The sequence below is a fragment of the Budorcas taxicolor genome, chromosome 5, assembly GCF_023091745.1.
Source record: "Budorcas taxicolor isolate Tak-1 chromosome 5, Takin1.1, whole genome shotgun sequence".
In the NCBI taxonomy this organism is placed as follows: Eukaryota; Metazoa; Chordata; class Mammalia; order Artiodactyla; family Bovidae; genus Budorcas; species Budorcas taxicolor.
The window spans coordinates 138510663-138582751 of NC_068914.1; the positions used below are offsets into that span (position 1 = coordinate 138510663).

Genomic DNA, 72089 nt, shown 5'->3' on the forward strand with positions numbered 1-72089 from the left:
TTCAGCAAAGATTGTACTAGGAAAGAGGGTGAGGTGGAAATTTCTATGTCTATTTAATACAGTGAGCATTAATCTCTCAAAAAAAATAGGAAACCTTTTTCATTTTGGTCTTACCCTTTCACACCTTTCTTAGGAGGCTTGCTCTTGAACTGACGAGTCTGCCTCTGCTTGAACTTGGGGGGCCCTTTGCGTGGGGTGGTGGGACCCTGGTTTGAAGTTGGAGGAGCCAACACAGTATTGTCGCTCATTCTGCTAGTGTTTGGGTGGCTGATGGTTTTCTTTCAGGCTCTTTGGACAGTAAGAAAGAGAGAAAGAAAGATTATTCAATGATCAGTGGGGCAACGTGGTCAAGCTCTACTTTTTAAACTAAAAATTGGAATGAGAAAGCAATATGAAAAGTCATTAAAAGGATTAATTTATCCATTTGTTTAGTTTATCCAAGAGTGCATATTAAGCATCTGCAAAGGAGAGTGGTCAAGAAGAGTATGATGACTATTGCTTATTAGACCTTTACAATAATCTTCAGGGCCAGGGAGACAGGGAGAAAAGCATCTTGATAAAGAAGCTTGGCATTTTTTACTGACAGCAAAAGGGAGACATTACCATCTTTTAAAGAAGTTACCATCTAAGAAAATAAGGTATACGTTAATGGAGGCAGCCAGCAGAGTGGGCTATAAGCCAAAACCTGATAAATCTAGGTAGCTTTGTTGTTGCAGTAAGCCTGTCACCAGCTTTCTGTGTGAATGTATAGTAATTATGTCCTTTTCATTGACCACCATTTCCATCATCTGTAAAGGGAGAGAAATGTGCTAAGACTATTTAGGCTTGGCAGCACTGAAGTGTTCTGTAAGCTTTACATATTGCTCCATCTAACTGTAAAATAGTCTGCTTCTAAATGTTTATTGACCCTTTCTTATGGCCTGTGTTCTTTATGGTCTGTATTTAATTTAATCCTCATGTGATCCAAAGACTTCTTTTCTAGTTATGGGAGGTGACAGTGTAGTTGTCTGGATAGGGGTAGCTCTGAAACAGGTATATTGACACTACGAAAGCATTCAGTACATTCCCAATACACACACACACACACACACACACACAGAAGACAGCAGGAGGTGATTAAGTCATAAGCTTGTACTTTAAATCCCCTACCAGATAAGAAATTCTTTAGCCACTTATTTCTCAGGAATCTTCAAATTTTTCTTCTATCCAAATCAAGAACTTATACAATATGGTTTTCCCAGACTTTCATTTTAGCTACAGAAAGATACATTGTCATTCTTTAAGTGCCCTTCAAGTATGTATCTTCTCCTGCCAGTCCTCAGCTTGTCTGATAGAAACCTACTGATGATGCTGTGAGCTAGAACCAAGAAGGACGGTGAAGCTGCCCAAGGCCCTGGATCTTGTCTTCTTTCTTTAATATATTTTTTAATGTGGACCACTTTTAAAGTCTTTATGGAGTTTGTTACAATATTTTTTTTTTTAAGTTTTGGCTTTTTGGCCATGAGGCATGAGGGATTCTTAGCTCCCTGACCACTGATTAAACCCACACCTCTGCATTGGAGGGTGAAATCTTGGGGACTGGAGTGCAAGGGAAGTCACCAGTGGATCTTGTCTTAATCCTTCACTGGAATATGCCCCATGAAGCTGTTTTTCAGTCTTTATTTATTCCTGTACCCTCAGAACCTACAAGAGTACCTGGTACATAGTAGGTGTGCCATATATATTTGTTCAGTGAGTGAATACGTAAACGAAGAGACCAAACTAATGCCTTGAACCTTGGGTCTTGAGATCCCAGCCCTGTGATCTTCTCCATCCAGCCACAGGGAAGGCATTAGCTGATCCTCACCTCATAAAGCCCTCCATGGTTTGGGGAAATGTTCTGCCAGCTCCTCTGCCCACTGAATCCAGTTCTGTGCCACTGGTCCTCTCCTGCCCTGGTAAACAGGCCAAGTCTGTGCCTCTCCCAAGTGTGGTTGGGACCATGGGAATGGCTGGAGGGCAGCCAAGGGCAGCATTACTCTCACTCTGTGCCATGAGTGACTGACACATCCCAACTCTGCCAAAGCCACAAAGGAAAACTGGAGAGTTAATCTCAGATCAACCTTTCTGTACTTCCCGATTCTTTCAAAGCAATGAGAGACTACAAACTTTACTCCAATCTAGAGAGCCTACTAAGCTTAGGATTGCCAGATTTAGCAAATCAAGATACAAGACATTCAGTTAAGTTTGAATTTCAGATAAACAACAAATGATTTTTTTTTTTGGTATAAGTATATCCCATATATTTCATGGATTTCATGATACATACTTAGAAACTAGGAGAAGAAAATGGCAACCCACTCCAGTTTTCTTGCCTGGAGAATCCAGTGGACAGAGAAGCCTGGTGGGCTGCTGTCCGTGGGGATGCACAGAGTCTGGCATGACTGAGGCAACTTAGCATGCATGCATGCATGCATGCATGCACTGGAGAAGGAAATGGCAACCCACTCCAGTATTCTTGCCTGGAGAATTCCAGGGATGGAGGAGCCTGGTGGGCTGCCATCTATGGGGTCGCACAGAGTCGGACACAGCTGAAGCAACTTAGCAGCAGCAGCAGCAGCAACTTAGAAACTGTTGTTGCTGTTTATCTGAAATTCACATGTAACTGGGCATCTTCTATAATATCTGGCAACTATAACTGGAGCCCAACCATGTAAGACCCCAAATCTATAATGTGGCTCGGTGGTAAAGAACCCACCTGCCAATGAAGAGGACACAGGTTCAATCCCTGGGTCAGGAAGATCTCCTGGAGAAGGAAATGACAATCCACTCCAGTATTCCTTCCTGAGAAATCTCATGGACAGAGAAGCCTGGTGGGCTGCATCCATGAGGTTGCATAAGAGTCGGACAGGATTTATCAACTAAAGGACAATAGCAAAGGTAACCTTCATCAGCCAAATCACCCTTTAAGGGCAAAACAGTGTAAACAGTAGATGCCTTTGGATCAAACAGAAATAATTTCAAATTCCTGTTCCACCAAACTGTGTAATATGAACTTGGATAGGTTGCATAGCCTCTCTGGATCTCATTCTATCTAAAAATGAATCAAATATTTTTTTCTTTTTAGGGTAATGGGGAAAATAAGAGGAAACTATGTACAGCTTTTGGTGAAAAGTACTCAAAATGGAGTAACTATGTAGTAGACCTTCTGTCAAGGGAACCCTGAAAACAAATTTATGGTTGCAGCATAGCTTCTTCTGGATCCACACCCATTCCCCTGGGACCATGAGGAGTCCTTGACAAACACCAGAGGAGTAATTGCTGTCTCCACTTCTTGGGTAATCCTCTGCGTCATTCAAACACTAAAACTATTCCCCACTTCTGGTCTCAAAATTCCCTCTTAAGCTATCCTTGGATTTCTTTGATACCTCTAACAGTAACCCCAAAGAATTTGAAATTAATTTCTATGTCCCCCTGATTATACTTTCCCCTTTCTCTGGTGAGTTTCTTTTGCATATTTATCTAATTCTTAAGTTACAACTCTAGGCCGGGACCGAGTTCATGTCTAATTCTAAGTGCAAAGCATTCTGTAAAAGAATTCTCCTCGGAAAGTTATGTAACAGTTGCCTGGCTAATCTCTGGATCCTCGTGGCACTCAAGATTTGCCCTATGAATAACTCTTTTTACATTCATTGCGCATTTCAGGTACAGTATTTCATTTCTGAGTGTGTAGGACTGTCCACCAATTGCTAGGGTGTTTCTGTCATAGACTTACCCTCCAATTTTCCCTGTAAAACCCTTGGGAGGAGCAGAACAAATATGACCCTGTCCTGCCTTGGAAGTCAGTCTTGTCAGCCACAGGTATAACCTATGGCTGAACTTATCCTGACCATGTTTTCCTAGGAACTCCAAGGACCTCCATGGAGCTGAATAAACCTGAATCCAGTATCAGACATGATTTTAGCTACAGACGTTTCACATTTTTGCCTCCAAAGGGTCAAGTAATTCATTCCTTTGGGAGGCAGAATGTTTTCCTGTTTTTAAAACAATGTTAGCCCTTCCCCTTTTGAAGATTACAAAGTGTTCTCTTGGAGAGAGAAGTATATGCAGCAATGTAAGATTTCAAGGCATAGTTTTGCAGGGCACTGAGCTTGGCATTGCCTTAGACCCAAGGCAGCAGAGCTCAGTTGTAGGAAGCAAGAGGATGATGCTCCATAAACTCCAGCTAAATAAGGGCAGTTTCTGAAGATTCTTGAGTCAGACTCTCGGATGCTTTGATTATCATCCTAGACTTCTTCTCCCTCTTTCTTAACAAAGATATGATCAGATAACCGATTCTGTTGTTGAATGCCAAGGATGGGGAGAAGACAGGCAGAGGACTCATCTCCTCCACTGATGCCACTGGACCCAGAGATGTCACCCAGGGTCCTGCTGAGGCAAAGAAAATCAAATAATTCAGAGAGTCAAAGAAGACCCAAACCAAAGCCATGAAAAAACAAAAACAAAAATCCAGCAAGTACGTTGCTTCAGCTAGGAACAAACAGACACTTTCACCTTGGAGGGAGATGGTTGGGCACACCCTCCTTGCACTGTGGTCATTCCCGGCTGACTCTGGGCTCCTTACCTTCATCCTCCCACTCCCCTGTCATCCTCTTGATGGCTGGACCAAGTTTCCAGGCACATCCTGGGAGAAAAGGACTGTTTGCTCTTGTGGTTATCGAGTGCCCCAGATCCCTCCTTTTCCAGAAAGCTGTTTGCTACGGAGCCGCCAAAAAGCGAGGGTCAGTTTGGGGTTAGTAATCAAGGTTTGCAGTGACCTTGTAAAAATGAAGTTTCACTTACTAGCTTGTCACATAAGGAAGTTTTGATGTGTTTCCTTCATGTTTTCGCCCATTTCCATCCCCAATCCTGGTCCAGACCCACAGGTTCAGTGTGTTCTTTTCTTCTATTTCTTGGTTTTAGAGCCAGATTGAACCCCCAAACTCCCACAAAAGCCCTTTGATTACATCCTGCTTAAACTCTCCAGAAGTTGAGAAATACTCACAGAGTTAAATGTTTCTCTTATAAGCTGTCCGGCTGCCTTCTTCACAGCAGATGAATAAAGGATCTTTGCATCCTGATTTATCTCTCTGTAATACCCTCATGCTACCTAATCACATCGTCATAGGCTTAAGAGCATCGGCCTAGGTGCAAAGAAGTTGGAAGAATGTGGGGTGAGACTGGGGCAGGCTTTGCTGATAATCAGATGCTCTTACAAACTGACTTGGGCTCTCTCCTATCCACAAACAGGTATTGAACTCATAAACACACACAAAGTGTTGATTTCCAAGGGGGAGATTTGCAGATTATAATTCAACACTTTCTTTCCTTCTCCATTGCTACCTTTAGTTTTCACCCCCCATCCTTCCCTTTCTTTGACAAACACACACACTCACACATACTGTTTTTCTCTTTGTCCTCTCTCACACACACACACATACACACACACCATCATCATGTAATTCTTACGCTGCAAACTGCTTCACTGAGAACTGATTATGTGAACCATGACCATGAAAAATACCAGCATCTCTCCCTAAATGATGTTATATTAATTTTTCTCTGAAAGATGAAACCACATATCAGGAATAACCTAAGGTCCAGTGATATGTAACTGAGAAGGAGCCCAAGCTATAGCTGGGAACTCTTAGCTTATAACTCTGTATTTGAGAATTGATTACTGGATCTTTTACACCCAAAGGATCTAGGCTATAATCCCACTCAGTGTAACACTTGACTTCAGTCTTCCAATTGCATCGAGCCACTGGTATGAATTTATACATCCCTTTGTACAGTTTTGAAATGACCTTAATGCTGATGTCTGGAGAAGGAAATGGCAACCCACTCCAGTCTTCTTGCCTGGAAAATCCCATGGATGGAGAAAACCAGCAGGTCCCAGTCCATGGGGTCACAAAGAGTTGGACACAATTGAGTGACTAATACACACAGTACCTCATATGTCAGTACCATGAAGATCTTTTGACAAATTTGTCATAGAGAAATCGAGTGATTTATTCAAGACCGCACATATAGGAAATAAAAATATTGAGAATTGGACCACAAAGAAGGCTGAGCACCGAAGAATTGATGCTTTCAAACTATGGTGCTGAAGAACACTCCTGAGACTCTCCTGGACTGCAAGAAGATCAAACCAATCAATCCTAAAGGAAATCAATTCTGAATACTTGTTGGAAGGGCTGCTGTTGAAGCTGAAGCTCTAATACTTTGGCCAGTGACCCTGATGGTAAAGATTGAAGGCAGGTGGAGAAGGGGACAACATAGGACAAGATGATTGGATGGCATCACTGACTCAGTCGACATGAGTTTGTGCAAACTCTGGGAGATAGTGAAGGACAAGGAAGCCTGTCGTGCTGCAGTCCGACTCTCTGTGACCCACAGACTGTAGCCCACCAGGCTCCTCTGTCCATGGATTCTCCAGGGAAAAATACTGCAGTGGGTTGCCATTTCCTTCTCCAGGAGATCTTCCAGACCAGGGATTGAACCCAGGTCTCCAGCATTGCAGGCAGATTCTTTACCTACTGAGCCACCAGTGAAGACCATGGGGTCTCAGAGAGTCAGACATGACTGAGCACCTGAACAACAACGATGACCTATACTTGAAACTAAAATGGTATTTTAGATCAATTATATGTCAATAAAAAATAAAGTATTTTTTAAAGGCAGCATATAAAGTTAGAAGGGGAGCCAGGAGTAAGACCCAACCCTGCAAGTATCTTGCATATTCAGCTACCTTTCTACTGTATGAATACAAAGTGAACCTGGACCAAGATTCCTTGTTCTGGTCACTCTTACACGCTGCTGGAAAATTGTAATGTGCTTCTCTAAATTGTCACTTATAAGAAAAGATTACTCTGTAAGATTATACAGAAAGAAGGTCAATTTATCCCTTCTAGGCAAGAAAAGATTCTTAACCTGCCCACCCAAGCAGATTACATGGGCAGCTAACCAGCTTAAGGGTTCTTTTCAATAAGCTTCCCCTTGGTAGCTACCAAAATTAGAGGAGTTTTGATGACAGCAAGCACCTCACAAAGGCGGCAGGGTGTTTTGTCTCTGGATGGGTCCTTCCACTCCCTTCTTTGTCTCCACCATTGTTGTTGTTCAGTCGCTCAGTTGTGTCCAACTCTTTGGGACCCCATGGACTGCAGCACACCAGGCTTCCCCGTCCTTCCCTGTCTCCATTATTACTCCCATCTTTCTGTCCATTAGACCCATGGATGTTTTGATACTTCTCTGCTGAACCCTCCCACCATCTCCATGTTTTTTTAGTGAAGGACAGAGGATTTCTCATCAGAAACAGTGGGGGCTGGAAGGAAGTGGCACATTTTTCACATCCCGAGAGAAAAAATAATGTCAGTTTTTGAATTCTATTATCAAGTGAACTGATCCTTCAGGAATGAAGGAGAAATAAAGACATCCTCAGAAAAAGGAAGATTAGAAGAATCTATCACCTAAATACCTGATAAGAATAATAAAGGAAGTTCTTGAAACAGAAAAAAAAAAATGACAGAAGGAAATGTTAAACATCTAAAAAGAAACAGCAATGAAAAAATTACGGGATTTGAGGTGGAGTGTGAAAGACAGGGAATTCAGTCACCCTCAAGAAGGTTGTATGGAGAATGAAACATTGTTCAAGACACTGACATTCTAGATTTCCCTGGTTAAAACACTGCACTTCTGCAGAGGGCATAGGTTCCATCCTTGGTCAGGGAAGTGCCCTGTGCTGCATGATACAACCAAAAAAAAAAAAAAAAAATGTATTTAATTAAAAGAAAAACACTGACATTCTAAAGATCTGGTCACCGTGTACTTTCAGGAAGTGCACCCATGTTTTCCTGCTCCAAGCGGATGCTCTTCCTGCCACTATCTCTACTACCCCTGCTACCACTGAGTCTTAGAGAATGGGAATAGACTGGTCAGTCAGTCAACATGCTCTGCCTTTGTGGGACAGAGTTCTCCTACCATGTCACTTCACTGGTCATTGCCTTGCCTAGTGTGGCATACTTTTGGTCAGTTACCTGTCTCTGATCTTACCAATCAGGTAATAGGGTCACACAGCCTTGTTTAAAGCTATTTCATCTTGTTTAAGATGATCAATGGCCAAGTAATTTCCTGGAAGAAGCTGGAGTGTGCCTTGATTTCATAGGCAAAAGAAACAAAGCCAGCGACTTCCCTGGTGCTGCAGTGATTAAGACAACCTGCTTCAAGTGGAGGAGGTGTTGGTTTGATCCCTGGTCGGGGAACTAAGATTCTACATGCAACATGTTGTAGCCAAGAAATAAAGGAAGAAAGCCAGTGCAAAAACACTAAAAATTTTTAAAAGAGAGAAAAGAAGCAAAGCCAGCAGGAAACTTGTTGAGTGAGAAGAAAAAGAGAGAACTTATGGATAGATGAAGTCACATAGATGTAATGACATTATTTAATAGATAAATATTAAGCACATTTTGCCAAGGGAAAGAATCAAAGTCACAGGCTCTATGCTGTCTGACTTTATTTATGATATTCTTGGAAAGGTAAAGCTATAGCATGGGCCAGGATGTTGAGAGGAGGAGCTGACTATAAAGGGAAATGAAAGGAACTTTTGAAAGGTAATGAAATGATATTATAGGTAGATATACAACTCTGTGCACTTGTCAAAACCTATAGAATTATATACCACATAGAGTGAGTTTTCCTAAAGCCAGTTTAAACCTAAATATCATAAAATACCTATTAAAAAAAAAATCTTTGCTTCATAGTTCTATAATCCTTGGTTCTTGATCTTTTCCAGTGGATGGGGAAGTGTTATTAATTATATACAGGAAAAAAGTTAAAGGGCAGGTACTAAGTCATTAGAATGTGATTAAAATTTTAGCTATCCTATAAGCTGCTTACACCAATGCTAATCTCTAATCTTTCTTTAGCGTTTCTTAAAATACCAGTGAGTCAGAAGACACACATCAAAGTCACATCTTTTCCACATTTTGAACCCCCTAGACTGAACTTCCCCTTCTATCAATGCACAGTGGACTCTAGAGAGGAACATTCTAAATGTGAAAAAGAATGTACAAGGCTGGTCCCTCCTTTCCTTAACACTTTCCATGCTTAGAAATTCTCCAGAAGAGCATTTTTTTTTTTTTTTTTACTTTTTATTTTGTATTGGGGACTAGCCAATTAACAAACAATGTTGTGACAGTTTCAGGTGAACAGTGAAGGGATTCAGTCATATATATACATGTATTCATTCTCCTCCAAACTCCTCTCCATTCCAGGCTGCCACATATCATTGAGCAGAGTGCCCTGTGCTACACAGTAGGTCCTTGTTGGTTATCCATTTCAAATTCAGCAGTGTGTACATGTCCCTCCCAAACTCCCTAACAATCCCTTCCCTGCATCCTTCCCCCTGGCAACCCTAAGTTCGCCCTCTAAGTCTATGAGTCTCTTAAGTTCATTTGCATCATTTCCTTCTATATTCCACATGTAAGGGATATCATATAATATTTCTCCTTCTCTGACTGACTTACCTCACTCAGTATGACACTCTCTAAGTCCATCCATGCAAAATAACACTCTTAATCTTGAAAAAAATAACCTTATTAAAAATACAATATTCTCTTTCAGGAAATAGAAGAGTACACTTCTCAACTCATTTTATGAGACCAGTTTTACCCTCAAGGATTTTAAAAATTATTTTTAGGTAAGATTCAGTTGGAATAATTATAGTTTAACATCTGTATACACTACAAAGTGATCACCACCACTGGTCCAGTTACCATATATCACCATATAGTTGACCCCTTTACCCATACCTTCATGAAACATTTTGACACCAAAATCAAACAAAAACAGTAAAAAAGAAAAAATACAGACCAGTATCTCCTGTGAATTTGGATGTAAAAACCCTTAAAATTACCTTATCTAATACAGTAATATATAAAAATGCTAATACATCAAGACCTAGTGGAGTTTATTCTATATATGCAAGATTTGTTCAATATCCAAAACTCAGTCAACATAAGGCTCTATATCAACAAACTAAAGAAGAAAAATTGTATGACCATATTAACTGATGCAGAAAGCATTTCACAAAATCCAGCATCTATTAATGATAAAAACTCTCAACAAACTAGAAATAGAGAGAAACTAATAAAAAGCATCTACAGAAACATCACATTTAGTTGTGAAAGCCCGAATGCTTTCTCTCTAAGATAAGGGACAAGTCAAGAATATCTGCTCTCATCACTCTTACCAACATGGAACTGAAAGCTCTGGCCAGTGCAATCAGGCATAAAATAACAGAAACCACAAAGACTGGAGACAAAGAGGGGGAAAAAGCCTGTTTCTAGTCACAGATGACATGATTAGACAATCCTAAGGAATCTATATTCTTAAATCTCCTAAAGCTTATAAATGAGTTCAGCAATGGACTATCTCATCCATTTTCATGGTTTAAACCAGTGTTTTTCACACTTTACAATTTACCTCAGAGTTGTTTTTTTTTTTTTAAACAGCTTCCTGTCACCAACCCTGGAGATTCTGATACAGTAGGCCTGAAATCAGGCCTAAGGGTTTCCATTTCTAAGAAGTTCCTGGGTGTACTGATCTGCTGATCCTCAAACCATACTTTGGATAACCTGGTTTAAGTTACTGCCTATAACTTGATGAAATGTAAATCAATTTAGGGTTGAAATTCAGTTTTCTATATCTCACTTACAGTTTGAAATCACTTCCTAGAAATGACCCAGTGTCTTTCAGACTTGATGCTCAACATCTTCAAACTCAAGTCTTTTTCTCCTCCAACCCCTCTGATCCTTCCTCTGTGTTCTTTATCTCAACTTGTTTTCCTACTGAAGGAAAGTTACATGGCTCAAATAGCCTGGAGTTAAAACTCCCCTCTGGGTCCCCCCGACCATTCTATGCAAAACAAAGAACTCTCTCCCCGATTACACCCTGCTCCCAGCCAGTCCAGCCTCTGGCCTATCTTCAGAATTCCTTGCCCCAGCCGTTTAAGAGATAACTACTCCGAACAACCCTGGGGAAGAACAGGCCCCTTAAGACAGTAGATTTCCACATATATGCCTATACATACTTACCCTTTTCTTGGGTTGGTGCAGCAGCTCACTAATCTGACTGCTGCCCCTTCTCGCCTCATTAAAGCTGATCTGTTCCTGTAAAGTGCCGATCTCATTCTTTTTCCGTACCTCGCCTTCTCTAACTCCCTTACCCTACACCTCCCAAGGACCCATCATTCTAGCAAGAAATCCATAAGTCATCTTTGATTCCTCACCCTCTTCACCCTTATCCTTCACGTCTTGTTAACCAACAAGCCAGGCCAATTTCACTTATATATTTCTCAAATCTGCCTCTGTCTCTACTATGAGCACTCTAGTTCAGGCCTAAACTATCACCAAATGGTTTTTGTTCCCGTCAAATTCATCCACAGAGCTATCAGAGTAAACTACAGAGGAAAACATATTCTTTCTTCACTTTCAATGGCTCTGAACCATGGACAAGATCAAAACCCAGCTCCTTATTTGCACAGCATAAGTCATCTATTGTGATCTGTACCTGCACCTGCCCACCTCCAGGCATGCTTCTTCTCCTTGTATGATGCACATTTTGAGGTCCAGCCACCTTGAGCTGCTTTCTTGTAATCCCCTGCACATATCGTCTTATTTAAGGACACTGCATCTTTGCTCATGCTTCCTCTTTCCTCCTAAGGCTTCCCAGGTGGCGCTAGTGGTAAGGAACCTGCCTGCCAATGCAAGAGACACAGGTTCAATCTCAGAGGTGGGGAGATCCTCTGGAGGAGGGCATGGCAACCCACTTCAGTATTCTTGCCTGGAGAATCCCACGGACAAAGCAGCCTGGCAGGCTACAGTCCATAGGCTCTCAAAGAGTCGGACTCGACTAAAGCGACTTTGCACATATATGTGACCCTTTCTGCAAATGCTTTCTCTTCCCGTTCCAATCCTCCCCATGTCAACTACCTACTATCCTTTGAGACTGAGAGCTCTAGTCACTTCCTCCAAGAAGCCTTCTCTGATATGGTTACTTAGTGGTCTCATAATACCCCAAGTATATTACTTTTCCTAAACTAACAAAAGAGTTTTCCATTTGTTTATTTCTGTTTTCCCCATTACATCTTTGGCAACTAGAGCTAGTTGCACAGATGTAGGATTGTGTCTTGTTTATCTTGGTACCTGTGCACAAATCCTGGCCTGGTGTAGACTGGGAATGATCAAGGGTTTGTTGACTTAAGAAATGATTTTTTATGCCAAGACTATGAAACCCTGAATAGTATAGTTTAAAATGTCATATATATAAAAGACACACAAAAAAAGGAAGGTCGGTCTCAGTGACCACTCTCATGCTAATCCTTCCCCGAGGCAATATTCTTACCCCAGAAAAGAGATGGAATTGGTGGTAGTATGTAGGTAACTCTAATTTATTTTATTTAATTTCTAAACTTATTTATTTATTTATTTGGCTGTGTCGGGTCTCAGCTGAGGCATGCAAACTCTTTGTGACAGCATGGAAGATCTAGATCCCGGATCAGGGATCAAATGAGGCCCCTGCATTGAGAGAGTGAAATCTTAGCCAATGGGCCACCTGGGAGGTCCCAATTCTATCTAATTTAGATATACTTCTAATGGTGGTGGTTTAGTCACTAAGTTGTATCTGACTCTTGGAACCCCATGGACTGTAGCCCATCAGGCTCCTCTGTCCATGGGATTTCAAAGGCGAAAATACTGGAGAGGGTAGTCATACCCTCCTCCAGGGGGTCTTCCAGACCCAGGGATGGAACTGTCATCTCTTATGTCTCCTGGATAGGCAAGTGGGTTCTAAAAATGAACTACAACAGAAGAAAGTGAGAAATGGTAATTTCAGGTAGCCCCCAGCCGTGACAGTGATGCTGAAAGTCATTTTAGAAGAATATGAAATTGTCCTCCAACTTACTGAAAGTCCACCATTGTGTCATCAAGAAGAGACTCTGGGGGCTTACCTGGTGGTCCAGTGGTTGGGATTCCTCGCTTTCATTGCAGGGGGCACAGGTTCTATCCCTGGTCTGGGAACTGAGATCCTGCATGCTGTGCAGTGTGGCCAAAATAAATAAATAAATAAATACAACTTTTAAAAAAAAACAAAGAAAAGAGGTTCTTCATTAACAACTCAATCCATTTGAGGTCATGGACTTCCTTGAAAATTTGATGAAAGTTAGGAATGCTCTCCACTCCCCCCACCTCCAGTAAATGCACAGAAACACTGCATATACACATATTGATGTCACAGACATTTTTAGGGGTTTCCATATCTCCCAATGTCTGTACCTAAAGCAGTGCATTAGGAATAATTTTGACGACACATTGGGCTTACTAGGAAAAAATGCCCTGTTTGACTAATGATGTCTTCCCTAATAGCATAAGAAATGGGTAGTGACACCCACTGAATCTACCATTCCGGATTCTTCAAGTCCTTCTTGTTCTAAATAATGTATTCTACCTATGTTGTTCTTTTTGTTTTTTATTGAGGTATAGTTGATTTACAGTGTTGTGTTAGTTTTAGTTGTATGGATTCTTCTTCAGATTCTTTTCCATTACAGGTATTACAAGATAATGCTTCCCTGGTGGCTCAGATGGTAAAGAATCCACTTGCAATGCAGAAGACCTGGATTCAATCCCTGGGTTGAGAAGATCCCCTGGAGGAGGGCATGGCAACCCATTCCAGTATTCTTGCCTGGAGAATCTCCATGGACAGAGGAGCCTGGCGGGTTACAGTCCATCGTGTCGGAAAGAGTCAGACATGACTGAGCGACACACACAGTGAGCACAGCACAAGATCTTGAAATAGTTCCCCATACCACCCAGTAGGATCTTGTTGTGTAGTAGTGTTATCTGTTAATCCCAAACTCCTTGGGATTTCCCCTTTGGTAACTATAAGTTTGTTTCCCATGTCTGGGAGTCCATTTTTATTTTGTAAATAAGTTCATTTGTATCATTTTTTTTTGGATTTCACACATAAGTGGTATCATATAATGTTTCTCTTTGTCTGACTTACTTCACTTCAGTATGATGATCTCTAGGTCCATCCACATTGCTGCAAATGGCATTATTTCGTTCTTTTCTTATATCTGGGTAATGTTTTATTGCCTGTCTGTGTATATATATATAAAGCTCAACATTCAGAAAACGAAGATCATGGCATCCGGTCCCATCACTTCATGGGAAATAGATGGGGAAACTGTGGAAACAGTGTCAGACTTTATTTGGGGGGCTCCAAAATCACTGCAGATGGTGATTGCAGCCATGAAATTAAAAGACACTTACTCCTTGGAAGAAAAGTTATGACCAACCTAGATAGCATATTCAAAAGCAGAGACGTTACTTTGCCAACAAAGGTCTGTCTAGTCAAAGCTATGGTTTTTCCAGTAGTCATGTATGGATGTGAGATTTGGACCGTGAAGAAAGCTGAGCACCAAAGAATTGATGCTTTTGAACTGTGGTGTTGGACAAGACTCTTGAGAGTCCCTTGGACTACAAGGAGATCCAACCAGTCCATTCTAAAGGAGATCAGCCCTGGGTGTTCTTTGGAAGGAATGATGCTAAAGCTGAAACTCCAGTACTTTGGCCACCTCATGTGAAGAGTTGACTCATTGGAAAAGACTCTGATGCTGGGAGGGATTGGAGGCAGGAGGAGAAGGGGACGACAGAGGATGAGATGGCTGGTTGGCATCACTGACTCGATGGACTGAGTCTGAGTGAACTCTGGGAATTGGTGATGGACAGGGAGGACTGGCGTGCTGCGATTCATGGGGTCGCAAGGTGTTGGACACGACTGAGCGAGTGAACTGAACTGATATATAAAAATATAACATCTACGTATATATGTGTGTGTATATATATACATCACACCTTCTTTATCCATTCATCTGTCAGTGAACATTTAGGTTGCCTCCATGTCTTGGCTATTGTAAACAGTGTTGCTGTGAATATTGGGATGTGTGTATCTTTTCAAATTAGGGCTTTTGTCTTTTCTGGAAGTATGCTCAGCAGCGGGATAGCTGGATCATATGGTAACGCTTCCTGTTTTAAAACTAGACCTATTTTTAAACTGTCTTCTCCCAGAACATAAATTCCACAAGAAAGCAGAGATTTTGAGATTATGACTGTTGCCTGCAGCTGTATCTTGATACTTTGTATTTACCAACCGTGTGTGTATCTAGATGCAATGTCTAGAAGAGGACCTGGAGGAACTATGTGTGCTCAAAAAATATTCTTGAAAGAAGAAATATGTCCTCTCTTGAGAGTTCTGTGCTACAAAATTTACTGTCTACTGAGTAAATTAATATTTGCTTCTATTTATAATATGGTCATCCTCTTTGTTTCAAAAGCTCTTTTGTATCTACATCATCCTGAAATTTATAGACTAAATCTGTTTTTTGTTTTCAGCACTTTTACTGTTTTTCTTTTCATATTTTCCTAGATTAATCTCTTTTCTTCCATCAAATGATCACCACTTCCTTGATTACTTTAGTTCCATTGACTAAAGATAAGATTTAGCTGGTGCCATCAATATACAAAATGAAGTAAACAAAATGCATTACATTTCAAAGACAACAAAATAAATGTCAGTTTCTCCAAATATATTTGCATAATTAATCAGCTCTAAACATATTGGAACGATGTAAATACTGAATGCATATGTGCTAAGTCACTTCACTCATGTCTGACTCTTTGTGATGCTATGGATTATAGCCCATCAGACCTCCTCTATCCAAAGGATTCTTCAGGCATGTATACCGGAGTGGGTTGCCATGCCCTCCTCCAAGGGATCTTCCCCACCCAGGGATCAAACCCACATCTCTTACATCTCCTGTATTGCTAGGTGGGTTCTTTACCACTAGCACCACCTGGGAAGCCCCAGAATACTGAATATTTAAATATTAATAATAAGCATTTATTATTGGCAGCAGTTGTGGAGATGTCTAATGAAAATGTGCTTTGAATGCTTTAAAAACTTCCCTCAAATGATTTCTTTTTTTTTCCTCAAATGATTTAAATATGGCCTCTGTAACTTGTTCCCATTCAAATCACTTCATGAGCCATTTCCTCAAATAAGGTACAAAGTCAGTTTTAGCACTTGTTAAATTATAACAAGTTCTGACTTAGAAGACTATGAATTAATGAAGTTTTATTTTTTATCTGCAATGCTTATTAGGTTTAATCAAAACAGGGCTTTGACTTTTTTCATTTAAAAGAAAAATTAGTGAAAACTGCAATACATAACATGTGATGATTTGTGCTGGCATACAAAGCCACATAATGAAATTCTGACCAACAAAACTCTAAAAATCAATTTGAGGACGAATGTTAAGATTTAGGGCTAAATACGTGTAGTTAAAATTCATAATTTCTTAGCACCCCTTAGCAGTATTCACTGCCAGCAAACTTTCGACATATCTGGCTGATAAGAGAGCTGGCAGAGACCCCAAAGGAACAGAAGTCAGTCGTACAAAGTAAGGCCTATGCGAATTTTCTGCTACTGGTTTTAGACAACTTGCCTCAGAAGTGTATGCACTGAAATGGCTTGATTTTGAGACGCAGCCACACAATTATTCACAGCACTCACAATGATAGGCTGCAGACCCTTGTCTGAACCCTCAGGCAGCTGCGTGTTCACCTGGCTGGCCATGCTCTAGCATGTACCATGAGTCGTCAAGAGTGCTGCTCAGAGTTGGCTGATCAAGAGATACGCAGTGCAAAGGAACAGGATTTGAGACAGCCCAGGGTTTCCTCTTTGAGTAGGTTTAAAATATTTTTTTTTTCTCACAACTTCCTTCCTGTTCTAACTGCCAGTGCTCAGAAGTCAGGCTTGAGAGGCAGAGGCACCCAGGACGGAGACGTGGACCACTGACAGTAAGTTGAGATCCCTTCGGGGTGGGGAAGGCTGCAGGTGAGCACAGACAAATGCAAGAAGTTTCTAAACCTGGCTACTGCCCTGTACAGTTTATTTATTTTAAGAGGGGTTGTTCCTCTTTAAACAAACCGTGATAAGAAAGTTATTAAGGAGGCTGCAGAGAAGGGGAAATCCAGGCAGGGAATGGCAACAGTGACTCAGGGGAGGCTGGTCTATGAGGGAGGGCGTGCACGCCCGCCCGGGAGACCCATCCTTCATGTCCTGGAGAAGGATTCCAAGGGCACCCGCCGGCAGTGCCTGGCTGGGTTCCTACAAGGTCGAAGCCGGCATCTGGCCAAGCTCAGAAGCAAAAAGACTGTAGAACCAAGCTGATACGAACCAAGCTGGTACATGGTGAGTTGGTTGGTGCTGGGGTGGAGATGTGTGGTTTCCTGTTTTTAAGCAGACTTAAAGAGATGGGTTGAAAAGAAAAAAAAAAATCGATTTGAAATCGTCAAACATGAAACTGTTCTCCACGGGAGGAATTTTCGGGGCACATAAAGGAAATATATAATGAAAGCCTCCCCTGGGGTCCAATGAGATTTAACAATCCAGGGGGGAACATAGCAGAACGCATGGCTATTGATTCATCAGTCTACTGAGATGGCATTTCTACCACTAGCAAAAGCCAGTGAGATGGGCAGAAAGATAACTGCTGCTGTTGCCAAGACTAGCTCTTTACATCTGAGAGGGCTAAAAGGAAACCCAGAAGACACCCAACAATTTATTGAGAAATGCATGCTTGGTTGCTCAATCATATCTGACTCTTTGAGATCCCATGGACTGTAGCCTGACAGGCTTCTCTGTCCAGGGGTTTTTCAGGCAAGAATACTGGAATGGGTTGCCATTTCTTCCTCCAGGGGATCTTCCCTACCCAGATTGAACCCTGCGTCTCCTGTCTCCTTCATTGCAGGTGGATTCTTTACCTGCTGAGCCATCAGGGAAGCCCCTTATTCAGAGATGCATTCTAGAAAAATTCAAGTAGGCTCAGCTAGGACACCCAGTCAGTGGGCCTTCCAAATGTTGGGGTATGGTTTTGGCAGTCATGAGAAGTGCTTTAGGTGTGACCTGGAATACTTTCTTCTCTTTTAAAGGATGTTCCAGGCAGCACATGTTACAAACATGGTCTGTACTTCAACTCTGGTTTTTTGTTTAGTTGCTAAGTCATATCAGGCTCTTTTTGTGACCCCAGAGCACACCGGGCTCCTCTGTCCCTGGCATTTCTCAGGCAAGCATACTGGAGTGGGTTAAACTCTGGACCTAGGGTAATTTGTGGTATAAGTCTGATAAACTCTGAGCTGTTCTGTTCAAGCTGTTCTGTTCAAGGGGAAGGCAGATGCCCTTACTTGGGGGTCCTATGGTTGCATCTTCATGGAGAGACCAAGAAACACTGGATTCAGAGTTAGCATACTGGATGCTCAAGCAAGGGAAGTCAAGAGGTCTGTGCTGGCCCCCAGGAAGTTCAGTCACAGGCAGTTGCCATTTATCTTCGCCATTGCTTGATTTCATTACATTTACAAGAAAAGGCCCCTCCCAGATCTAGATATGAGACAAGCACAGTAAGATCGTTTTATTCTTTCCTGATATGTGTGCAATTCTGAAAGAAAAGTTCATTCACCACCCATACTACACAGATACAGCCCATGAAGGATGACCAGGTTATAGCTGAACAAAAGCCGACAACCTCCAGGCACTGGACTATGGTTCTCTCTCATTTGGGAGAGCATGAGCTTGTCCCTCAGGCAGTATGCTCTGAGCAATGAGCAGGTTCTGTTTTCAGTGGAAGCTCAGAATAGCTAAGTCAGTCTGATGGGAACTGAGGGCCTTGGCCAATTCATGGGAGCACCATAGATTTCAACTTCAGCCGGCCGATAGAGAGACACCCTGAGGAGTGGGGGTGGGGGGCAGTAAAAATTAAGAAGATAAAGAGAACCAGCTTATGTGGAGGGCATTCTGTGTGTCAGATCTGGGGTGAGAAACATATAAAACTGAATCCTGTGAGGACACTGAGAGGACAAGAAGGCTCAGAAGTATGCAATGACTGAAGTCACACACTGATGCAAAAAACAATCAGTAGCTATGCTGCCTCAGAAGGACATTTTAGGAAATGCCTCATGGCAGAAATGTTCTTTAAGCCCCCATTCTGAGCATCCTTGTTCTGGGTCAGTATTATTGTCACCCCAGATCTTGTGTTAGAGTCCATACTGGCACCGCCCCCCCCACAGATGGGTTTTGTGTTCTTTTTGAAACTTCAATATTTATCCACTTAATAAAAAATTACTGAATCCCTCCCTACTGGTTTCCACATTCTGGTTCCCACAACCAGATCTGGTAAAAATTCACTTGGGTTTTCTTAGATGAGCTAATATTCACCATGTGTGCTTATAAAAATTGTCTTTGGAAAATTGTCAGTTGCTCAGTTGGGTCTGACTCCTTGTGACCCCATGGACTGTAGCCTGCTAGGCTCCTCTGTCCGTGGGATTCTCCAGGCAAGACTACTGGAGTGGGTTGCCCTTACCTTCTCCAGGCGATCTTCCTAACCCAGGGATGGAATCCTGGTCTCCTGTATTGCAGGTGGATTCTTTACCGTCTGAGCCATAATTTTTCATGTTTAATTTAAAACCTCTGTGAGTGGACTGAGTAATTGCAGTGTAGTCTTTTGCCCAGTAACGGCTCCCTTTATGGAATTTTCTTTGCAGATCATTTAAAATGAGTATTCATGGAAGCACCTAGCACTGTGACTGTACATAGTAGACACTAAGGAAAGCTGAATGCAGCCACTGAGTTCTCTCTGCTTTTGCATATGAATCGAGATGTCCGTGGGGCATTGGTTCTAGGACCACCCCCATCCTCCTTGATACCAAAATCCATGGATGCTGCAAGTGCCGTGCTCTTGGTATCAAGAGAGGACCAACTGTCCTATGAATGCCCAGGAAGGAATAATGTATTACATCTTGGGAAATAATTACTTCAAGGGAAACACTAAAGAATTCTGCTCCTAAGAATCTGTACCCTGCCTCTGGCTTGATCTTAATGTTTAATGCATGTAAGAGGACACTGTCCTCTCAGGCACTGGCTTGGTTGCTGTCTTCTGGCCTCTGCAGTTGCAGAAGCTCGTGGTGGGGTGGAGGTAGTATAGAGCAGCTCCTAACTGGACGCATCAATTCCTCCGAGTCATTAGGGAATAGTGACACACCAGAAAGGAATTTGGAACCGAGACAGTGTGCTGTGTCCCGAGGGATAAAGTTAGATTCCCCAATGAAGCCAAATCACCAGGCAGCAGAGCAGACCCAAATCCTCCTTGATTGGCTCCAAATTGTCTGTGGTCCTTCAGAGATGGTCCAGCTCACCATGACCTGCTGTAGACCGATGACCTCCAGTTTGGGGAAAGTGGGCATATCCTAGACATCAGGAAGTGAAGATGACCGAGTGACATAGAATGCTGATGCTCACATAGGTACTTCTCTGCTGGAAACCCCCTGCTTCTGGCACTTCCCCATTTCTTTCTATCCCTCCCTCGACTCTACCTTTTCTGTCTAATCCTCCTGGCCGGTGCATCAGGTTATGTGATTACGCAACTTCGGGGCTTAAGTTAAGTCTCCACTGTGCTTTCCTCCAGAGCCAAAGGAAAATCTCTCTATTTGCTGTGCCTGTGTCTCCTATCATTTCCCATCAGTCCCAGAATGACCTCTGGCTTCACTTAGGAAACGGAGCAATAAATAGAATCTAAAATTAAATTGCTCTTTAAAGAACTAGAATAGTGACGATTGCATTTTATAGGCTGATTCAGTTCCTAAACAATCCTGGCAGTTCCCAGAACGTCTTGTCTCTTCCACGCTCCTCAAAGAAACCAAATCTATTTTTAAGAAGGAAGGAGAGGACTTTGTCAACATGGCAGAGCCCAAAGAAAGCCTTGGTGTCTGGCAGTCAGGTACCTCGCTGAAGCTGAAACCAGCAAACATGGAGTATCATGAAGAAGGGAGGAGAAGAAGGGAACAGAGGGTCACTGAACATCTACTGTTGGCCAGAATAGTCCTAGAACTTTTCACGTCTTCTCTAACTCTTCAACTCCATCAGAAAAGCTTATGTTTCCCACTTTACTGGTAGGAAAACTCAGGCTCAGTGAGGCTAATAACACCCTTACATCCTGGAACGTCAATCATGGACACTCAGGCTCAGTGAGGGTAATAACACCCTTACATCCTGGAACGTCAATCATGGACACACATTTTGAATCTCTAGTCTATCTGACTCAGTGCTCAAGTCCCAAGAAACACAACAAAGGGTTATCGTTTTATGAATTAACCGGGTGGTTTGTTTCATCTAAATCCAAGAGTCTTACCTCGTCTTTGCCTTCCACTTATTCGGAACTGCATTATGAACCAGAAGAGTGTGCTGCCTCCTGAGGCTGGTAAATTCTTAGCTGTATGTTACTTCCGGTGTCTTGGAAATTTCCCTGAATTTTTAAGCAAAAACTCTGATTTGTGCTGTTTTACCCATGCCATGAATACCCACCCTAATTTAATTTGGCATTTTAATTGAGCCTGAGAGGATTAAGTTCCTGCCTCAGCCCATCTAATGCTTGACCCTGTTTCACTGAGCAGTAAACATGGGTGTGTGAGGGTTTGCTGTGAAAATTCACCTGTATAGGCATCTGTGAAGCAGGAAATAATGATAACTAGAGAGGTGAGCACATGAAAACATAAAAGAAACGCATATGTGCTTTGGGGCCTTATTAAATATGTAACTGATAATTCCCCACTTCACTTTAGGGCTTCCCTGGTAGCTCGGAGGTTAAAGCATCTGCCTGCAATGCAGGAGACCTGGGTTTGATCCCTGGGTCGGGAAGATCCCCTGGAGAAGGAAATGGCAACCCGCTCCAGTATTCTTGCCTGGAGAAGCCCATGGACGGAGGAGCATGGTGGGCTACAGTTCACGGGGTCACAAAGAGTTGGACATGACTGAGCGCTTTCACTTTCATTTCATTTTTACTGTGTAAAAACCTGTAGTCAAACACAGCATGAAAACAAGCGACAGAGCCCTGCTCTTTGTGGAACAGGGTGCAAGCCCCAGAGGGAGGTGAGCACAGCCCAATCTAGAATGTTCTTTGCTGATGATCTGGGTTCTCCCCAGCCTCACATCCACTTCCTCTTTCCCTTTCTTGGTTTACAGCCTTGTTTAAATTAAGTCGTGCAGTCGTGTCCGACTCTTTGCAACCCCATGGACTGTAACTTATCAGGCTCCTCTGTCCATGGGATTTTCCAGGCAATGGTACTGGAGTGGATTGCCATTTCCTTCTCCAGCGGATCTTCCCGACCCAGGGATCAAACCCAGGTCTCCCGCATTGTAGACAGACGCTTTACCGTCTGAGCCACCAGGGAAGTCCTAAGGACAGCATTAGAGTCATTGAATTATGAAGGAGCCTCCGAGATCTTTCAATGCAACCGTCTCACTTTGCAGAGGCCAAAACTGGACCAGAGGTTTAGCAGCTTGTGCAAGGGGACATGGGGTAGAGTTGCACCGAAATTTTCTTTAGATGACACTTCCCTGACTTGCTAAAGCCGCCCTGCAGAGTTTTGCAAAGCAGCACTTACCTCTGCCTGTGCAGCATCCCCCATGGAGATTCTCAAGATAACCAATGAGCTCTCTAATTTCATTACTACTTCTTAATAAAGACAGCTGGAGTGACAGAGCTTGGAGCCTCCTGTCAGAAGCCCCCCTGGGCTCATATTCATGCTGTCACTTACACAGCATGCTTTCTCGGGCAAGTTATTTACTTCAAGTTTAGTTTCCTAATCTGTAGAAGGCAATGATGATAACAGCCATCCTTAAGGCTGTGGTGAGGACTAAGTGAGATAATCCTCGGGACAGGGTTTAGCACTATGTGTGATAGCTGTTAGAATTATTGTTATCAATAACAAAGCCAGATGTTCTTCACAGACTTAACAGAATGAAATTATGGTTTGGGGGGTGGGGGGTAGTGGGGGGAAGGAATAATTAGGGAGTTTGGGATGGGCATGTACACACTGCTATTCCTAAAATGGATAACCAACAAACACCTACTCTACAGCACAGGGAACTCTTCTCAATGTTGTGTGGCAGCCTGGATGGGAGAGGAGTTTGGGGTGGAATGGATACATGTGTATGTATGACTGAGTCCCTTCACTGTTCACCTGAAACTATCATAACATTGTTAATTGGCTATACTCCAACACGCACAAAAAAGCTGTTCTTTAGATGATGCAATTGGAGAATAACCTGGCATTTCCCTAAAATTCCTACAAAATGGAAGGGTAAAAAGAGAAAAATGAGGGAGTTCCCCAGTGGTCCAGTGGCTAGGACTCTGTGGTTTCACTGCCATGGCCAGGGTTCAATTCCTGGTCAGGAAACCAAGATCCTGCAAGGTACATAGTGCAGCCAAAAACCAAACAAACAAACAACAAGAAAAACAAACAAAACACACACACACACAACACAAACAAAAAAGTTTTAAACTATTTTTAAAAGGAGAAAAATGATGCTTGTAGTTCACTATACATCCACAGTTAGCTTGGGAAACTGTTGTCAAGATATATTAACCAGCTGGGGCTTTGGGAGGATCTGAAATTTCCCAGAAATGAATTGTAAAATTGCAAATGCAGACTCTTTGAATAACAAATATGAAATAATAAAACAGAGGCAGATAGCCTTTTATACAGGTGAAATAAGGTAACTGAAGAACAACTGAGCTGATACCTGACTACAGGTAGCAACCTTAGAAAAGGAAGCACCTAGAGATGGTCTCCCCTAACCCGTCACCTCCCAAGATGAGGAAAGGAAGCTCACAGTGGTTGGAACATTTGCTCACAGGGTCATAGCTAGTTAGTGACAAAGCCAGAATGAAAACTCATGCATGATGAGGCCTAGTTCATTGAGGGGATAATTATCCAAAATCAAGTAGATTGACCCAGAACTCTTCCCAAACCACAGCTCTTCTACTGGACTATGGTTATGTTCCCTGAGATCCAGACATTACTCGGTATCTCTTCCTGCCTCTGCAGGTCCAGGGTTTCAGGTTCACAGACATGATCCTTGGCTTGAGGCTGAGTTGTGTCGTTGGTCTGGCCAGGCTTCAGAGAGAAGCAAAAAGTGAAAAAGAAAGTGAAGTCACTTAGTCGTATCCAACTCTTTGCGACCCAATGGACTATAGCCTACCATGCTCCTCCGTCCATGGGATTTTCCAGGCAAGAGTACTGGAGTGGGGTGCCATTTCCTTCTCCAGAGGGTTTTCCCAATCCAGGGATCAAACCTGGGTCTCCCACATTGTAGGCAGATGCTTTACCATCTGAGCCACCAGGGAAGTCCATGCTTAACACTCAATGCTTTGCTTCATTGTTTCCAAGTTATAGTTTCAAGTCATGTTCTTAGTCACGAACTCCAATAGAGTCTACGAAGGACTTCAGAGCTCCGTGAATCCCTGTGCTGCTTGCACAATTTCATGGGCTTTTGCTTTTCTCCTTTTGTAAAGACCACGACTCTTACTAGATTTTTAAAGAGACTTACAATCTCCAAAAAGATTAAGAACCACCAATCAAACCAGCTGGGCATTTTTGGTACGGCTAGATTGCTCATCCCCCAACTTTTTCCACTTTGGAGAATAACTTAAACATCAGTATGTGCTAAAGATCAGTGTCTTGTAAATGCTAGATGCTCATCAAATATTTGTGACCTTCATTTTGCTTTCAGAAGGGCTTTCCCTGAGAAGTGCTTTCCAGTCCTTTCCTTATCATTTTCTGACATTTTCACCTTTTTTCCTTTTTTCTAATCAGCTCTTCAGAGTGAACTGATTTGCAGTCATCTGACTTCATATCTCTTTTTCTTACGCTATATAATTAGACCAAATTATTTTCATGTGGTCCCAAATTTCCTCCTCTTGACTGCCACAATTTCATATCGAAATCCCACATTATTCTCTGCTCTTCAATTCTCTAGTTAGTTAAGTTGCTTGGTCAGTCGTGTTTGACTCTTTGCAACCCCATGGACTGTAGCCCACCAAGCTCCTCTGTCCATGGGATTCTCCAGGCAAGAATACTGGAGTGGGTTGCCATTTCTCTGCTCTACATTAAATAAATGTGTGGCTCATTTTTACTGAGCAATTATTATATCTGTTTAGATGTAATAAAAATTTAGAAGTGACATGTCTCACCAATTAAAAAATCAGGATCAAGATGACAGATAAATTATGTTGCCAAGTATGACACTATTAAAAGTTAGAAAGTACTGTCCTAGACCAGATCTTTCTCTCTGCGTGTCTCTGTTTCCTTCTCCTTTCAAAATTGAGGTTTGAGGGTGCAGAATTACAATTTCCTGTGTGTGTGTTCAGTCACTCAGTCATGTCCGACTCTTTACGACCCCATGGACTATATCCTGCCTGGCTCCTCTGTCCATGGAATTTTCCTAGGCAAGAATACTAGAGTGGGTTGTCATTTCCCTACAGATTATTAAAATCACCTTGAGCTAATTAGTGGCTGGATGTGATGTCATCCTCTCATAGTCAAACTCCAAGCACATGACTTGTGAGAACCAAGTAATACATTCCAGAAAGGCCTCTCTGCAGTGCTGAGATGTCCTCACATGGTGATAGCTTTGCTGATGCTCTGTCGGCAGTTTTTTTATGTGACCTCTACCCTGGGTATTTGGTCAGGCTTCTCGGTGTCACCAGAGGAGAACCTGTCTCATCTAATTAGTCTCATCTGCGTTGTTCTTTATCTGTGGCTTAATGGTTGTCCTTAAACTACCCACAGCCGACAACCTCCACCCACTGCATCCTTCATCGTTTTTCCAGCCAGTTCATTCACTTTCCCTGAGTGTTGTTTGGAGTAGGACTTGAATTAGTCAGTCTGTTTATTGTGCTGTTCTCTAGAGGCTCAGCTCTGAGTGGTGCTGATTCTTCGGCAGAAGCAAGAGTTGCCATAGCAACAGGCCTACAGGCTTCCTTCCTGCACAGGAAGTGGGCCCAGCCGATGCAATACTGTTTGCAGAGTTGATCAAGGCTCCTAGTGTTCAGCTCGTTATTTTTCTGGAAGAGGATAAATGAGCCAAGAGATATCATTTCTTTTCCTTTCCTTTTTTTTTCTTTGTTAAAATTGCATTTGTTTGACTTCCAAATTATTTTTCTTCCCATTGCCAATAATAGCAACATTAAAAGTTGAAACCACAACTGATTTTGGCCACAGATAGCTTCACTCTGAGAGGAACCTTATAGGACTTGGCAGGGTCACATAAGATGAGATGTGATAGGTATTGTCTTAGAGTTCTACCGCTTCGGAATAGTAAAGACTTTACCCAAGGCAGGGAAGAGAGTTACCCTGGGAGCAGAATGAAAGGAAACCAGGAAATTATCTCCTTGTCTAAATATCTCCCTTTTTCCCCCCAAATAGCTCCATTTCTGCGAATCCCAGGCCTGAAATTCTTCCTAGAGATTCCTTCCTCTTTATTAGGACAGGGCATCTCATTGAGATACATGAACTTGGGCAGTTCTCTTAAGCTCTGGGTTTCGAGTTTCTCAGTAATAAAACGAGGGGAGAGTATGGCTACCCACTGCAGTATTATGGCCTGAAGAATTCCATGGACAGAGGAGCCTGGTGGGCTACAGTCCATGCGGTCACAAAGAGTTGGACACGACTGAGTGACTAGCAAGTTTTTGGACTATATCACCTCCACGGTTCATTTCAACTCTGAAAAGCTCAGACTATACATGCTTTAAGAAAAATAATTTTTAAATTTACAATCAGTCATTAACACTTAAGTGTAAATAATTGTATTAGATCTTCCCTTGATGTTTTAACACAAAACGAGTAACTGTAGACGATGAAGGAAGAAAACAGGGTACGCCCAGGTGAGGTCTTAGAGCATAAGGTCACAGGAGATCTGGAGAAGAGAAGGAGGTGCTAAAGGAGAAGTGGAGATGGATAGAAGGGTACTAAAGAGACAATTGCAATTTGTCTAGAAGAAGTTGGAGTCCTTTATTATTTTGTGCTATTTCAAAAGAACAGAAGCTCATTAGATATAGAACCTATTAACCCAATCAATGAGCGCTTATAAAATGACAAGTATTCAAGTGTTTCAGGAGATTCAAGAGACTTTTTGGTGGTCCAGCGTCTAAGACTCTGTGCTCCCAATGCAGGGGCCCTGGGTTTGATCAATGGTCGGGGAACTAGATCCCATATGATGCAATGAAGACCCAGGGCAGCCAAATAAAATTTTAAAGTGAGAGAGAAACCAAACCCACTAGCTGGCCTCAGGGAATTATTAGCAATGTTGGGAGCAGGGGGAGGACACTCAGGCAGATATCACAGGGGCCTAAAACTTCTCATGAGTTGCCTTTGAGCTCTTACAGGAGTTCAGGGAAAGATGCAATGTATGGGGAAAAACTAACTTGCTTTACCAAGTACTTGACACCATTATAACTGGGATTGCATTGATACATGCTGAGCACTTTGACACCTGCAAGACTGGCTGGGTTTGTAGGACTATGATCATTTCTATAACTCTCTGAACTGGGGCTGTTCGCTCATTGTTCAGGACAGCCTGTGCTATGCTGCTTCACTTGTTTTGTACAATTCACAAGTGAGTTACTTACTGTCAGTTTCATTGAGTGAATAGGAGGGATTCATCACAGTATGAAAACATTCAAACATGTCAAAGAAAAACCTGGAATGTGTTATATTCTTCTTTTGTGAAATAGAATGAGGCTGAATCAGAGGGAAGTCTCCTGGAAAATCATTGACAATTACAGAAGTTTATTAGGGCAAAAATAGCACTGAGAGTGGGCTTCCCTGGTGATTCAGTGGTAAAGAATCCATCTACCAGTGCAGGAGATGTGGGTTCCATCCCTGGGCCGGGAAGATCCCCTGGAGAAGGAAATGGCAACCCACTCCAGTATTCTTGTCTGAGAAATCCCATGGACAGAGGAGCCTGGCAGGCTATAGTCCATGGGATCGCGAAGAGTTGGACAGGACTTAGTGACTAAACAACGACAAGACTAAGAGCAGCCCCTCAAGCATAGCTCATATCCATGGACTTTTGGCCAATAGATCATCACTGTCTCTCTTTCTGTCTCCCTCTAGATCAAAATGACCGAAAAGGCCCCAGAACCACACGTGGAAGAGGATGACGATGAGCTGGATGGCAAGCTCAACTACAAACCCCCCCCACAGAAGTCCCTGAAGGAGCTTCAGGAGATGGACAAAGATGATGAAAGTCTAATTAAGTACAAGAAAACGCTCCTGGGGGACGGTCCTGTGGTAGCAGGTATGTGTATGTTAGGAGACAGAGTGGGGCAGGTCAAGGGGCATAGAAAAGGCAAACATTTGAGCTACTCAGGAGCAGGTGCAAAGGAGAGGGTACCAAGTGCTTCTAAGCTTAAGGGAGTGAGCTGCAGTCTCCATGTGCCAAACCAAGTTATAGATGGATAATTAAGTTTTCTTTGGAGATAAGGCGTACGTTGCCTTGAAATAGACAAAAATAACACATAGGAAGGATTTAGAAGGAGTTTCAGACTATTACTCAGAATTGGATTCTCTCCATGGTCCTTCATATTCTCTCTTCTCTTTCTCCTTCTCTCCTTCTCCTTACCTAACATCCATCATTTCCAATACACAACGGAAGAGTCAGACATGGCCCAAAGATATGGATGCACCCTGACCAACCAGCAGAGTACCTTACCCATAGCCACTCAGGAAATGTTTGCTATTGATGAATAAGGTGAGCCTACAAGTACCTGAAGCAGAAATAACATCACAGGAAGGTCCAAGGCCACTAAGACCAAGCCTGGTGAATCTGCCACTTCCATCCTTATGTCTCCTCTAGAGACAGAGATCCATTTTTCTTTTTCATCTTCTCTCTTTCCTACTTGAAATGTACACACACACACACACTGTATACATATACCTCTTCTCTGTGCTCACAGTGCCTTTTAATTTCTGCAGACCCAACAGCCCCCAATGTCACTGTCACCCGCCTGACCCTCGTTTGTGAAAGTGCCCCAGGACCAATCACCATGGACCTCACTGGTAAGTGGTCACAGCTCTTCTGTTTGGTGGGGCCTCATGTCATCATGAGGACAAGAGCATGGTTTCTGTCCTTTGTCCCAGCCAAAAAAAAAAAAACCTAGTAAGGTAAACAGCTTCCCAAGTGACACAGTGGTCAAGAATCCACCTGCCAATGCAGGAGACACAGGAGACTTGGGTTTGATCTTTGGGTTGGGAAGATCCGCTGGAGAAGGAAATGGCAAACCACTCCAGCATTCTTGCCTGGGAAATCCCATGGACAGGGGAGCTTGGTGAGCTACAGTTTATGGGATCACGAAGAGTCAGACACAACTGAACATGCAGGCACGCAGTAAGGTGATTTCTAGTAAGGTATGCTGGGACCAGATCACAAATCACTGTTTTCACAGTAGTTACCATGCTTAATGAGAAGCCCCAACCTCCATTTCTATTTAATTGAAAGGGGTCAAGCATAAGTACTAGATATGTCTACCTGTATTATATTTATTTTAGATTTTTATCTCTCCATGGCATAGCAGAATTATTATTCGTGGAAAAAGACTGCTAATGAAAATATTAAGAAGCAAGTTGTAGGCTTCTGAAATGGTAATATTTTACCATTTCAGGGTTGGGAAGATCCCCTAGAGAAGAAAACGGTAACCCACTCTAGTATTCTTGCCTGGGAAATCTCATGGACAGAGGAGCCTGGCAGGCTACAGTCCATAGAATCACAAAGAGTCAGACATACCTGAGTGCACACACGCACACACAAACACACACACACATACTATAAAGATCAGAGAAAATATTGATCCTGCGTCAGCTACAGAACTTACCTGAAGGCAAGAAGAAATCCAAGACCTCCTGTTTAATGCTAGGAATTCCATTGTGAAATATGCAGGACTTTTTTAGCTTAAAACTCTGATTCTTTGAAAGAAGCAACTTCCCTCACTAAAGATGTACAACTTAACATGTTATTTTCTTTCACTTTATTGCTGCCAAGGTCAAGTCCTTTCCTGAGACTCAGGTCTGGAGGAGATGATGAGCAACTGGAAAGGTGGCTGATTTGGGGGAAAGTAAGCCACTGGGAGAAATAAGGAAAGGGCCACGAAGCCAGGGGTTGGAGACATCAAAGGCAGGTCTTTCGTGAAGAAATATATATATATATATTATTACCAGATTCATATAATAGACTCATGAGACAGAACAGAGCATGCCTCTAGAACAGTAAGCTTAGGAGCAAGGTAGTTCCTCTCTCATAAGACAACCACTCTTTACCTTATATGGGCTTTTTGTCATAAGGAGGAAATTGGAGGCTGAAAAGACACACTTCCTGTTCAACCGAAATCATTAGAGTAGAGTCTCACATTCAACTACCCCCACGTTCTAGCATCTCTCAGAAAGAAATTCTCTCTCTCTCTCACCAGGCCTCAGACCTCTTCCTGTGAGAAATTGTGTAAAGTTAACAGGTATAACCGTCATTTTGCAAGATAAGGTCTGAAGTAGTACTAAGGAAACCTGCTCTGTTCAGAAAGGCTCGATGATCGATCCTTCAGGGAAGACTTGGTCCCTGTCCCTCTTTCCCAGCAACAACAAAAGCTTGGTTTTCTATCACCAAAAAAAAAAGCTACTGAAGTGAATCCTAGATGTATACAGAGGAGGCTGGTGCCAGCTATATGCATGAAGCATCTGCACAAAACTGTGCAAAACACACAGTCACCTCAAATGTCAAATTATACAGGATCATAATGGGAAAGGAACAAAGACCACCTCTAACCAAGTTACAGGAATTAGGGGGCAGATCCCAGCTTTATGGAGCCTGAAGCCTTTAGAACTTAAGTGATATGTTATCTTTTCCTTAAGAAAAAAAAAAGTATGAAATTGAAAATGCAAAAGCAAAATTAAGTACATAAATCTATGTTTTAATTTTATATTTTTTTAGAATGATAAAAAGGAACCAAACAAGCACATTTTCTAAAGCTTAGAAAACACCCAGACTGGCGATTCCTTTCCTACATGATATTATACATGTACACCCGTGGCGGATTCATGTTGATGTATGGCAAAACCAATACAGTATTGTAAAGTAAAATAGAGTAAAATAAAAAAGAAAAGAAAACACCACACACATTAACAAATTTACAAAAACAAATAGTTGGCATTCTTACATAATATTTTTCTCCTATATATTTGAAGACTGGGCGCAGAGTCTTGAAGGATAAAATCTTGCATATTCTTAAGGCTGCAGTCAAACTTGGAGGGAAAGCTCTATCATGTTTCTTTCACATTGGCTATAAGATTTTAGGCGTTCCAAATGTGTGTTTGTGCAGCGACTAATCTCAACATTCTTTGACCTGAGGACCATAGGGACCGTGTTGCTCTGAGGAGTCCAGAAATGGCTCAGGAGCTTCGACTTCATTCATCTCCTGTGAATGTCCTTCCAGTGAAAATTAACTCTTTTAAAATTCACTTCTACAGGGGATCTGGAAGCCCTTAAAAAAGAAACCTTTGTCCTAAAGGAAGGTGTTGAATATAGAGTCAAAATTAACTTCAAAGTAAGTATCTGGCCCTGTATGTTTGTGTAAAGTTTTAAAATTCTTTCTGTAATCAAAAGAAAAAAAATCAAATTTCTTGCATTATCACATTGGCATACTTTTTGTTAATTTCTATTTCTCCCTAAATCTGGCTCTCGGTTTTAGTTCCCAAAGCTTCTTCCTCATGGGATGGAAGACAATCAGGAAGGGTGGACAGGCAGAGGCAGGGAATAACAAGGAATATTCACACCTTTCTTTTGTCCATCTCAACCATGTTTATATTAAATGGACGATCTGTGGAGCAGTAGAAAAACAGGAGTCTTTCTTTTTTGAAGTCCCTATTACTACTCCACCACCATTTCTGTCTTTTTTTGGTCTTTTACCCACCAGACCACATCTTCTACTATGCCCAGGAGACCAGCTTAAAGGCTTCTAGAAGGATGTGGGTTTTTTCCCTATATCTATGAGTCACATGCAGAAGTTAGAAGAATTAGAAAGCTCGGGCTTCATTTTATCACACTCTCTTTAGTGAAGCTGTTTTCCTTCTGTCTGCTTTTGATAGCTTTATGCTACATGTTTTGCTGAGTGCCTGTTCCAAACCTCAGCAAGAAGTAGTCATGGCTATACTACCTCACTGCCAACAAAACAAAATGTATCGCTGAGAGACTGCTCTGATTGTTCTGTCCAAAATAAAAATGGAGCCCTGGTTATTGTCAAACAATACTGTTTCATTCTGACATGGGTAAACAATCAATCAAGCCATCCAGCTACTGGTGCCATGCCCACTTTAATTTGCTTGTATAAGTATGACCATGGTATAAAATTAACAGATTGGTTCAGCCCTAGGTAGAATGAATCATGGAAAAGTAAAGCACTCAAGCTGTCTATATTTTCATTCCACTTTAGTAAATTTTCTCTGAAAGGCTTGGGAAAGTGGCAAGATTCCAGACAACATTTGAGAATGACAGCCATCCAAACTACATGCCAGAGGCCAATGGATTTCACCCATTATTTTCATCCAAGGAGGCTGTTTTCCTGTGACTCATCTCATCTCTAGACTCCAATCACAGTTATGTTACAAGCAAAATCATCTTCTAGGTCCAACTTTCCATTACGACTTTTCCCCCTGTTTGTTTTTCATATGTTCGGTGGATCATTTCTGAGAGTAGGATTTTCAGATATTTACATAATAATTAGTTTCCATTAATGCCTTTGTAACCTAAAAACAAGAAAGGCCTTATGGCCAGTCTTCAGGGGGAAGGAGCTCAAGACCCTTTTCTGGGCCACGGAGGAAGGAGAAATGTAATGTAGAATACTGAGATAGTGTTCTAAGTAACCATCCCCTCCCCCACACCAAAAATCATAGTATTCAACAACTGGAACCAGCTTCGGTAACACTGAGTCTTGTGACTTCCTCTCTTTAATCTCTGCCTCATCGCCAGGCTAAATGATAGTCGTAACTTATTCTGAACTAAATCTTCAGTCCTTTCATCCTTAGAGAAGCCTCAGCTAGGTCAGATCCGCATGAAATACGAGGAAAAATTGAAGACCCTCTTTAATCTGAATCACTTGGCTCCTTCCCACCTACAGGTGAACAAGGATATTGTGTCAGGACTGAAGTATGTTCAACACACCTACCGGACGGGGGTGAAAGGTAAAGTATGCCCACTTGCCACTGTCCCAAACTCTGCTTCTCAGGGACACATAAACTTCGGGAAGGACCTACCCAAATGGGAGGTGCTAGTAGCGTGTGATAGGCAGGTGGCAGGGGGTAGGGGTGGGCTGCGTGCTCAATTTCCTAGCCAAAGAATAGGGGGGAAAAAAATAGACCAACCTAGATAGCATATTGAAAGAGTTTTCTAGAATTGAGAAAAGCGGCTCAGATAGTAAAGTGTCTGCCTACAACGCAGGAGACCAGGGTTCGATCCCTGTGTAGGGGAGATCCTCTGGAGAAGGCCATGGCAACCCACTCCAGTACTCTTGCCTGGAAAAGCCCATGGACGGAGGAGCCTGGTAGGCTACAATCCATGGGGTTGCAGAGTCAGACAGGACTGAGCGACTCATTTTCACTTTGCAACTAAAACAAATAATATCACATTACTTAATCTACAGTTTCCTTGACAAGCTGCACCTAAACAGTACATGTTCAGTTGTGTTCTGTTAATAAGAGCAGAGAAAAATGAAAGATGGAAGGCTGATGAAAGCACTTCCAACGTTTCGTTAACCTAACGGTGTGAAACAGCGTCGCCTAGAGGTGTGAAGCAGTAATGCATAGGTCAGTTCAACCAAATCCATCAATGAGGGCTAAGGAAGACAATGATCAATTAGCATGGCGTAAAGATCCAGACTGCAGCCATGAAATTAAAAGACGCTTACTCCTTGGAAGGAAAGTTATGACCAACCTAGATAGCATATGAAAAAGCAGAGACTTACTTTGCCAACAAAGGTCCGTCTAGTCAAGGCTATGGTTTTTCCAATGGTCATGTATGGATGTGAGAGTTGGACTGTGAAGAAAGCTGAGCGCCGAAGAATTGATGCTTTTGAACGTGGTGTTGGAGAAGACTCTTTGAGAGTCCCTTGGATTGCAAGGAGATCCAACCAGTCCATTCTGAAGGAGATCGGTCCTGGGTGTTCTTTGGAAGGAATGATGTTAAAGCTGAAACTCCAGTATTTTGGCCACCTAATGGGAAGAGTTGACTCACTGGAAAAAACTCTGATGCTGGGAGGGATTGGGGGCAGGAGGAGAAGGGGACGACAGAGGATGAGATGGCTGGATGACATCACTAACTCGATGGACATGAGTCTGAGTGAACTCTGGGAGCTGGTGATGGACAGGGAGGCCTGGCGTGCTGCGATTCATGGGGTCAAAAAGAGTCAGACACGACTGAGCGACTGAACTGAACTGAACTGAAGACCCACTTAGTGACTCAAATCCCACAGAAGATTGTTAATCTGAAAGATCGTCCTTGCTCTTCCAATACCTAGTCTCACGAAAAAATAGTTGTTTCCCATTTTCCTTTGGGTGTGAAGACTCTGATGTGTCACTTGGGCAAAAGCTGGTCAAGAATGTCTGCAGCTATTCCTCCAAACTAATTCAAAATAACAGCCAATTTAAACATCGGCTGCGTGCCTGCCCACCTACCTTTACTTAAACTTTCTAGTCCTCATTATTCTTAATATATATCCCAGTTGCTCACCTTTTAATAACTCTGGTTGGCTATTTTTACCATCTGTTTCAGTTCACCACTACTTTTTTTAAAAACCAAATTATTGGCTTTCCCATTTCATCTAATTATTCCATCCATGATTTCTGTTTATTCTGATCAGAATGAACATCTAACATCAGAATGATTCATTCTAACCAGCTGTTACTTTACCTCTTGCAACTATCCACAGAATGGTAGTTTGTAGATGGAAGCTCCTCAAGGTGTATTATATAGAAAAGAAACAGAATCCCCGAAACGTAGACAGCAGCAGAGCTGAGATCAGAACTCTGGTCTCAATTAGTTTCAGGTTTGTTTGTTTTTTTTTATTTGAGATATAATTGGCATATAACATAGTGTTAGTTTTAGGTATACAACATAATGACCTGTACCTGTACACATTGTAAAATAATTACCGTAATTAGTCTAGTTAACCCCCATCACCACACACAGTTTCAATTTTTTTTCTTGTGACGAGAACTTTTAAGATCAACTCTCTCGGCAACTTTCAAATACACAATATAGTATTGTGAACTATGGTCACCACACTGTACTTTAGGGCCTGCCTGGCTCAGTGGGGAATCTGCCTGCAATACAGGACACCCAAGTTCGATTCCTGGGTTGAGAAGATCCCCTGGACTTAACTTCTCTTGTAACTACAAGTGCGTACCTTTGGAGTACCTGGAATTGCTTTTTGTTTGTTTGCTTGCTTTGTTTTTATGACATAATCTGCTACATCTTCATAGAGTCTTGATCCCCATTGATTTAGGGCACTAATTCCTCAGCTTTCCTGAATCTCAGAGTCAGCTGTGATGTGTTTTAAGGACACTGATTCTTGGGACTCACAATAGTACTAACCATAGATTGAGAGTGGGTCAAAGTATACTACATTATGAAGAGATTCCAATTTAAAAAAATGTTTTTTAAGGAAAAAAAAAAAAGTTGCTCCCGGTAAATCTGATATTTAGCCAGGCTTGGAAAGTATTTCTCTTGGCTTTGATCACAGTGAGCTCTGCTCCAAATTGTCACATGCAGTGTTTCCATCTAACAGGCTCTCACCCTAATGAACTTTTCTGTCTTCCCAGTGGATAAAGCAACATTCATGGTGGGCAGCTACGGGCCTCGGCCAGAGGAATATGAGTTTCTGACTCCAATTGAGGAGGCCCCCAAGGGCATGCTGGCCCGAGGCACTTACCATAACAAGTCCTTCTTCACCGACGACGACAAGCATGACCACCTCACCTGGGAGTGGAACCTGTCCATTAAGAAGGACTGGACGGAATGAGCGCCTCGGCCCTTCGCTCTGCCTATCTTTGCCACCCAGAAGAGCCCTTGGTCCCTCCTCCCTGATCACAGCTGGGCCCCTTCCCCAGCACCCTCCACCCTCTTAGCACTGCACCCTCTCCCACAAGGTGTCTCCCAGTGATAGCCGAACAAGATGCTTAAAATTGGGCTTTCATCCTGCCCTCCTTCTGAACATGGCCAGATCTCCCAAGTTCTCTGTCCCATAGATGATCATTTAATAGTCCCTCTTTTATTCCCATTTGAGCAACTGGAGATCAGAAAATGGGCAGACTAGCACAGTCCTTCTGCCTCAGGTCCTTGTCCCTCCCTCCACTCCTGGATTCTCCTGTGGTTACTGCTGGTTCAGTGAAGGTCTCTCATCATGTTCCCTGCCAACTGGGGTTTTTCTTTTCTGGGAGACACTGTAAACAGCACAAGAGAACAAGAATAAAGCAGTTATAACAGCTGACTGAGACTCTCTTTTCTCTGCATTCTCCCTTTAAGCAAATATGGTAACTGGATGGTTCCCATTCAAGTGTTTCCTCAGAAGAGGTGGGCAGAGCTCAGTACAGGAGGTTTTACATTATTGGGAGCAGTTTCACCCCCTGTTTCAGTGCATATGCTAGAAAAATCTCAATTTATTTATTTATTTTTTAATTAAGCATGGTCTTCTTTTTTTTTTTTTTTTTTTTAATTTGCTTTGCTGTGGCTTCCCTGGTGGCTCAGATGTTACCATCTTTACAGAAACTGCCTGCAATGCAGGAGACCCGGGTTTGATCCCTGGGTCAGGAAGATACCCTGGAGAAGGGGATGGCAACCCACTCCAGTATTCTTCCCTGGAGAAATCCATGGACAGAGGAGCCTGGCAGACTACAGTCCAGGGGATCTCGAAGAGTCAGACACGACTCACTTGCTGTGGTGGATATTAGTTGCAGCATGCAGGATCTAGTTCCCCAACCAGAGATCGAACAAGGGTCAAATAGAAGCAAGGAGGCTTTTTTAAAATTAATTTATTTTCTCTTTGGCCCTGCTGGGTCTTACTGCACACAGGCTGTCTCCAGTTGTGGTGAACAGGGGCTACTCTTCATTGTGGTGCTCGGGCTCTTCATTGAAGTTGCTTCTCTTGTTTCAGAGCACAGGCTCTAAAGTACAGACTCAGTGTTCCAGCTCCTGGGCTCTAGAGCACAGAGTCAGTAGCTGTGGCTCATGAGCTCAGTTGCTCCAAGGCATATGGGATCTTTCTGGAGCAGAGATGGAATCTGTGTTCCCTTCATCTTCAGGCAGATTCCCATCCACTGCACCACCAGGGAAGTTCCTCAGTGTATTTTATTATCATATAGTGCATGCTTCAGCCTTGTCCAACTCTTTGCTAACCCATGGATAGAAGTTTCTGCTAAGCTTGAGACTTGCATATCCTTTCCCTACAAGAATCCCTTGGATTTATACAGGCACTTGGGCCACATCAGGCATTTTTTCTCTCCTGCTTAAGATCTTCAGTGGCTTCCCATCGCCTGCAAAATATAGCTGAAGCTCCTACGCTTAGTATACAAGGTCCCCTGGGATCTGGCCTCAGAATGCCTTTCTGCCCAGATTTATTATTCCATTTTCTGGTAATGCTCAATTGCTAATAATTAGTAATTTGCACATCACGTTTGCATCTCAGTGCTTTGGCTCTTTACATGAAACTTCCTTTCCACCTTCATTGCCTGAAAAAGTTTTATTTACCCAGGACTCTGCTTAGGCATGCTTCCCAGGTGGTGCAGTGGTAAAACGGCCTGGAGATGCAAGTTCGATCCGTGTGTGGGGAAGATCCAAGGAGAAGGACATGGCAGCTGAGTCCAATATTCCTCCCTGGAGTCAGACATGACTGAGTCTGCACACATGCACTGCTTGGGCAACCCCCGCAGGAAGAAAGCTTTCACCAGACACCATCATTGTCCAAAATGTCTTTAGTTCACCTTCTCCTAGCACCCTGAGTTTCCCAATTTTTTAATCACTTTCCATTTTACATTTAAACTATCTATTTAATTGCCCATTTTTCATATTAACAGTCTAAGTTGAGAGAGGTGATTAGATCACCATTATTGCTATGTCCGTAGTGCCTAAGTCAACACCTGGCATAGAATGTTTTGTTTTATTTAAAGGAACTAGCCTGACTTTCTTCTGATTGGTTTTGTTCTGAGGCCCTGTTACCGAATCCTGTCTCTTATCTCAAAAGTTGAAGGTCCCCCTGCCCCGGAGCCAGCTGCAATGTTCCCAGAGCACAAATTACTCCACAATCCCTTAACTGCAGAGTGGGCTGCCCGGAGTCAGCGGCTCCAAACACCAAGACCAGGGCGTGGAGCGGGAGCAGGAAAATGGAAGCCGTGCCGTCCAGATGCCTGTTTCTGTTATTACTCTCCACATGCAAACTGTCTCCGGAAGCTGCTGCAGAAGTTCAGGCACCATCAGGTAAAAGAAAAGAACACTTGGGTGACCAGGGGGTGAAAGTGTTACTGGGAGAAAGGAAGGGGATATTGGCAGAACTCTGGGTATTTGTTCCCCAAACCTAGGAACTTTTCAGGAAAGGCTGGATAAAGATCTGCCTTGCCTAGTAGAGAAGAGGGGAGTCTGACATCCTTCAGAAATAGGCTATCATGGACTTCCCTGGTGGTCCCATGACTTAAGGCTCCATGCTCCCAGTGCTGGAGGCCCCAGGTTCGATCCCTGGTCAGGGAGCTAGATCCCACATACCGCAACTAAAGATTCTGCATGCCACAACTAAGATTTGGCGTGGCCAAATAAATAAATATTATTTTAAAATGGGCTATTATGAGAGGAGTCCTCCTTCCACAAGTTAGTAAAGAAATAAAGCCTTGGAATGACAACTGTACTCCTGAATCTCTTTGGCCGTAGTATGAAGAGGAAAAATAGAGATGCCCTTGTGATTTAGAGTTGCTTTTTCTCCACTCAGTTCCTGCAAACTCTCTGTCTCTCTCTCTCTTTCTTCCTCCCACCCCTACCCTCATCTCTGGCTAGATGGTCCCGGCACCCAGGAACCTGTGCGGCTCACAGATGTCCAAGCTGCCATGGAATTCATCGCTGCTGCTGAGGTGGCTGTCATAGGCTTCTTCCAGGTTTGTTCAGATATTGCCACCTGCCCTTCTCCCAGTTCAGTTCAGTTCAGTCACTCAGTCGTGTCTGACCCTCTGTGACCAGAAATATGCTACCTTAAGGCAGCCATGCTAGTCACTTGCTGGCTGGATGATACTGCCTTAAAAGTCAAAGGGCAGGGTCTAATTTTAGCTTATCAATCAAGATCTCACAATCTCTAGATGTTGCCAGTCTCTGAATCACATCTTTCTCATATTTGTTTTGAGAGTTCTGAGGCTGCTGTCTGGGTCTCCCCGTCTGTACCTGCTTTGAAGCTTCAGTCAGTATTTTAACTTCCAAGGCAGGGCCCAGAGTAAACCAACTTGTATCAAGCAGGCAACACACTTGTGAATAGCTGCCTCCAGTCTAGAACCTCTTACCAAGTAAGGAGTCCCCCACTGTTCTTTTGCTTCCCAGGTGGCTGCATGGTAAAGAATCCGCCTGCCAATGCAGGAAACACAGGTTTAATCCCTGGGTCGGGAAGATCCCCTGGAGTAGGAAATGGCAACCCACCCCAGTATTCTTGCCTGGGAAATCCCACGGACAGAGGAGCCTGGTGAGTTACAGTCCATGGGGTCGCAAAGAGTCTGACACAACTGTACAACTGAGCATGCATACACACTCTTCTTCTTTTTTTTTTTGTTTTCGTTTGTTTGCTCTGAAATGTTGAACAAGGATGACATTTTGCATATTGAAGGTCTTAGCCAATCTTCCAGATTGGCTGCCTGGCTAAAAAAAATCAACCATAAAGGAGAAGGCATTATTCCAGCATTTTTCTTTTTCTCTGGAGGTAACATCTGGTGATTTCACAGCTAATCAATCCCCCACTCTCTCCTCTCAGACCTTCTTGTCTGTTTCTATTCATTAATTCCAAATCACCATCATCTTGTCTTTTCTGTGTACACAGCTGGAAATAAAATCGATGAGATATAAGTAGGGGAGGAAGACGGGAGTGGAGTGGGGAAGAGGGGGTGAGGCCTGGGGGCAAATTTTTCAGTGATGAGAGATCCGACCTGTAGACAAAAACAGCAGCCTACACTCAGGCGGGAGTGGCAAGGAAGTGAAACTGGAGGGTGCGGTAACCCAAATTGCCACCAGGTGTCGCTGTTTGCACCGAGAGCAAATTCACTCTAAGGAGCAGATTTTTAAAAAAAGACGAAGCCTTGAAGAACAATTGTTCATAACCTAAAATGAACTCCACACGCCCTTGCGGATGAGCAAAGTGCCAGCTCCCTCTACTTGACCCCAGCTGCAAGGCTAACCATGATCTTTTCTCTGAGCACATCTCCTTCTCTTGCCAGAGAAATGTCAAGGACAAACATGTTCACGGCTGTTTATTGCTCAGAGCTTCTGGGGAGGAGGGTCCCATGACCACAGGGAAATAAGGCTAGCTTGCTGTAAAAGGCCTGGAATCATCATTCAGAACAGGTTTCCCTGCTCTGTCTTGCAGGCCTTGGTTCTAGAGTTGGAGCAACAGTGGAAAGAGCACCCCAACGTCCTACACAGCCTTGTTAATAAAACTTCTAAGCTTCCACTTTAATTTCTCTTATTTTAATTTTCTCTTTTTTTGTCCTTTTGACCACACCTGTTTCTGATTTTTACGTTTCTTCTTTCCTCTACAAATTATTCCCCAAATATTTGCCACCTTTGGTTTATCAATGACTGTGGAGGCCAACTCTTCAGTCTTTGTGATTTTGAGCCCCCTCTCAGCTATTAACAAACTACAAGTTAGTCATTCAGTCATGTCTGACTCTTTGCAACCCATGGATGGTAGCCCGCCAGGCTCTTGTGTCCCTGGAATTCTCCAGGCAAGAAAACTAGAGTGGATAGCCATGCCCTTCTCCGGGGGAATCTTCCTGACCCTGTGTCTCCTGCATTACAGGCAGATTCTTTACCGGCTGAGCCACTAGTGAAGCCCAACAAGCTACAAGTTCTACGGTAAAACCAGATAGGTGTTCTAGACTTAGCCACTATGTCATAGTTACCTATTAACCCATCCAGCCTGGAAAATAAAACCATGTCCCTGAGAAGCCAGCCTACATTTTTAGAGGTCAATGTTGTCTCACTGGACACTTCGATTTGATAAGTGTGAGCATATTTCGACTCCCTAGTCTCTTTCCTCCAGAAACAACCTGTGGGTTTTTTTATTTTATTTTATTTTTTCCTTCTTGTCTTTAGGATTTAGAAGTACCGGCAGTGTCCCTAATCCACAGTGTGGTGCAAAATTTCCAAGACGTGTCTTTTGGGATCAGCACTGCCTCCGAGGTTCTGGCTCACTACAACATCACTGGGAATACCATTTCCCTCTTCCGTCTGGTAAGTCAGGTGGGCAGCTCCAGCCTTCTAGTTTTCCCTTGCGTTGTGAATACACAGACTTCGGAGACCAGAAAGGAGTCTAGATCTTGAATCGCAATGGTGATGCCAGCATCAGGGACCATATGAGGCGGATGGCTCAACTCAAGCTTCCTAAACAGATGCTGTCATGAAATGGGAAGAGGCCTGGACTGAGGGTCAGGACATAAGATTTACAGCACTGCTTTGTCACTGAGCAGCCATGTGACTTGGGCAGGTCACAAAACACTTTCTTGGTTTCAATTCTTTCATCTATAAAATAAGGGGAGTGGGAGGGAGGCTCAGGAGGGAGGGGATATATGTATACATATAGCTGATTCATGTTGTACAGCAGAAATTAACACAGCATTGTAAAGCAATTATACTCTAATTAAAATAAATAAACTTTAAAAAGAAAAAATACCAAGAAAAAACTACTGCATACAGCTGCATAATTTGGACATGGCATAGCTTAATTAGCCATTTTCCTATTTATAGATAATTTGGTGTGTGTATTAGTCTCTCAGTCATGTCTGACTCTTTGCGACCCCATGGACTGTAGCCCACCAGGTTCCTCTGTCCATGGAATTCTCCAGGCAAGAATAGTGGAGCCGGTTGCCATTCCCTTCTCCAGGGGATCTTCCCAATCTAGGGACTGAACTCAGGTCTCCTGGTTAGCTCTCTACAGATAATTAGATAATCCCAAGTATTTTATATTACAGCAGTTCTATAATAAATGCATTTATGGGGCTTCCCTGGTGGCTCAGACAGTAAAGAATCTGCCTGCAATGTGGGAGACCTGGGTTTGATCCCTGGGTCAGTTCAGTTCAGTCGCTCAGTCGTGTCCTAGTCTTTGCGACCCCATGTCGCAGCACGACAGGCCTCCCTGTCCATCACCATCTCCCGGAGTTCACTCAGATTCACGTCCATCGAGTCCATGATGCCATCCAGCCATCCCATCCTCGGTCGTCCCCTTCTCCTACTGCCCCCAATCCCTCCCAGCATCAGACTCTTTTCCAATGAGTCAACTCTTCACATGAGGTGGCCAAAGTACTGGAGCTTCAGAGATTTTTATATTTTTATATTTCCATATATATACTTTTTAGTATCTTCATATCTTTGAGAGTTTACTTACCTTTAACAAACATGTGTTAACAGCTACTGGGTTCTCTGTGCAAGGTAATGATCCTTAAAACACATTGAGTATATTCTCCCCTCTCATAGCTCTTAAAATATGATAGAGATTGTAAACGTAACATACAAGTATCTGTAATAGAAACAGCATCACCATGGGTAAAATATTGTGTGTGTGTGTGTGTGTGTTAGTTGCTCAGTCGTGTTCGATTATTTGAGATCCCATAGACCTCCAGGCCCCTATTTGAGTCCTCCAGGCTCCTCTGCCCATGGAATTCTTCAGGCAAGAATACTGGAGTGGGTAGCCGTTTCTTTCTCCAGGTGAAACATTACAAGAGTTTAAATGGTCAAAGCAGGATAGGCACTAAATGACTTGGCCCAAAACATCAGCTTTGTAACCCGTGATAAAGCTCTGGCTGAATGGCCTTAAGATTTATTCCGCATTCTGGACCTTCTGTATTGCCTGCACACATCAAATCCAGAAATGTGCAAAATATAACATGTCATTTTCCTCCTTTGAGCCATCTCCCAAACCCCTACCCTTTCCCTGTCCCTTTTACAATGAAGAAAATCAACAGTAGGTTAAGAAGATTTCAGTGAGTATTGGAACATAGTTCCCTTGTTCTCTTCTTAAGGATGTTCTCAGTACTGACATCAACACAGTTTCTAATGTTAATGCTATTATCAGCACAGTGTTAAGGGTAATATATTCTAATAAAAAGAATAAAAAATGAATTTAAAAAAAAGCAGAGGAGGAATTCTGACCAAAATAAGTTATGAAGGAGACAACTGAACTGGGATTTAAAGAACAGATAAAATTTGGACAACGTAGGGGAGAATTCATGGCCAAAATGGGGGAAAAAAGTTAAACTTGGGAGTGATCAAGCCAACTTGACTGGATCTCAGGGAACATGTTTTGGGCAGATGAATAAAAGAGCAATTTGATTGGAACCATATTGTCGAGAAATTTGAATACCAGCTTAATGAGTTTGCACTTAAGTTGACTGGTGCTGGGCAGCCCCTCAAGCCTTTAGATCAGGGGAGTAACAGGAACAGAAATGTGTTTGCGCAAGATTATTTTGGCAGCAATGAGTCAGATGGATGATTAGGCAAAAAAGACGAGAATAAAGAGAACTTTTATTAGGCTGAGGAGATAGATTGTGTGCTAAGGATCTGTAGCAAAGAGGTAGCAGCAGAAAGTGAAGAAAAGGCATCAGATTCTCTCTTTCCTTGACCTGGGAGCCTGCTTCTCTGGGTCCATCTCTTCTTTTAGTCTCCTTGAGTTCTCTTTCTCTGTCCACACTACTGCAAGGATCAGATATCAAATTACGGGAAGGAGGAGAGGTTGGAAGTCACAGTATCTAAGGAATAGTGAGGTTATAACAGAAGTAGGTATTTGTGATGTTTTCTTTGGTTGTTGAGTTTATGTTGTTGGTGGAATGTCAAAGTGAAGATGACCAGAGTCCAACGGAGATAAGAAAGTGAGCAAACATTAACGTTTCAAAATTTCTGGTCTGAATGTCCTTCCTACTACTCTTTATCCTCTCTCTTTCTTACGTTCTTCATCCAAATCGCTTTAAAATGTATTTTGTTTTCAGTGTCTTCAGCTTTCTTTAAGCTCTTAATACATTGTTATCTAATTTGCATTTCACTCCATTAAAATTGCTTTCATCCAGGTCACCATGGCTTCCATATCTCCAAACCCAGCCAACACTGTTTAGATCTTATTTTACTGACAATTTATGCTGTATTTGACATTGTTAGCCACTCTTTTCCCTTTAATATTCTCTTTCCTTGATCTAGGAACCTGCTTCTCTCGGTCCACCTCTTCCTTAGTCTCCTTGAGTTCTTCTCTTTCCCTGTCCACACCTCTGCCTGACCCAGTGCTCTTCCCAATCTAAGTTACAGAATCCATGGAGGCAGAGACTGTCTTATTCACTACTTCAGCCACTGAGCATTTAACAGCATCTGTCAGGACTTCCTCGGTGGTCCAGTGGTTAATAATCTGCAATTCCACTGCAGGGGCATGGGTTCGACCCCTGATCAGAGAACTAAGGTTCTGCATGGGGTGATCTGTGGCCAAAAATAAACTAAAAATAAATTTAAGTAAGCACCTTTAAAAAAACAAAATAAAAAATAAAAGTGCCTGCCATGTAGCAGGTACTCATAAATATTTGTTGAATAAATGAATATGTGAGTGAATCATTTTTTTTAATTTTTGGAAAAGGCTTTATTTACTTAGAGCAGTTTCAAATTCAGAGCAGAATATTGAGAGTAAAATGCAAAGATTCCCCTTATGTCTCCTGCCGCACACATCAGTGGCCTCCCCCGTCAGCAATGTCTCCACCAGAGTGGTAGATTTATCACAGCCGATTAAGCTACATTGAAATGTCATAACCACTCAAACTCTATATTTACATCATAGTTCACTTTTGGTGTTCTACAGTGTATGGTTTTGGACAATGAGTAATGGCATAAATCTATTGTTATGGTATTCCAGGATTTTCACTGCCCTTAAATTCCTCTGTGCTCTGCCTGTGAATGAATCAAGTAATGAAAGAATGAGTAAGTCTTCAGTAGTAGGATCTTTTCTTATGTTTGACGGTTATGTGCTTGTTGAGGATTCGGCATGTTTTATCTCTAGCCTGGACCTCTCCATGATTCAGATGCCTGCTGGATATAACTATTTGAATCGCCTCGTAAATACTGCAGTCCTGGAGTTTGAGCAAGCTCCAGGAGTTGGTGATAGACAGGGAAGCCTGGCGTGCTGCAGTCCATGGGGCTGCAAAGAGTGAGAGATGACTGAGCAACTGGACTGAACTGACTGACTGCAGTCTTCACTTAGTCAAAACTGAACTTGTCATCTTCCCTTGCTGTGTCACGTTCTTCCCATGAAAACACTATTTTACTGAAAAGCTTTGTTCATGCAGTCTCTAATCTTTGCCGATCATACCTCCCACCCTGTATTTGGAGCCTATGTTCTCCTTCACTCTTCTTTTTACTTTCTATTACATCAGTTTATTCAGGCACCATCAAAATATTTGTAGAGACACATAAAACACAAGTGATACTTCTGAAGGAAGACAGTAATCAACAATAATGTGTTCATAAACGTAAGGGAAAGGGTTAGTGGCTCAATTATGTCCAACTCTTTAGGACCACATGAACTGTAGCCCACCAGGCTCCTCTGTCTGTGGAATTCTCCAGGCAAAAATACTGGAGTGAATAGCCATTCTCTTCTCCAGGGGATCTTCCTGATCCAGGGATTGAACCTAGGTCTCCTTCACTGCAGGCAGATTCTTTACTATCTAAGCTATGAGAGAGGTCCCTTAACAGCAATGAAAACTCAGTGTTGTCGCTGGTGAGGCTCCGTGATAGAGTCTGATTTAGCCAGTCCCACAGCCATGGCCATGACACGTTGTTTTATTATCCAGTTAATACTTCCATCTTTATTAAATAGATTAAAGTATTTTCTGTGTCTATAGCTGCCCGTATCTTTTGTTGCTCCTGTGTTATTATTATTGATTCAGTTAATGTACTGATGGTGTTATGCACAAAATGGACTTTTCCTCTGCTCTTGCTATTTTGTTCCTTGCTTAGACTCTTAGCACCTTTGGCATAAACATTTTCAATACCTTCTTAATGGGTTTCCCTTCACTATTTCTTACTCGGTTTCTAGATTGGTATGACAATGATGGATTTAAAATGGACATTTGACCATGACACCTCCTTCTTAAAAACCTCTTCAATATTCCCCCATATTACAAGAACAAAATCAAGACATTTAAATGTGTAGTTTTTATGACCAGGCCACTACCTGCTTTTCCATTCCCTTTTCTAGCACATTCCCACCCTAGTCTCTACTGTTTCAACACCCAACTATACGCAGTATGAGGACATGATTCTATCATGTCACGGGGCTATTTCTCTGCCTAGAATGCCAGCCTCCCTCAGGGCCCCTTTCTCGAAGGCTCACCCAACCAACTCCTCCTCATATTCCAGTGACTCAGTTCCAGCAGCTTATCCTTCAGAAAGGCTCCCTGGAATCTCCAAATTGTCGTAACTACTCCTCTAAAGCATCCCAGGTCACACAGTGGTAAAGAACCTGCCTGCCAATGCAGGAGATGCAGGAGACTCAAGTTTGATCCCTGGGTTAGGAAGATCCCCTGGAGTAGGAAGTGGCAACCCAGTCCAGTAGTCTTGCCTGGAAAATCCCATGGACAGAGGAGCCTGGCAGGCTACAATCCATGGGGTCTCAAAGAGTCGGACACGACTGAGCACAGACAGAGTTTCCGCTAAAATCCCATGTAACTGACCACTTTGGAGTGCATGTCATGTATTTCTGTGTGTTTCACCTTTTACCCTACTACACCATGAGCTCATTCAAGGCAGGAACCATGACTTATTCATCTTTGTGTCCCAAAGGTCTACAGTAGGTCTCTGGTACCTCGAAGACACTCGGGAAGTGTTTGAGGAATTTACTCACTCCCGAAACTCTGTCTGAAGATGCCTGAGTCCCTTCAGCAGTTCTTCCCCCACCTGGACAGAAGCTGCTGGTTTGCACTGTAAAATAGGATTAAATCAAATCCTCCTGTGAAGAGTTTTGGTGAGAAAGATATGGCCTATGTATAAAATAGATCATAATAAGGTCTTAGTGTATTTCACAGGGAGCTATATTCAATATACTATAATAAACCATAATGGAAAAGAATATGAAAATATACATACATTATATATAAAAAATATATAATTGAATAACTTTGCTGTGTACCAGAGACTAACATAACATTGTAAGTTAACTATACTTCAATTTAAAAAAAAAAGATTTTTTTTTTTTAAGAAAGATATAAAAGGTTACACTAATGCATTTCCTGGTACCGCTGAACTATTTGTAGCAACCTGTCAATACAAAAAATTCCAATTAGCTACAGATCCACAAGTACTTCTTCCCCCGTTTGTTGTTTATAGTCTTATGAAAGCCTGATTTAAAAGTCCTAGTTCCACCAAGATACACATTTGGAAAGAAAAACCAGTGCTTGTTGCTTCCAGTGTCTCTGCAGGTTTTACGACCTCTAACGAACGCTTTAACTTTGTTTACGATTTATTCTCTACAAAGCCCTGTTGATGACTTCCCAGAGCTGCTTCCTCTTCTTTAGAATCTGCTGGTTATTTCTCACCAGTGACAGACCTACACCGAATGAACTCTTGGAACCTCTGTGGACAAGATTATTTATGTGCCATACTGAAAACAAGCACCCTGCTCCATTGGCGGGTCTGTGGTGACAGCTTTTAGATAAACATTTTTTTCTCAGTTTCAGTTCAGTTCACTTCAGTCGCTCAGTTGTGTCTGACTCTGCGACCCCATGAACTGCAGCACACCAGGCCTCCCTCACCAACTCCCGGAGTCCACCCAAACCCATGTCCATTGAGTCGGTGATGCCATCCAACCATCTCATCCTCTGTCATCCCCTTCTCCTTCTGCCCTCAAGCTTTCCCAGCATCAGGATCTTTTCCAATGAATCAGCTCTTCGCATCAGGTCACCAAAGTCTTGGACTTTCAGCTTCAACTCAGTCCTTCCAATGAACACCCAGAACTGATCTCCTTTAGGATGGACTGGTTGGATCTCCTTGCAGTCCAAGGGACTCTCAAGAGTCTTCTCCAACACCACAGTTCAAAAGCATCAATTCTTCGGCACTCAGCTTTCTTTATAGTCCAATTCTCACATCCATACATGACTACTGGAAAAACCATGGCCTTGACCAGACGGACCTTTGTTGGCAAAGTAACGTCTCTGCTTTTGAATATGCTGTCTAGGTTGGTCATAACTTTCCTTCCAAGGAGTAAGCGTCTTTTAATTTCATGGCTGCAGTCACCATCTGCAGTGATTTTGGAGCCTTACACTTTGGAAAATTCAGTCCAAATTTTACTAGGATTATTATTCAGATTTGGGGGATAATTTTTTTAAAAAAGAAAAAGAACATCAACCACGACTGTTCTCTTTTTTTAGTGTTTTCTTAAATTGAGGTATATTTAAAAGTTTGGCATTGAACAAACTGAGGCTTTTAATATACTCAAAAAATACCATACAATGTGATCATGCCCTTCAGAAGAGGATCCCAATGTTTAGAAATGATAATCAATTCCTGTGTCCTGTAGGGGTGGTCTGGGAGTGAACAGACATATTTACACAGTGGACATGGTCTTCACTGATTCCTGCCCGTTGGTCTCTGTGACTCTATGTAGACCCATTGCTGCTGCTGCTAAGTCACTTCAGTTGTGTCCGACTCTGTGCGACCCCATGGACTGCAGCCACCCAGGTTCCTCCATCCATGGGATTTTCCAGGCAAGAGTACTGGAGTGGGTTGCCATTGCCTTCTCCTTGTAGACCCATTAGGAGGCCCTTTTACATCTGCAGTTAAGACTTCTTCTTGACACTGGGAAATGTGAACCAATTGCAGATCTTCTGATACTTTCTTTTATTTAAGATCTAGAATTTCATCTGTTTTTATTAGTGCCTAATTTAGGATAGGCACTAGAATCTGATGAAATTATTATATCATCCCTGTGTGCACTTAGTCACTCAGTTGTGTCTGACTCTTTGTGACCCCATAGACTGAAGCCCGCCAGGCTCTTCTATCCACAGGATTTTTCAGGCAAGAATATTGGAGTGGGTTGCCATGCCCTCACCCAGGGGATCTTCCTGACCCAGGGATCGAACCCAGGTCTCCATCATTGCAGGGGAATTCTTTACTGTCTGAGCCACCAGGGAAGCCCATTATTGACCCTGCATTATCAATAAAGAAACTAAAGTTCAATGAGCTTGATTCTGATGTCTAGACTCTCAGAACTATAGAGTCACAAACATCTGACTCATACCCAGCATTCTCCAGGCCAGAATACTGGAGAATGCCCCTAGCCAAGCAGAGAATCAGAGCAGAGTGCATAAAAATAAACTAAGAAAGGCAATAGTAAGATATGCCAAATTTTAAAATATTTTTCTAAAGTATATATATAAATTTATTTATTTTTGGCTGCACTGAGTCTTCACTGCTGTGCACGGGCTTTCTCTAGTTGTGGTAAGCAGGGACTATTCTTTAGTTGCGGTGTGTGGGCTTCTCATTGTTGTGGCTTCTCTTGTTGCAGAGCGTGGGCTCTAGGGCACGTGGGCTCAGCAGGTTCAGCTCACAGGTCCTGGAGTTCAGGTTCAGTAGTTGTGGTGCATGGGCTCTGTTGCTCTGCAGCATGTGGGATCTTCCTGGACCAGGATTAGAACCCATGTCTCCTGCATTGGCAGGCAGATTCCCAAGCATTAGACCACCAGAGAAATCCTTAAGTATATATTTACCAAGTATATGGTAACCAAGCAGCTTATAAAAACAAACCTCAGAGACGAGAGGGCATGTACTGAACAAATGATTTTTCCATGGTAGCCAAGATATTTAATATTGTAACTGGTGCAAACTAAAACAACTTTAATGTTTTACAAAAAGCTAGGTTGTTAATTACAGAAATCTACCAGAATTAATTCAAAGGAGTATTGCCAAAACACTAACAAACAGAAAAAGAATGATGAAATCCATTGGTATGATCCAGTGTCTGAATCATACAATAATCTACATCTGATACTCTCGGGGAAACTCAAAATTGTATTGTAGGGTGACAACCCTTCTGGTTAACTGTTTCTGTTTTTCTTTTGGTCTCTTTTCTTGAGGAGAAAAATAATGTGATTTTTCAAGGAAAATTCTTTTCAAAAACTGGAAAAATATATTAAAAAATATTTTCTCCCACTCTGGGATCCAGGGTCGGATTTTCTTTCCAGGGCATTATGCAAATAAATTCCCTTTACAGAAGGGAGGTTTTCTGTTTAAATGTTTCCAGGAACCCTACACATGAGCACTCCGGAGTTTGTTGGTTTAAGAAATAGAGAAATACTCAGGTATGCTTCATTTAAAGAGCCATGACCAACCGGAGAGGCTTCGGGAGGATGGCTTTTATGAAAGATCTTTGCTTCTTAGAGAATGTTATCACCCCTTCACAAACTCTGCCTTCCCTATACTGCATTCCTCAAGTCCAGAGCCACCTGGAGTAGCTGGCATTTCCTGTTCATCCTGTTCTGAGAAATGCTAGGGTTTGCGGGAAAAGAGAGCAGCAAGGGAGGAGCTCCTGGCTCTGAGCACAGTTCTATCCGCTGTGGTGCAGACACCAGGCCTCCAAGTTTCTAGAAAAATAACCAGAAAGTATTTAGACATATTAAACATAAAAAGGATCCTGGTTGTGATTACAATAATGATTCTGATGGTTGTGCAATTAGCAAAACCTTAGGAAGGAAAGGTACAAGGCATTGCTAAGTCACTTTAGTCGTGTCTCCTCTGCAACCCCATGGACTGTAGCCCGCCAGGCTCCTTTGTCCATGGAGTTCTCCAGGCACGAATACTGGAGTGGGTTGCCATTTCCTCCTCCATGGGGTCTTCCCAACCTGGGGACTGAACTCGTATCTCCTGCCTGTCCTGCATTTGCAGGCAGATTCTTTACCACTAGCACAACCTGGGCATTATGCAACTTTAAAAATCCTTTGTGCTCATTTTCTTTCTCCTAGAGGAGAGGGATGGGAGAAGGGTGGGCGAGGCCCCACCTAGGATGACTTTTTCTCCTGCTTTCATAGTTCTCTCCCAGGATTTCTCTCAAATAGTGTGAATTTTAAAACAATTAAATATGCAAAGGGAACTCACATTTTAAAATATCCTATGGTTTCGATGAATTTTTTTCAAGATTCTTTTTTTAAAGGCAAACATTTTCTGTACCTCGGCATTTATGTATTTCATAAGTTTGAGTTGTGAAAAAAAAAAAAAACAATCATAAGGTGATTAAGTCGCCAGCTGAGTGAATGTCAGCACTTCTGGATCTCAGTACTTTGGTGTAGTCAAAGCATTTTAAACAAAACAAAACAAAAACACACACTAGTTATAAATGAAAAGGTTGATGACTACATTGAAATTAACTTCTATTCATATGCAGTTACCATTAAAATAGAAGTCCCCAGTGAGAAAAGATATGTAATATATAGCCATAAAGGGCTCATATCCCAAATATATAAAACATCCTCAGATCAACAAGGAAAGGATCAACTCAACAGAAAAATAAGCAAGTGACTTGAACAGACACTTCAAAAAAAGATGATCTATAACTAGTTAATTGGGGAATTGGAGGTTAAACCACAATGAAATACTACCACATATTCATCAAAATGAATAAAATTAGAAAGGCAGATAATACCAAGTGCTGGCCAGGATGTGAAAAATTGGGATCTTTCAAACAGTACAGATGCAAGTGTACATTATCATTCATTTTAGAAAATAGCTTGGCCTTATCTCCCAAAAAAACATCAACATGCACATCAAAAATATACATACCTTATCATCAAAAATGTCAACCCTAAATACATGCTCAATAGATATAGAGGCATGAGTTCCAAGAGAAATGAACAAGAGAGTTCATTGCAGCATTATTTTAATAACCAGATCCTAGAAACAACCTAAAAATCAGTAGTAAAATAAGATTTTGCATATTTATACAATGGGATACTATTACAGCAAGGAAAATGAACATATTACAGCCATATGCAATAATATGGATGACTCTTACAAACAAAATAATTGAGATACACAAACAAAAAAACATAGTCTGTTTCCACTTACATCATTTTTTTAATGCATCTTTACTGCACGTGGGATCTTAGTTCCCCAGCCAGGAACCAAACCCACACCACCTGCATTAGAAGCATGGAATCTTAACCACTGGACCACCAGGGAAGTCCCTACATAATATTTTTAAAAAGATTAAACTAAACTGTGACAGTGAGATGCATTTTTAAGCAGTAAAGTTATAAAGAATGAAAATTGTCATGTTAAAGTCAGGATAATAGTGAACATTGGCAGAAAAATAACATTATAAAATGGACATGAACTTGAGCAAACTCTGGAAGATCATGAAGGACAGGGAAGCCTGGTGTGCTGCAGTCCATGGGGTCGCAGAGAGTCATATACAACTTAGCTACTAAACAACAATAGAAAGATCACAGAGGGCTTCAGACATTCTGGCAAAATTCTATGTCTTTCCCTGAGTGGTGGTTCCACAGTTGTTTACTCTGCGACAATTTTTTGAGCTTTATATTTTCCATTTTGTGCTTTTCTCTGCATGTGTGTTTTATTTCACATTAGAAATGTACCTAAATAAAACATAAATCTGATCCTGTAAGTGGCTCCCCTTGCCCTCAGGTTAGAATTTAATTACTTATCTTGACCTCAAGGTTCTGTGGGAATTTGCCCTGCCTACCCCATTGCCCTGATGGCTCAGATCCTAAAGAATCTGCCTGCAGTGCAGAAGACCTGGGTTTGATCCCTGAGTCAGGAAGATCCCCTGGAGAAGGAAATGGCAATCCACTCCAGTACCCTTGCCTGGGAAATCACAAGAATAGAGGAGTCTGGCCAGCTGCAGTCACTTTCCACCCCACTGTCCATGTCTCTCTCCTACTGCACTTAACATCCACTGCTATAGTCGAGCTAACCTAACTGCAGCTTCTAGAACGGAACGTCTGTCATCTTTTTGCCTTTTGCAAACCCTGTTCTTTATTTAAAACTCCCACCCCATCTTCATTCATCTGACCAAGTCTTAGCCATTCATTAGGAGCTGTCTCTTCCTGGAAGCATTTCTCCTCTTCCTTAGGTGACATATGGGTCTGTGATGATACTTGTTACATTCTGTGGGATATTCCTGTTTACTTTTCTGTGACCCACAGGACAGTGCATTCCTCAAGGGCCAGGCACATTTACCTTTCTGTCTTTGGAGACTGAGTTAGTGCCTGACTTGAAGTTAATAGTTCAGAAACATTTATTGATGACAAAACAGTGACAATTTTATCCTTTCTGTGTGACCCAGGTGGATAACAAACAACTGGATTTAAAGGGTGAAGACATTGAAAGCATGGATGCCACCAAGTTAAGCCGTTTCATTGAGAGTAACAACCTCCACTTGGTTACAGAGTACAACGCTATAGTAAGTAGCCCCTGTCTCTAGACCCTTAAGTCCCTTTGTCAGGGAGGGTAATTGCCTTCATAGGAGAAATCCTTTCCTCCAAGCATTCTGATCTTTTAATGAATAATAACAGTTGTTATTGTTGTTTAGTCACTAAGCCATGTCAGACTCTTTTGGGACCCCATGAACTGTAGCCCACTAGGCACCTCTGTCCATGGGATTTCCCAAGCAAGGGTATGGGACTGGGTTGCCATTTCCTTTTCCAGGGGATTTTCCCAACCCAAGACTCAAACCCAGGTCTCCCGCATTGCAGGTGGATTCTTTACCAGCTGAACCACAAGGGAAGCCCAAGAATACTGGAGTGGGTAGCCTATCCCTTCCCCAGTGGATCTTCCCGACCCAGGAATCAAACCAGGGTCTCCTGCACTGCAGGTGGATTCTTTACCAACAGAGCTACCAGGGCAGCTCATAATAACAGTAACCATCATTAAATCAACTTGAAATTGTTTATATTGCCATCCCTACTACAACCCTTAAGATTGATAAACTTGTTCTTACCCAACAAAGAAAGAAATGGAAAAGTGAGATGACATGTTACATGACTAGTAAGACAGTCAGAATGCAAAGTTAAGGTGACTAATCAAAAACTTCTGAGTTTGATTGCAAGAGAGTTCAGTGAAGCAACTCTGATGTGACCAGCATTCTAGACCATGCTTCTCAAACAAGATGGCAAGCTTGCCACAACTGCAAAAATGCTGAAGGTCAATTTTTTCCCTAAAGCATTAGAGACCAATACTTTTGTAAAATACAAATGAGCTGTTTAAAAACACTGATCACATATTTGGATGTTGCAACAATGTAAAATTTCTAAAAGTTTTTACACACCTATTCCCATTTTCTGTGTCTACCTCTTTGCAGACTCATGACCAGCAGTTCTGTCGGGTACAATCATCACTTGCCTAGACCCTCCTGGAGTCTCAGGTTTCTTTCTGGGTGTCTTCCTCGGTTGTTGCATGCTGTCTACAACCTGGGTGAAGGTGTTGGTCCACCTGTCCTGATAATCTTCTGGCCTTCTAACATCTACAGCTTATAGAATTACCTTATATATCCTAGCTTTTACTTTCCTGAACTTACATCATTAAGTGATGGAGTGTTGATTTCCAGGGATCTACCTCGTCTCCAAAATGCTGCACATTCTCTCATAACGGTACTTTATATGCATGTCATGCTTTTCAGAACTAACAAAACCCTTTTATGTCACTTTTTCATATAATACAGATTTTTTTTGAGGTAGAAGAGAGGAGATTATTATGTCCATTTTATAGAGCAGAACTCTCGAGTTCCAAGAAACTTTCAATATTACACAGTAAGTAGAAAAGACATCACTGAAGGGAGAAATTTTGATGATGCATGAAGTCATATTGTCTATTTCCATTTTATAGGAGAGGAAATGGGAGTTCAGAAAAGTGAAGTGACTTCCTCAAGCCCTACAACTTGTCATTTGAAGTTCAGTGACAGCCCTGTCCACTTGTCCCAGCTTTTTTCATGACTGATCTGTCTAACTGAGTCCTGTGGTTTTTCCATTCCCCCCACATAGCCTACAACAGAAAACACCCCTCTTCCTGTTGACTAAATTCCTGCCTACCTCTCACACCATGTTTGTCGCCATAGAATGGTGATCCCATTTCCATTTCTGCTAGGATTGCAAACACATGCATCCCAGGGGCACTGGTAGCAATAATTTAAAAGGCATTGAAAAGTGCCTAGACCATTATCATTCTGGTCATTGTCTATAAGGCTGCCAGGAGTACATTGGGGACCAGAAAAGATGATCTTCCAGTCCCTGGTTTATGACCTAGGGTCCTGGAATTCCACAGGTAAATGAGGGCAGAGGCAAAGACTAGCCTTCCTAAGTTCTGATGATTGGGCCATCTCTCATCTTATAGAACAATAACACATTTTGTTGAGTTGTACTTTAGAGGCGACACCAACTCATATCAAAAAGAAATTAGGAAAGAATTTCTCCAGAGAAGTAAGTTTTATCATGACTTTTTCATATCCCAAAAGTAGTGTTTTTCTCTTTTTGAGACCTGCCCCCACTACTATGGTTATTTCTCATCTGTTTCTGGTGCAGAGGTTTGTACCAGTAGCAACTGGGCAGAAATTCCCAGTCCTGTAGTTGACCTCCTGTGCACTGTTAATGCATACACTCAACACTTGGCTTCAAGATGAAAATCGGACTGTGTCTATTACGATTAAACTCATCATTTCTGCAATGTTCAATCTCTTCCTCTATCCTCTCACTATATCATTTGACTCTTTAGCTTTGGTTTTTTGACTCTTCCCAAGATTTATCCTCTATCTCTGTTCTAGGAGGGTAGATTGCACGCTATAAATTTAAGTAACAAAACAAGAGACAATTATTTAAATTTCTAACCTTCCCAATTTAAAATTGAAGCCCTGTTTTAAACTCCAGGGAGAAAGTTTTTGGAAGGAACTTATTGGATCCTCCTTGCCTACATGTCAGCCAGTAGAGCTGAAAATTCTCTACAGGGTAGTATGTAGCTTCTGGGAGAATCCTATTTAGTGACTCCCGTTCCCATCATCCTGGGACTTTGCCCAAAGGTTCATTAACCTACAGCTCTCTCTCTGTGCACATGCTAGTTTTATAGCAATACTCTCTGTATTTAGAAGGGAGAGGTAAGAAGAAATGGGATTTTGTTTAAAATAGAGACAGTCGCAGCACTGCTTCTGAAAAGGGAAATGCAGGGGGCTCGAGTCATAGTTTTACAGTCTCCCTTCTATCCTCCCTCTGCTCATAGCTGTCTCCTCCACTCGACCATCCACAGCCTCAGGGGCAATCACCAGCTCTAATCAGCAAAGAAGGGCCAAACTTCCCGTCTCCTGAAGCAGTTATCTTACGGCTGACCTGAAATGGACTAACTCAACCGAGCTTAGGGCTGAGTTGATTTTCTTGAGGTTTTGCCATCAGCTGTACAGGAGTCTCATGGATAGTCTCATGTATAGAGTCTGTACTCTTTAAGTACAGACTCTCAAGTCACTCTGCCTGCTGAGAATTCCAGCTCATCACTTATGTGACTTTAGGAGATCTTGCACCTCAATGTCTTTCTTTATAAAACTGGGGCTTTGAGGATTAAATTAGTTATTATACATAAAGACCTGAAAACACTACCCAGCACATCATAAGCCCTCAAAAGTGTACACTACTAACAAGGATTCCAAATCCCATTTTAAGTGTATCTGGCTTCTCTTGGTTTTACGTTTGTTTTGCTTTGTTTTTGCTGTGCTGTGTGGCCAGCAGGATCTTTGTTCCCTGATCAGGGAAGGAACCCATACTTCCGACAGTGAAAGCTTGGAGTCCTAACCACTGGACCACCAGGGAATTCCCAAAATCTGACTGCCCTTGCCACATTTCAAAAGAGGTTGAAAAAAGTGACTAAAATATTCCATGGTGTATTTGTTGTCTAATGATGCATAACAGTTTATTCCAAAATGTAACAACTTAGAACAGAAAAATAATTGATTATCTCATATAGTTTCTGTGGGTCAAGTTTGGGAGTGGCTAGGGATGGGGGCCTCTGATCCCAAAGGCTCATGTGAGGTTGCAGCCGTTGGTCAGGGAGGCAACATCTGAAGGTTTGATGGGGGCTGGAAGATTTCTTCCAAGATGATTCAGTCACCTGATTGGCAAGTCAGTGCTGGTTGTTAGCAGGAGAACTTAGTTCCTTCATAGGAACTATGTGAATCTCTTCCCAGGGCTGGTTGAGTGGACAGTATAAGAGGCTAAGTGATACAGGAGAGAACAAAGCAGATGCTACTATGTCTTCTATGACCTAACCCTTGGAGGTCACACTCCATCACAGTATCCCTTTGGTTACTCAGCTCCACCCTGTTCAGTGTGGGGATGAGGGATCTACTAAGTTGCATAAAAACTAGGAGAGTGAAACTGATCCAAAGCCATCTTGTAGGAATTGCCATTGGTGTGATGGGTGGACAGCTATCATTTATGGTCCAGTGTACCTAGTCGTTGAGTTGCCACTAATATTTTTTCCCCTCCTTTTCTCTTTCATTCTGCTTTAATACATTTCAATTTGCCAGACTGCAATTGGGCTATTCAATAGTATGATTCCAATTCATCTTCTACTGATTATGAACAAGGCCTCCTCAGAGTTTGAAGAAAACTTGCACAGATTTCAGGAGGCAGCTAAGCTCTTCCAGGGGAGGGTAAGTCTGGACCGGGAGATTCCCTTTTGAATACTCAGCTGTAGGACACCAGAGAAAGAGAGATGGGGCTAGGGAAGCGAGAGAAATGAGGAACATAATTATGGTTAAGAGATAACGAAGTAAGAACTGGAGTATAATCAATCCCATTACTCTGCCCTAAAACTTAAGGTGTATTTTCAACTGTTAAAGATGTATTTAATCATATCTTCCATTAGCAGTAAGTCTATTTCTTTGTTATTCATTGATGGGTGGACAAAAAATAGAGATCCAAAGAGACTGAACATAAAAATCACCTGTTAGTCATGAGAGCTTCATGTATCTGTGCTGTGCCAAGTAACTTCATTTGTGTCTGACTCCTGGTGACTCTATGGCTTGGTAGCCTGCCAAGGCTCCTCGTCCATGGGATTTTCCAGCCAAGAATCCTGGAGTGGGTTGCCATGCCCTCCTCCAGGGATCTTCCTGACCCAGGGATCAAACCCATGTCTCCTGAATTGCTGGCAGATTCTTTACCACTGAGCCACCGGGGAAGCCCCGTGATTTATTTACTCCTTACTATAAACTCTGAAATTTTAGACCTCAGGGCTTATTTCTCACATAAAACACATATCTTGTACCTACTGCCTACTGGATAAGCAATAAATGTTTTTTTTTCCCTTCCCCACTTTGTGCAGTTCTGCTTATGTCAGTGAAATAGTAAAACTTCAACTACTTCAAGTCTACTGCATTGAACTAGAGACCCCAATGATGAGAGCTATTTAGTAAAAAAAAAAAAAGAAAAAGAAAAAAATTTTTCTGGTGGTTGTTTCCCTAACATTGGAAGTTTTCAGCATTGCTAAATGTAGATAACTCTCTAACTAAACTGTTATCAAGGAGATTTCCGCATTGGGCAGAAGGTTTGGTTTAATAATATAAAATAGTTAACAATTATTTACAGTCTGAGCCACCAGGGAAGCCCTATCAAGCACTTACTATATATGTTACAAACTGTACTAGAAATATTATCTGTTCTCTCATTCAGTCTCCCCTCAACAAAATCCAGTGAGAACACTGAATCTCAGAGAGGCTGAGTAATGTACCCAAATTCAGACAGCTAGAACGTACTAGAGGCAACATTTAAAAAGAATTCTCCATGTTTAGCCATTTAGACCATACTTTCTCCCTTAGCTAATCATTAAACTGTCTTCCAATTCTATGTTCTTAAAATTAAATAGACCTGATCCAAAGGAAAAAAACCTAAAACAATGCAAAGTAAAAGAAGAAATTCATTTTAATTCAATGAAGATTTAAATTGTGTGGCACAGACCCTAAGTTCAATCAGTGTAAACTGCAACAATCACCAAGTGTCTCTTTCTTCCAAGGACCTCAGACAGATCTTTCTCTTTCAAATTTCCCCAACTGCAGATTCTTTTTATTCTGGTGGACAGTGGAGTGAAGCAAAATGAAAAGGCGATATCATTTTTCAAACTAAAGATGTCTGAACTGCCTGCTTTAGCAATTTACCAGACTCTGGATGATAAGTGGGATACATTACCTATAACAGAAGTCTTAATAGAGCAAGTGCAAAATTTTTGTGATGGATTCCTGAAAGGGAAGGGATTGGTAAGTATGAAACTGCAGGTAAAGCAAGTGGAGGCTTTTATCCCTCTCAGTTCAGTTTTGTCACTCAGTCATGTCCGACTCTGTGCAACCCCATGGAGTGCAGACTGCCAGGCTTCCCTGTCCATCACCAACTGCCAGAGCTTGCTCAAACTCATGTCCATCGAATCAGATCCATGTTACCTCTCAGTCCCTTTAATTTTCTGTTGAATAAAAATTCTTTGACCTCCACTGGATTTGATTAAACGGAAAGGAGTAGGAAGATGTGGTGGTCAGGGTCGAGACTCTTTTTAGGATGTAATCATGGGAGTGAGTGAACGGCGCTCAGTTGTGTCAGACTCTTTGTGACCCTATGCACTACAGTCCATGGGATTCTCCAGGCCACAATATTGGAGTGGGTAGCCTATCCCTTCTCCAGGGGATCTTCCCAACCCAGGGATTGAACCCAGGTCTCCCTCATTGCAGGTGGGTTCTTTACCAGCTGAGCCTCAAGGGAAGCCCAAGAGTACTGGAGTGGGTAGCCTATTCCTTCTCCCGGGGATCTTCCTGACCCAAGAATTTAACCGGGGTCTCCAGCATTGCAGGTGGATTCTTTACCAACTGAGCTATCAGGGAAGCCCATAGTCATGGGAACCAAACCAAAACAGAACTCCAAAAGCACTTTGGGGAAGGTCTTGCATATTCAAAGGAGCTGAATTTTGGATTTTACCATTCTGTGTACAATATCGATGGGAAACAAGTCAAATTCATATGAAGAATTCATGAGATAACAGTGGAAGATGAATTTAGAGCTTTCAGGAGGGATTAAATAGCTTAATTTGTTAATCTCAGAGTTCAAAAACAAGATTGGGCTCCAGAGCTGAATATCCATGTCATGATGTTTTTCAGAGAGAAAATCATGAATCAGAAGAGAAGATGTCAAAGGTGGAACTCTGATTGCTTCCCTGTTTCTTCTGCATACAATCAAGTAACTACTTTATGCCAAATAAAAAGGGGTCAATAAAAAGACTCAAATCTCAGAGAAACTATATAACAGACTCACCAAGCTTCACACACACACACACACACACACACACACACACACACACAAAACTCCAATTTGTTCCTTAAAATCTCAATTACTCTACTTGCCCTTTCTTTTAAATTTTCTATACTGTCTACTACCCATCTGATTTTTCTCTTCTACATTCATATTGAGTGGACCCATACACTGGATGGAGGTTTTAAGAGAAACACTGTGCTCTTGCTGTAAAGTGGGGGGCAGGGGGAGGTTGAGGGGTGGGGAGCATTCCTAGAGGGAGACTGTTCTGATGGATCATTTAATATTGAATTCATACTGCACGAGTCTTACATACAACCTCTTGTAGAGTTGCCTAAGGGTTGAAACCCTACTCTTCATAAGCCCTTGTCCCTCTCTGACTCAGAGCCAAGGACACAAACATGGTTTTAAACACCTTTCTGGAATTGTCTTCATGCCAGAAGTCTAACAATATTTCCAAGTCTCTGAACTCAGCAGAAACAGACCGTGTACAACTCTATGCTTGTTTTGCACTCCTAACTCCCCATATGCATCAACAACCACATAATAAATTAAAAGCCCTATCGTATAGGAAAAGGCTGGCATCTCTTTGCAGACCTAACCTCTTGTAAATACCCCCCTGCCCAGCTCAGCAGAGTGGAGCTCCCTCTTCAGTGCCTACTGTTTAGAGTCAGGCCATGAGCCACCTCTGTGTCCTTGTTCCCCGTGGTGGGGTGGGAGCTGGTGGAGACCATCCTGCATGACCATTGGGATAAACATGGTAGTGGAGCTGGGGATTGAACTAGATGAGAAGTTGGGGGCGAGGGGGGAAGAGAAGTAGGGCACCTGGCCCCTGGGGCCGAGCTGGGGCTGACCGAGTGTGGGTTATTGCAGATGAGGTGTGTGATCCAGCCCACGTGGGACAGAGGGAGAGTCTGGCTGAGTGTCTCTGGCCCACAGGCTGTTACTGTCAACACACAAATGCTGCATTGTTCCCAGGAGGCCTTTGGCTCCGAAGGAAAGTGCCTAAGTGCTGAAGAGCTGAAAAACCACAGTGTATACCTAAGGGCTGGTCCAAGTGGGGAACAGACACTGAAAGACTTAGTTGTTCCTTTCTGGGGGTAAAACTCCGTGGCCTGTGAGCTGGGAGTTGGCTGCTGGCTGGGAGTCCATGAAAGCAGCTGTGGAGGGCACGCCCCTCGGCAACATGAGACCAGCGGATTCCAAGGAGGCAGACCCATCCATCCACAGCGCTGCTGAAAACCACCCAGTCTCCAGATTGAGGCTGAAAAATATTCCTGGGATAGGCACATCCCAGAAGCTGCCCTTTGATCCTGCGAACCAGAACTCTTGACATTCACCATCAGGAAATTCTTCCTGATATCCTGCTGAGGTCTACTAACCACACAAGCTCGTTTCTTCTAACTTATACTGCATGGAAATTCCTAACGGCTGCCAATCACCATCTCTAAATAGTACCTTTAACTCCTTGCTGATTGCTCTAAAACCTTCCTAACCTGTCTTCTTTCCTCTATATTCGTCGTAATCCAAATTTTTCACCTTTTAAAAAAAATTTCCACGTCATTTAATTGACTTTATTATTTTCTCTTTTCCTCTTTTGTCAACATTCCCTCTTTTTTGCTTAAAAGATTCCAAACCCTTGTAGGTATTTGGTAAATGCTAACACATAAATTCCCATAAGCTATATTCTGTTCAATATTGGGTTCATTTTTCAATTATTTCACCTGAAGTCTTCCTGCCAATAACTACGGTCAGCATTGACTACACAGATCTTAACATCTTTCCAGGGTATTTTTCTCTTGATGACCTTCAATAGCAATTTCATTATACTTTGTACTTTGTATGTTTCTTTTTATCTTGTGGTATTTAATTATTCCTTTTAGGTTTATGTTTCTCCAAAACTGAAAGATATTCTTGTCTGTCTCCTTCACAGCCAATCTTGTTCTTTGTATGGGAAAGTGTTAGTTGCTCAGTTGCGTCTGACTCTTTGCAACCACATAGACTGTAGCCTGCCAGACTCCTCTGTTCATGGAACTCTCTAGGCAATAATACTGGAATGAGTAACCTTTCCCTTCTCCAGGGAATCTTCCCAACCCAGGGACTGAATCTGGGTCTCATGCTTTGCAGGTAGATTCTTTACCGTCTGAGCCACCAGGGACTTATGAGCAAAGAATGGAACTTCTCTAGAAAGAAGAAATCTCTAAAGGTTCTCATTCATTCACTAAAGATCAGACTTAGTACTAGAAACTTCTGTCATCTCTAGATCCTCTCTTTGTGTGATTATCTTCCTGATGCTGCTGCTGCTAAGGCGCTTCAGTCATGTCCGACTCTGTGAGACCCCATGGACAGCAGCCCACCAGGCTCCGCCGTCCCTGGGATTCTCCAGGCAAGGACACTGGAGCAGGTTAATTATCTTCCCAAGACTCTATATTCCTTTCCCCAAGGCTGTATTATTGTTGAAATATCTAAATATTAATATGTCACAGCTATTTTTCACTGTGGAAACAACCATTCATTAGTCCTAGTTGGCAAGACTGCCATATTTTTTCCTTAAATTATGAAGGAAGTGGTGATGTTATACAATACTTTGTAGAAACTATTAGATGGTTTGTAAGACTATGACAGAAGGAAGGAGTGGGAGCAGCATGAGTCAGAGGAATGCCAGGAAACTTTATATTTGAGACCTCTCTGTGTCTGTGGCTCTGTGACCTTGGAAAAAACACTATCTTAGAACTTCCACTCATCAAGGATAATACAATAATAATTCATAGGATTTTTTTTGAGATCTCAAAGTGACAATATATATTAAATAAGGTTTGCCATTACTTTTTTTGAAGACTTTTTCTGATGTGGACCATTTGTGTAAAGTCTTTATTTAATTTGTTACAATAATGTTTTTGTTTTATATTCTGGTGTTTTGGCCCCAGTGCATGTAGGATCCCCCCAACCAGGGATCAAACTTGTACTCCCTGCACTAGAAGGTGAAGTCTTAAGCACTGGACTGCCAGGAAAATCTCAATCATTACTTTAATTTTTTAAATTTAATGCTACCCTCCCTTTTCTGAGTAATAATCATTCATCTAATCATCTGAACTTATAGCAAAGGAGAGGCTTCCTTCAGGGTCTTAAAAGAATTAAGATGGGAGGCGGGGCCTCACACCTGAGATTGGAGAAATAGTTGAAACTTTAAAAGTTTTGGTTTTATCAAATATGGAGGTACTGGGAGTTGAATCTAGGGCCTCATTCCTGCTATGCATTTGCTCTACCACTGAGCTCCACCCCGACCTCCCTTGAAATAACTGTAACTTGTAAAATGTAAGCTTTATTATCACCCAGATATGGTGAAGCTGACAGATCAGGATATGATCGCCACTGAAAAGAGAGCTTGTTACTCACAGTTCCCAAGAGGAGGGAACAGCTCTGTCACAAAGAACCACTTGGGGAAGCACCAGGGTTGGTCAAGAGACAGAAGGACCAAGGGGGAAATATGGGCAAAGGGCCTTCATTGTGGCTTTTGTGGGAAGGAACAGTCAAGGCAGGGTAAGCAGGAAGGACTGATATAAATAATTTCAGCAGACTCTGGGCTATAGAAACTGTCCTTAGTTGCCTTAACCTGGCCCTGGTGTTATTAGAGCAAATGGACTGTGTCCCAGAATGCAATGAGAGTCTTGTGAGAGCTCAGTAAAAGAAGTAGTTGGGGTATACAGTATGGACTTGTTGGTTTGCATATGAAAGAAACTCTATCAGGTGAATTGTTTATTATCATTAGGATTGGCTAGCTCTGGGAGGAGCAGTCTCTCCAGGGGCAGCAAATTCCCAGATGTCAAGTCATCAGAAACATTCATTGTTTATCTGCAATCTTCTACCACTCACCTGTCATGAGGTTTCTCTGTCAACTCACCTGGTTTGGTCATGCTACAAAGGAAGGCATACTGTCTTTATCAGGCCCTTATGAATACACATATACCTTGGGTGTGTAGGGATAAGATGGGTGCTAAGTGGCCCATTATGAGAGGGCACTTCACTTATTCATATGTCCATTCATTTATTTAAATACTAATCAACTACAAGTAAGTCAGGCAGGACTGGAAAAGGTCAGTTTTCATTCCAATCTCAAAGAAAGGCAATGCCAAAGAATGCTCAAACTACCGCACAATTGCACTCATCTCACACGCTAGTAAAGTAATGCTCAAAATTCTCCAAGCCAGGCTTCAGCAATACGTGAACTGTGAACTCCCTGATGTTCAAGCTGGTTTTAGAAAAGGCAGAGGAACCAGAGATCAAATTGCCAACATCCGCTGGATCATGGAAAAAGCAAGAGAGTTCCAGAAAAACATCTATTTCTGCTTGATTGACTATGCCAAACCCTTTGACTGTGTGGATCACAATAAACTGTGGAAAATTCTGAAAGAGATGGGAATACCAGACCACCTGACCTGCCTCTTGATAAACGTGTATGCAGGTCAGGAAGCAACAGTTAGACCTGGACATGGAACAAGAGACTGGTTCCAAATAGGAAAAGGAGTACGTCAAGGCTGTATATTGTCACCCTGCTTATTTAACTTCTGTGCAGAATACATCATGAGAAACCCCGGACTGGAAGAAACACAAGCTGGAATCAAGATTGCCAGGAGAAATATCAATAACCTCAGATATGCAGATGACACCACCCTTATGGCAGAAAGTGAAGAGGAGCTAAAGAGCCTCTTGATGAAACTGAAAGAGGAGAGTGAAAAAGTTGGCTTAAAGCTCAACATTCAGTAAACGAAGATCATGGCATCTGGTCCCATCACTTCATGGCAAATAGATGGGGAAGCAGTGGAAACAGTGTCAGACTTTATTTTTTTGGGCTCCAAAATCACTGCAGATAGTGACTGCAGCCATGAAATCAAAAGACACTTACTCCTTGGAAGAAAAGTTATGACCAACCTAGACAGCATATTCAAAAGCAGAGACATTACTTTGCCGACTAAGGTCCATCTAGTCAAGGCTATGGTTTTTCCAATGGTCATGTATAGATATGAGAGTTGGACTGTGAAGAAGGCTGAGCACCGAAGAATGGATGCTTTTGAACTGTGGTGTTGGAGAAGACTCTTGAGAGTCCCTTGGATTGCAAGGAGATCCAACCAGTCCATTCTGAAGGAGATCAGCTTTGGGATTTCTTTGGAAGGAATGATGCTGAAGCTGAAACTCCAGTACTTTGGCAACCTCATGAGAAGAGTTGACTCATTGGAAAAGACTCTGATGCTGGGAGGGATTGGGGGCAGGAGGAGAAGGGGACGACAGAGGATGAGATGGCTGGATGGCATCACTGACTCGATGGATGTGAGTCTGAGTGAACTCCGGGAGATGGTGATGGACAGGGAGGCCTGGCGTGCTGCGATTCATGGGGTTGCAAAGAGTCGGACACGACTGAGTGACTGAACTGAACTGAACTGAAGTCAGGCAGAAATGCCTCCTAAGAGAGAAACTTGGCCTTGACTGATGAAGGACAGAACAGGGGAGTTTCAACTGTAGTGACAACGGGCAGCACAGAATCCATCAGACTGATTCTGGGTCATGGATAGAGAAAAGTGGAGCAGGGAAAGCTGGATAAAATTGAATGGGGAGCTATGTGAAGAGATGGATGAGAGGCTGGTGGTGGGCTGGGGAAGAGAAGTCAAGGGAAGAAAAAAGTGACAGGGGTATCCCACAAAAGGGAAGAGGCTCACCACAGACAACTTTATTTCACAATTGAGTTTGGAACCAGCCCTATGTGATTCAGACAGTAAGGAATCTGCCTGCAATGCAAGAGACCTGGGTTCCATCCCTGGGTCAGGAAGATCCCTTGAAGAAGGAAATGGCAACCCATTCTAGTATTCGTGCCTGGAAAATCCCATGGACAGAGGAGCCTGGAGGGCTACAGCCCACGGGGTCACAAAGAGTCAGACACTAGACACAACTGAGCGACTAACAACATTCGCCATGTATTTCACTTTCCTGAAAGGATCTGGTTTCCTAAGCAAGGAAAACAAACAGGAAGTGGGATGGTATCTGACGCATGCCCCTAATTACAGCACTTTTACATCCAGAGACATAAGAATAGAAAAAGAAGAACATTTAAAACTTCTTTTACATTCTGAACCTTTGGAGAAAATATACTTGAGAAATCAAAGAAACAAATGAATTTTAAAATCATACTTCTGTAAACAGGCATGAGATTCACCTGCATTCAGATCATATCTAAGGTAGGTCAAGGTGTCATTCTTGTTTTTCTGTTCTACAACCAGAGGTCATTGTTTCTGTGAGTTTCACAGCAAAATCTCTGAGTGACACTAGAGCAGAAGGTTAGGGAGAGTGAAGGATGAGGAGGTTAAAAGCTGCATGTATGGGTTTTGAAAAGTTGTGTGGAATCCAGACTTTAATGTGTCATTGTCCAAACAGTTCCACTCAGTCTTAATAGCAGGATTTGATGTCTACATTAGACCCACTATTCTTAATATGGTAACATGGTTTTAGCCTAGGCTCGAGGAAGAAAAAAATAGATGAGATTTGATGCAATTCCAGCTGTAGTGAAGTAAGAATTTAAAAATTAACAAATGTGTAGTGTTTCAGGTCCTATTTCCCAGAAAGAAGACTCTGAGACTGAATTTCCTTCAGGAAGTTTATTGCAGGGGGAGCAGGGGGTGGTGGGCAGTGTTCTTAGGACCTATGAGGAAATTAAGAAAATCGGATTGGGCAGAAGGAAAAGCTGGTATGTGATATTGTCACATAACATCTCAAATTATCCCATGGGGCTACTAAGTGCTGAAATGTCTTTGCAGGGTCATACCAAATTGGAGAATGGAGAAGGCGCCTTTATACCCTGACGCTGATCATTTGATTCAAATCATGTTTCCCAGGTGGCTCAGTGGTAAAGAATCTGTCTGCCAAAGCAGGAGCCCCTAGAGACAAGAGTGAGACCCCTGGGTCAGGAAGATCCCCTGGAGGAGAAAATGGCAACCCACTCCAGTATTCTTGCCTGGAAAATCCCATGAACATAGGAGCCTGGTGGGCTATAATCCGTGGAGTCTCAAAGAGTTGGATATGACTCAGCATGCACACATGCACATTGCTTTTTGGGAAACGATATTTAACAATATCAACAGTGTCTTACCTTCCTGTCTCCACTTCCTATTCCTCATTCCTTCTTGTACGTTCCCTTTCTTGCTAATAATTGCCAACCCTGAGTTCCATCTTTTATTACTTTCTCACCAACGCATGGTCTCTGTCTCCACTTCTTCCTCCATCTTTACCTATCCTAGGATATTGCTCCAGGTGACTACGTGGGGGAGAGGTTGAGACAGGTTGAGTTATAATATGAGTGCTGAGCACAAAGGGTCCAGGGAAAGAAGTATCTGGAAGGAAGCAGGTACATGTTGAACATTATATTGCAAGTCCTGGCCCTGTCCCACACCATCCACTTTTATCTCTGTGACCATGGGACTCTCACCGGTCTCAGTGGGCACTCCACTGCACTTGGGCAGATGTGCCACTGAATGAAAATGGGAAATAATTACTTGCATTGACTCATTCTGCTCACTCCACCTGCTCGTTTCCCTTCACACCACTAATAATATGCCAGGGCTGGAGAGGGGAAGAGGCTAAGTCAGTCAACAAGTGGAAATGTGAGGTGTTTGTGGGCAGGCAGGTGGTTTTGTGGTAAGATATTTACACGATGGTGCAATGCAAGAATGGTAGCAGCCAATGATGGGATGTTGATTTGTAAGGCAACAGGCTAACGGGTCAGAGAACTATTGCAGGGCTGGGGCCAACCAGTGTTTGGAAAAGAATGGTAGTCAGTGAGGTTAAGCCTGGATATAATTATGGAAGCTAGACCAAGTGTTAAAATGGCAATTTACCAAAGGTGACAATTTTAGAATTGCCGTCAACTTATGACCCTCTCTTTCTCCTTCCACCATCTCATTTTCCAATTTGCTAAATTGCAGCATATTCAAGTTCATCAGGACTTCTTCAGGGAGAAAGTCACCATTTTCTAATTGCATGATTTTAATTACATTTTAGCATCTTATTAGCACAAGCCATGTCTGAAAAGTCACAAAACACAATTTTCACATAGTTTTCAAAATATCTGGTTTTAACCACAATGTTCTCAACTTCTGAGAAGAGATAGAAATTTTAAGAATAAACTTTAAAAGGATTTTGTTGCTATATAAGTAAGGAATGAATGAAGAAGGCTGTGATAACCATCAAGCGGGATCTTAAAAGGGATGTATTTGGAAAAAAACATGTAATAGATACAACTCTTAGTCACCAAAAACAGAATAAAATCCAAACCACAGCAAAGGCTTTTTCATTTGGGAAGCCAATGGTGATTTCTCATGCACCTCTACAAATTCTTGACTATGTTTCAGTTTATCCTTAAAAAAACAGATACTCAATAATCCATCGAGATAAAAGATTTTATTTTTTTCCTATGAGGGACTGACCCCTTAGAATCTGAGCAAAGTGCTCACAGTTGTATGAAAAGGAAGGAAAGTCAAGGGAATAGGAAATCTCTAAAGGAAAAAAATCACCTCTCCAGGCAACTGTCCCTTCCATCAAGTTACTCCTCTGTTCAGCACTTAAAAGATGGTCATAGGGGACTTCCCCAGTGGTCCAGTGGTTAAAACTCCATGTTGCAATGCAGAGTACATGGGCTCAATCCCTCATCAGGGATCTAAGAACCCACAGGCCCTAGGTGGGGCAACTAAGCCCATGTGCCACAACCAGAGAGTCTGTGAAACACAACGAAATATCCTGCATAACACAATGAAGATTTTGCATGCTGCAACTAAGACCCAATGCAGCCAAATGAACAAATAAACAAACAAAACATTTTTTAAGAGGCTGTCACAGATTTTGTTTGATTAAGACATCTTACCTCTAATAATTTGTCATAATGATTGTCCACGAGAAGTGTTGGCTGTGGATAGTCCACAAAGAGGTATATGAAAGGATCTGTCTCTTTAGACTAGACATGGAGAATTAAAATTTAAAATAATAGAGTCCAAAAAAGAAACGACTCTTAAGAATCCAAACACTTTTCAAAATTCACCCAACATATTGAAGAAACAGAAGCATCTCTTGTGAAAATAAACCTAGAAGCACACATACCTTCCAGTCTTCCTTTATTAAACAACTTCTCTAATTCACATTAATAGGAAGGAACAGTAGAAGAGGGACATGATGAAGTCCCTCTTCATCATGAAGAGAGGGGACATTTGGGTTTGAATCTGGATTTGCCCATTAAATTCAGCATGTCATCTTGGGAACACCATAGATCTCATTTTCCCAGCATATAAAATAGGGTTGTCATAAACTTTCTAACTCCTCACATTTATATAGTCAAGATTAAATGAGTTGAGGAATGTAAAACATTCTGAGATGTAAAAATACACATTGACTTTGGCCTGGACTCAGAAACTCCTGTAACCAGCCCTGTATACACACACACACACACACACACACACACACACACCCTGTCCAGATGTACTATAAAAGGCAGTCTTGAATGGCTAAGAAGGAGAAGGGACAAAACAGGAGAATCCTCAAACATGGAGTCTATCAATTCATAAAGCGTTAACTCAGAATATATGATCAGCTGTGTTCAAGCCAAATTGTTTCTACATTAATTTCTCAACCCAGAAGAGCCAAAACTGAAACTCCTCCTTTGTAGGTGCTATGCTGTGCTTAGTCATGTCCGACTCTTTTGAGACCCCATGGACTATAGCCCACAAGGCTCCTCTGTCCATGGAGATTCTCCCAGAAAGAATACTGGAGTGGGTTGCCATGCTCACCTCCAGGGAATCATCCCAACCCAGGGACCAAACCCAGGTCTCTTGCATTGCAGGCGGATTCTTTACTGTCTGAGCCACCAGAGAAGCCATCCCCCCACCCCCTGCCCCTTTGTAGGTACTGTTTGAGACATGGTTTGATCCAGCACTAACAAGGGAAGACATCTTACTTCTCTGAAACCTAGTTCCCACCACACAATATAAGTGATGGGAAATGTGACTGGAAAGATTCCTTGAACTAACATTGTCAATTTTGGAAAACTGAAGGACAAAGAGTGCCCAACGGACTGATAGTTCCTGTCCTGGGCACCAGGCCAGATATATCGCTTCCTTATTGTCTCCTCAGAATGAAAATAACTTTGGTTCAGTTCAGGCCAGCACAGCCTTAATCTACCACTGGTTTGTAAATCAATTATTCGACTCAACTCAAAAGCAGCTGATTCTATTCCTGTCTGACTCTCCATGCCAAAACTCAGCCCCCAGTTTGTTTGACTTTAATACATTTATTCTGTTGTTGTGAACATTGTGCAAAATGGAAAAAACAAGTCTAGACGGATTTGAGTTCAGGAAGGGAGGGCAGGGTCTCTTTATTAAAAATAAACATCCTCCTCCTTGCTTCCTTTCCACTCTTTTCTCACAAATCTGCTCCCCCAAAGCCCTCAGAATCCAGGGCTTCAACATGTGCTTATTCCCTCAGATCTGTGTAGAGCACCTCAGTGGAAAATAGAGCCCAGAATACAAGAAATTCCCGAAGGCAACTGGCAGGAACATGAATTACTTAAACCCTAGCAGGAACCTCTATCTTCCTTTTATGAAAGTTGGCACATTATCCCAGTGAATGAGACACATTTTTGTCTGAATCTTGCCTTGCATGTTTTTTGGGCTCTCACTGCCCTTCTAGTGTTAAGCAGGGATGGTGGTCTTTATCACTTCCTGTCCCAACATGATATTCCGACCTATAACTAAACCCAGGATTGAGTTTATTTTTGGCCCTCTCCTTCCACTTTCAAGGGTTTTCGTTTCCTTTTAGGTCTGCTTTTCTTTTTTTCTCCTAAGGAGATTTTATGAAGGGCTATTAAAATGTAAGGATTTATAGGATATTGCAGCTCTATTTACAACAGCCAGGACATGGATGTCCATCAGCAGAGGAATGGATAAAAAAGATATGGTACATTATATAATGGAATATTATGCAGTGACAAAAAAGGAACAGAATAGTGCCATTCACAGTGACATAGGTGAGTCTAGAGATTGTCATACAGAATGAAGTAAGTCAGAAAGAGAAAGACAAATATCTTATAATATCACTTATATGTGAAATCTAGAAAAATGATACAGATGAACTTATTTGCAAAGCAGAAATAGAGTCACAGATGTAGAAAACAAATTTAAGGTTACCAAGGGAAGCAGGAGTGAGATAAATTAGGAGATTGGTATTGATATATATACACACTATTGACACTATGTACAAAATAGACAACTAGTGAGAACTTACTATTTAGCACTGGGACTTCTACTCAGTGCTCTATGGTGACCTAAATGGGAAGGAAGTCTAAAAAAGAGGAAATATGCATATAACTGATTTGCTTTGCTGTGCAGCAGAAACTAATACAACATTATAAAACAACTATGTACCTAGTCACTCAGTCATGTCCAACTCTTTGTGACCCTGTGGACTGTAGCCCACCAGGTTCCTCTGTCCATGGGGATTCTCCAGGCAAGAATATTGGAGTGGGCTGCCATG

At 42.2% G+C, this 72089-nt stretch overlaps 3 protein-coding genes across 4 annotated transcripts in view; 2 read left to right on the forward strand and 1 right to left on the reverse strand.

Moving 5' to 3' along the window:
* Positions 1–248, reverse strand: part of PDE6H (phosphodiesterase 6H) — a 4043-nt gene extending 3795 nt beyond the window's left edge. The window contains exon 1 of the mRNA XM_052641266.1: positions 115–248. Within this exon, the coding sequence (XP_052497226.1) occupies positions 115–248 (134 nt within the window). The remainder of the gene's footprint in view (positions 1–114) is intronic.
* Positions 249–16863: 16615 nt separating this feature from the next.
* On the forward strand, positions 16864–36490 carry ARHGDIB (Rho GDP dissociation inhibitor beta). 2 transcript variants are annotated; one of them, XM_052640417.1, is made up of 6 exons: positions 16864–16931; positions 28080–28263; positions 28941–29024; positions 31479–31555; positions 33125–33188; positions 35823–36490. In XM_052640417.1, the coding sequence occupies exons 2-6, from the start codon at positions 28086–28088 to the stop codon at positions 36020–36022; spliced, it is 603 nt and encodes a 200-aa protein (XP_052496377.1). In that variant the 5' UTR covers positions 16864–16931; positions 28080–28085; the 3' UTR covers positions 36023–36490. The 2 variants fall into 2 exon arrangements, with proteins under 2 accessions (XP_052496377.1, XP_052496376.1); XM_052640416.1 differs by lacking the exon at positions 16864–16931 and adding an exon at positions 17201–17325.
* A 1888-nt stretch (positions 36491–38378) lies between these two features.
* ERP27 (endoplasmic reticulum protein 27) lies at positions 38379–60427 on the forward strand. The gene is made up of 7 exons (XM_052641209.1): positions 38379–38472; positions 39040–39137; positions 41332–41469; positions 53555–53671; positions 57770–57895; positions 59297–59494; positions 60380–60427. The coding sequence occupies exons 1-7, from the start codon at positions 38379–38381 to the stop codon at positions 60425–60427; spliced, it is 819 nt and encodes a 272-aa protein (XP_052497169.1).
* Positions 60428–72089: the final 11662 nt, after the last annotated feature.

Bases quoted from the DNA above. Each gene is read 5' to 3' on its own strand.
- ERP27 (XM_052641209.1), top strand. From the start codon at position 38,379: ATGGAAGCCGTGCCGTCCAGATGCCTGTTTCTGTTATTACTCTCCACA. The intron at 53,672-57,769 runs GTAAGTAGCCCC...TCAATTTGCCAG, and splicing joins TTACAGAGTACAACGCTATA to ACTGCAATTGGGCTATTCAA. The intron at 57,896-59,296 runs GTAAGTCTGGAC...CCCCAACTGCAG, and splicing joins CTAAGCTCTTCCAGGGGAGG to ATTCTTTTTATTCTGGTGGA.
- ARHGDIB (XM_052640416.1), top strand. The intron at 28,264-28,940 runs GTATGTGTATGT...TAATTTCTGCAG, and splicing joins GGACGGTCCTGTGGTAGCAG to ACCCAACAGCCCCCAATGTC. The intron at 31,556-33,124 runs GTAAGTATCTGG...TCCCACCTACAG, and splicing joins GAGTCAAAATTAACTTCAAA to GTGAACAAGGATATTGTGTC.